At 42.2% G+C, this 72,089-nt stretch overlaps 3 non-coding genes across 3 annotated transcripts; 2 read left to right on the forward strand and 1 right to left on the reverse strand.

The window, feature by feature from the left end:
- Window positions 1-33,049: 33,049 nt before the first annotated feature.
- TRNAW-CCA (transfer RNA tryptophan (anticodon CCA)) lies at window positions 33,050-33,121 on the forward strand. Its single transcript has one exon. It is a non-coding gene; the product is annotated as a tRNA-Trp (tRNA).
- A 4,827-nt stretch (window positions 33,122-37,948) lies between these two features.
- On the forward strand, window positions 37,949-38,019 carry TRNAG-GCC (transfer RNA glycine (anticodon GCC)). Its single transcript has one exon. It is a non-coding gene; the product is annotated as a tRNA-Gly (tRNA).
- A 5,129-nt stretch (window positions 38,020-43,148) lies between these two features.
- TRNAE-CUC (transfer RNA glutamic acid (anticodon CUC)) lies at window positions 43,149-43,220 on the reverse strand. Its single transcript has one exon. It is a non-coding gene; the product is annotated as a tRNA-Glu (tRNA).
- Window positions 43,221-72,089: the final 28,869 nt, after the last annotated feature.

Here is a 72,089-nt window from a genome sequence, read left to right on the forward strand (position 1 = left end):
CTACATCTACATCTACATAATACCCCGCAAGCCGCCGCAAGGGCATGAAGCGGGGGGTGTTAGGTCACCAACCGTAAAAAGGAAAAATACCACATGCAAAAAAAAACAACACGGAAAATTACACCCACAGCAGCGCACACACTCATGCAAAAATCCCTTCATCCAACACTCATGCAAACACATATACCGCAAAACAACTAAAAAACTGCACCCCATGATGCAGCACGAAAGCTATCCTACAACACGGAAGCCAGGACACAACAAGCAAGAAATTGAAACATCACTACCACATGAAAATGCACCACAACACACTCTAACCCCAAAGAGTCTGTAAAAGGCGACCCAACGTTGCGGGTAGCAGGAATTTCCCCCCGCGGAGAGGTACGAGGGATTGAAAGGGAAACTTAAAAACAGATGAACGGAACACGAATGAGGTCTACATCTACATCTACATCTACATAATACCCCGCAAGCCGCCGCAAGGGCGTGTGGCGGGGGGTGTTAGGTCACCAACCGTAAAAACGAAAAATACCACATGCAAAAAACAACACAGAAAATTACACCCCAGCAGCGCACACACTCATGCAAAACTCCCTCCATCCAATACTCATGCAAACACATACACCGCAAAACAACAAAAAACTGCACCCCAGGATACAGCACGAAAGCCATCCTAAAACACGCAAGCCAGGACACAACAAGCAAGAATGTGAAACATCACTACCACATGAAAATGCACCACAAAACACTCAACCCCCCAAAGAGACAGTAAAAGGAAGGGAATTCGACCCAACGTTGCAGGTAGCAGGAATTTCCCCCCGCCGGGAGGGAAGAGGGACTGAAAGGGAAACTTAAAAACAGATGAACAGAACACGAATGATATCATGCGGAAAGAATGGGTTATTATAACAAAACACATAAGGTTAGTGGAGGAGCATGCATTTAAGTAGAACTAATTATTTTTTAGACACTGAGGGTGGCAAGTGGAATTTTTACTATCTATAATCCTACAGTTGCTATCCCGTATTGTCCGTGGGAAGAAGGAGTCCTTGAGTCGGCTAGTCCTGGCATCTATTTCCCGAATTTTATATGCATGATCCAAGCGACCAATGTATGTAGGAGTACGAATAATCTGCGAGACCTCGGTGCTGAAACATGCGGATCTGAATTTATTTAATAATTTCAGTCTTGCATTGAATCGTCTCTCTTCTAATGATTCCCACCCCAAATCCATGAGCATTTCGGTAACGCTTTGCGTTTTATCGTAGGAATTTTTTACAAAACGGGCTGCCCGGCGTTGAACCTTCTCAATTTCCCGAATGAGACCTTTTTCACTCGGGTCCCACACGCTGCATGCGTATTCTAAATGAGGCCTTACAAGAGCGTGGTAACAACGTTCCTTGACCTTTGAGTCACTTTTGCCGACAATGCGTCTAATGAATCCCAATTTTTTATTTGCTTGACCGCAGACTTTACGTATGTGAGTCCCCCAAGTTAAGTCTTTAGTGAATGTGACACCTAGGTATTTTACCGTATCAACTACTGCTAGGTCACCTCCAGCTAATTTGTAAGCAAATCCCGTTGATCTTTTAAAGAAATTTACCACTGAACATTTATTATAATTTAGAGTCAATCCCCAGTTAGAACACCATTTAGTAATGCAATCTAAATCCTGCGCTAGAATAAAACGATCCTCATCCCCAGATATCTCCCGATAGATCACCGTGTCATCCGCAAACATCCTAATGTTACTTTTCACTTCGCGGTTCAAATCGTTAACAAAAATCAAGAAAAGTAACGGCCCGATCACACTTCCCTGAGGTACCCCCGACGTGACTCGAACGCTGTCGGAACTAGCGCCATCAAGGACTACCCTCTGTTCCCGCTCTGAAAGAAAATCTTTAACCCAACTTATAGCGCCCTTGTTTATACCCGCGACCTTTAATTTATGAATGAGTTTACCATGTGGGACCTTATCAAATGCCTTTTGAAAATCTAAGAAGATGGCATCCACTTGCCTACCTCTCTCACCAGATACAAGTAAATCATGTGTAAATAATCCTAATTGGGTTTCGCAGGAGCGGGTTTTCCTGAATCCGTGTTGATTGTCACTTAAAAAGTTAATGTTGTCAAGGTGTCTCATTATTGAACTGACAATTATGTGCTCTAATATTTTACAACAGATAGAAGTGAGAGATATAGGTCTGTAATTACTGGGATCCTCCCTGTCACCACTTTTAAAAATAGGCGTTATTTGCGCGGTTTTCCAAATCTTAGGTACTTTGCACTCTGTGAGGGATTTGTTAAATATAAATTCAAGGTACGGGGCAATGTTTGGAGCTAAATGTTTTATCACCCTAGCTGGTATATTTTCGGGACCCGGGGATTTGTTGGGTTTAATCTCATTAAGTAATTTTAGAATTCCTTGTTGGTCCACTGTTATTTTTTCCATGGGTGGAGTATGTATTGTTTCTTGGAGATATGCGGTGGCAACATCATTCGAGAAAACGCTTTGGAAGAATGAATTTAAGATGTTAGCTTTAACCTCGCTGTCTGTATGAATTACATTGCTACAATCCCTTAAGCAAGCCACGGTTTGTTTACTCCCATTTACTTCCCTAACATATGACCAGAAAGCTTTGGGGTCAGTGTCCAAGTGCTCGCAAAGTACTTTGCGTTTAAATTCCAGTAAGGCGCTACGTAATTGTTTTTTGGTTTCAATTTTAGAGGATCTATATGTGTCCCATAATTGTGTATTCTCAGGAGATGATGTGTTCACGCCTGCCCTCTTTACCCTAGAGTGTAGCATTCTCTGCTTTCGAAGGGCTCTTCTAACGTCTTTATTGTACCACCTGGGGTCGCGATTTGCTTTAACGTATTTTATAGGTATGAAATCTACGATTCCTTTTTGCATGATATTGACAAATTCTGTCCAAGTTTCTTCCACGTTGGCATGACTTAAGCGGGTTTTGAACTCGGGTAGTGAAGAGTTTAATTGATTGGCAAAAGATTCAAAGTCTGCTTTATGGTAATTATAAATTTTTCTTTTTGGTTTAACAATCTTTTTTATTGCTATGTCCAAATGGACATTAATTGCTTTATGGTCACTCAAGCCCTCATCAGTTGATACACTAATAATACGTTCCGGCGTGTTTGTAAGAAATAGATCCAATATGTTTTTTCCACGGGTGGGCATGCGTACTGCTTGATGGAGGGAGTTTCTTTGAACCAATTTTATCATGGAATTGCAAGATTCGCGATCGCGGGTCCCAGATTTAACGATATTGCTGTCCCAATCTATACCAGGGAGGTTAAAGTCGCCACCAATTATGTTTATGCTGTTATTATATTTACGTGTAAACTTGTGAATTTGATCGTTGAGGGTGTGAAGTGTTTTCAAATCTGAGTCTGGAGGTCTGTAGAAAGAGCATAAATTTATGTTGGGTTGATTGGTCCGTAGTAAGGTGCACCAAACACTTTCTATGTTATTATTTTCAAATGAAACTTGCCTGCTTTCAAAATGACTTTTAACTGCCACGAAAACCCCTCCTCCGGGTCTTGTATCTCTATCGTGTCGGTAAACTTTGAAATCTATTGGGAAAATTTCTTGGTCATTAATATCATTGCACAGCCAACTCTCTGTGCCTAATACTATATCAGCGGAATGAGTTTGGATTATGTGTTCTAGATCCGCTGATTTGTTCTTGAGGCTTCTGCTCTGAGGTCATTCGGAAAGAATGGGTTACTCTAGCAAAACACATAAGGTTAGTGGAAGAGAATGCATTTAAATAGAACTAATTATTTTTTAGACGCTGAGGGTGGCAAGTGGAACTTTTGCTATCTATACCCCTGCAGTTGCTATCCCGTATTGTCCGTGGGAAGAAGGAGTCCTTGAGTCGGCTAGTTCTGGCAAAACTACCGACTAACATACACATGCACCTGAAAGTATACCTAACATCTCTATAGTGTTTAATTTTGTTCCGACTTGTAAATTCAAAGTTTTCAATATTTCTAAAGTGACTTCGGTTTCTTGCTATTATGATTACTGATTGTTCGGGGAAAGAATGAGTATTTGTACCTATCTGTCTTGGAATCTATCTCCCTTAGTTTATCTTTGTGGTCTGATCTACCTAAGTAGTGTGGGGCCATTATAATTCCTTCAGTGTCATATTTAAACTCGTTTGTTCTGAACCTTTCTAAAAGTCTAAGCCTCGCTTGTTCTCTCCGCACTTCAAGTGGTTCCCAGCCTAAATCCCCTAAGAGACCTGTCACACTTGTGTTTTTATCATAACAATTTTTAACAAATCTAGCGGATTTTCTCTGGACTTTATCTAATTCTTTTTGCCAAATTTTCTCCCACGGATCCCAAATACTTGCGGCATATTCCAAATGAGGTCTAACTAGAGCAAAATAACACCTCTCTTTAACTTTTTCATTACATTTCCCCACCACCCGTTTTATGAAGCCAAGTTTCTTTAAAGCTGATCCGCATATTGTCCTGATATGTGCTCCCCATGAAAGGCGTGGTGTTAGAACAACCCCCAAATATTTAACTTGATTTGCCGTAGTCAATACTGAACCCTCTATTTTGTAGTTTATATCCTGTTCCTCGCTTCCTTTATTCCAAAATTTCAAAACTGCACATTTATCTATATTAAGTGTTAATCCCCATTTATTGCACCATCCCGAGATATTGTCTAAGTCTCTAGAGAGTAGCTCGCGATCTAGTTGGCTCCTTATTTCCCTGATTACCACACTTAAGCATGTGTGTGTGTATATATGCACAGACTAGAGTGCGCATGTGTACTTTCGTGTCCCTGTGAAATTTGCTCAATTTTGGATGATAAGTTGGAATAATCATTTTCCCGAAAAGGAAGTGCAGTGTACATCTACATCTACATCTACTTAATACCCCGCAAGCCGCCGCAAGGGCGTGTGGCGGGGGGTGCTAGGACACCACCCATAATTTAGAAAAGAAAAAGAAAAAAAAACCGCATGCAATAACGACAAAATCATATATATAAAAAAAAAAAAACGGCATACATTCATGCATGAACACTTACACCCCACACACATGCAAACACAATAAAACTACCAACTAACATACACATGCACCTGAAAGTATACCTAAAAGCTTTGCAGTGTTTAACTTTGCTCCGACTTGTAAATTCAACGTTTTTAATATTTCTAAAGTGACTTCGGTTTCTTGCTATTATGATTTCTGATTGTTCGGGGAAAGAATGAGTATTTGTATCGGTCTGTCCTGGAATCTATCTCCCTTAGTTTATCTTTGTGGTCTGATCTACCTAAGTAGTGTGGGGCCATTATAATTCCTTCAGTGTCATAGTTAAACTCGTTTGTTCTGAACCTTTCTAAAAGTCTAAGCCTCGCTTGTTCTCTCCGCACTTCAAGTGTAAATGCGTCGCGTATCAGAAAACCGATGAAGATGCGCCATGCTTTCTCCGCGAGGAAGAGGAGAGGGGAGGCGGGTGGTGTGGCGGAAAATAAATTCACGAACGGGGGGCCCAACCCCTTCTGAAAGTTGTGAGCGCCTCCCCTCCGCCGCCGCCCCACCCCCCACCCTCCGTGCCCGCATTCACCTTGACCATGACCGTGACCTTGGGAAGGTGACTTCTGGAGAGAGGATGAAGAGGGGGTGAGTGCTATGAGGGGCAACGGAGGGGGAGGGAGGTGGAATGAGTGAGGGGGAGGTGGGGGAAGGGGGGGGGGGAGCGAAGAGGATGTGGTTCAGGAGAGAGACAGCATTCGCGAATTCGTCTCCTCCTTCACTCCGGCTGCGCGTTCGTATTTCTCAAATCTCTGCCTCCGCTCTCCCCTCTATTCATTCGTGAGGAGAAAGAGGAGAAAGAGGAGAAAGAGGAGAAAGAGGAGGAAGAGGAGGGAGAAGTTTGGTCTGATTGTCGATTATTAAATGCGCATTTCTTACAATATTTCCAATTCCATATCATCATTTTACCATGCAGATAACTACGGTACTACAATTACGGCAACATCTGGGGCTAGAGCGTATAATATGATTTTAAAAAAATTTAAAGCCACCGACAACACTGACATTGATTTAGAAATACTACCTTGATCAAAAAGTTCCCGGAATAACCACCGTGTGGCGCTCCCATCGTTCCGATTTGAGTTCTGTTTTTTTTGTTAAATTGGTACATCTGTTGTTGATATTCCCTTTAAATCTTAGTGTCATAACTTGACATTTGCAAAAGTTACGTAGCCAAGAGTACATCTATCTCTGTGTGTGTTGGCGATTTTTTACAATTTCAGAAATGGATTTAAATTTGCAACAACGAATTTGTATTAAATTTTGCGTAAAAAACGGATTTACTGGCGCACGGACGTTAAAAATGTTGGAAAAGTGTTTCGGCAACGATTCTCTAAAAAAAACGGTCGTTTACCAGTGGCACGAGCGGTTCAGAAGTGGTCGTGAGTCAATCGAAGATGATGAACGCAGTGGCAGACCATCGACATCGAAAGTCGGTGAAAAAATTGATAAAGTAAAAGAAATGTTGGTCAATAACCGCAAATTAACCATCAGGGAAATAGCGGAGGACTTGAACATTGCCTATGGATCCGCCCAAGACATTGTGGTTAATGATTTGGGTTTCCGTCGTGTAGCAGCAAAGTTGGTGCCAAAAGACCTCAATTTCATGAAAAAAAGAGACCGTGTTGACGTCGCAAAAGACATGATTTGCGAGGCTGAATCCGATCCCACATTCATCAAAAGGATCATTACTGGAGACGAGACGTGGGTTTATGAGTACGACACGCAATCCAGACATCAGGCAAGTGAATGGCGTTCACCAAATGAGCCGAGACCAAAAGAACCACGTCGTTTTCAGTCAAAAAAGAAGGCAATGCTGACGGTTTTCATGGATTACAACGGTGTAGTGCATCATGAATTTTTGCCAGAAGGCCAGACAGTAAACAAAGAGTATTATTTGGGCGTTATGAGACGTTTGCGTGAAGCAATTCACCGAAAGAGACCAGAAATGTGGGCAGAAAACTCTTGGATTTTGCACCATGATAACGCACCGTCGCACAGTGCTATCATTATTCGTAATTTTTTGACGAAAAATGCAACAAATACCATCCAACAGCCACCGAATTCACCTGATTTGGCTCCCTGTGACTTCTTTCTGTTCAATCGAGTTAAAAAACCATTACGGGGAACGCGTTTTAGCAGCCGAGAGGAAGTAATGGAAAAATCGCAGGAAGCACTGATGGACATACCGAAAACCGAATATAAAAAATGTTTCGAGGATTGGATCAAGCGCTGGCATAAGTGTGTTGCAGTCGATGGGGATTACTTTGAAGGGGACAATATAGATTTAGATGAATAAACTTGTATTTTTAATTTTCTGAATAAATTCCGGGAAATTTTTGATCAAGGTAGTACATTTGACACACACTTCTCCACAAAGGCGTCCTAAATTACAGTCAGTCACAAATAAGGTCGTTATTCAAAATAAAAATAATTTAACTATACTTGTTATAAATTGCACAAGCCTCAAAAACAAATCAGCGGATCACGAACCCATAATCCAAACTCATTCCGCTGATATAGTATTAGGCACAGAGAGTTGGCTGTGTAATGACATAAACGACCAAGAAATTTTCCCTAATAGATTTCAAAGTTTACCAACAAGACAGAGTTTCAAGACCCGGAGGAGGGGTTTTCGTGGCAGTTAAAAGTCATTTTGAAAGCAGGCAAGTATCATTTGAAAATAATAACATAGAAAGTGTTTGGTGCACCTTCCTACGTTCCAATCAAGCCAACATAAATTTAGGCTCTTTCTACAGACCTCCAGACTCAGATTTGAAAACACTTCATACCCTCAATGAAACAAACAAATTTTCAATTTTTCACGTAAAAATAATAACAGCATCAACATGATTGTTGGCGACTTTAACCTCCCTGATATTGATTGGGGCGGCAATAGCGTTGAATCTGGGACCCGCGATCGCGAATCTTGCAATTTCTTGATAAAATTGGTTCAAAGAAACTCCCTCCATCAAGCAGTACGGATGCCCACTCGTGGAAAGAACATATTGGACCTATTTCTTACAAACACGCCTGAACGTGACTTATCTTTATCGGGTGAGAGATGTAGGCAAGTAGATGCGATCTTTTTCGATTTTCAAAGGCATTTGATAAGGTTCCCCATGGTGAACTCATTCATAAAGTAAAGGTCGCGGGTATAAACAAGGGCGCAATAAATTGGGTTGAGAACTTTCTTTCAGAGCGGGGACAGAGGGTAGTCCCCCCCCGCCACACGCCCTTGCGGCGGTCACCAACCGTACCACGGTTCCACGGAACCACGGTACCACGGAAAATCACGTACCGTACCAACTTAGGTCACCAACCGTAAAAAGGAAAAATATAAGTGCTCATGCATGAATGCATGCCATGTTTTTTTTTATATATGATTTTGTGGTTATTGCATGCGGTTTCTTTTCTTTTTCTTTTCTAAATTACGGGTGGTGTCCTAACACCCCCCGCCACACGCCCTTGCGGCGGCTTGCGGGGTATTAAGTAGATGTAGATAGGTGCGATATTATCGCATATGCGGATGACATCGCATGAACTATTCCTGGAAACATCAGAAAAGAGCTGGAAATGTTGGCGGAAAAAACTCTACTTATCATAGATACCTGGGCAATAAGTAACAAACTGAAGTTATCCATAGAAAAAAGCCAATACATGAACTCAGGAGCAAATATATTAAGAAACCCGGCATGTAAAATCAATGGGAAACAGCTAAAGAGAACGAAGACCTTTAAATACCTCGGCATACACATAGACGATAAACTTCCTCATGTGAACTACAACCTCATGTGAACTACACTTGCTCGGAGGTAAAGACTATCTTTGGTGCCATAAGAAGGCTTTGCCGTTGTACATATGGCCTCAAACCGATGGAAAACATCTATGAGGGAGTAGTAATACCCACTATCACTTATGGGTGCGAATTTTGGTCCCACAGAGTCAATCTCGCAAGATTAGGCTGGGAACCACTTGAAGTGCGGAGAGAACAAGCGAGGCTTAGACTTTTAGAAAGGTTCAGAACAAACGATTTTAAATATGACACTGATGGAATTATGATGGCCCCACACTACTTAGGTAGATCAGACCACAAAGATAAACTAAGGGAGATAGATTCCAGGACAGATAGGTACAAATACTCATTCTTTCCCCGAACAATCAGAAATCATAATAGTAAGAAACCGAAGTCACTTTAGAAATATTAAAAACGTTGAATTTACAAGTCGGAACAAAATTAAACCCTATAGAGATGTTAGGTATACTTTCAGGTGCATGTGTATGTAAGGTGTAGATTGAGTGTTTGCATGTGTGTGGGATGTAAGTGTTCATGCATGAATTTATGCCAAGTTTTTTTTTAATATGATTTTATGGTTATTGCATGCGGTTTTTTTCTCTTTCTTTTCTAAATTACGGGTGGTGTCCTAACACCCCCCGCCACACGCCCTTGCGGCGGCTTGCGGGGTATTAAGTAGATGTAGATGTAGATGTAGATTCGAGAGAAAACTAAAGGAGGCACAGCGTGTCTGCTTGATAGCGATGTGCAATAGCTATTCCACCGTGAGCTGCGCCACCCTCTGTATAGTGGCTGCAACTCCACCTCTAAAATACCGAATTTGGGAAAGAATTGCTCTCAACAAATGGAGGAAAAAATTAAATATAGAGTATTTCAACCTCTCGTTAGATGCAGAAAATGCAATATAAAGATCAAGATTAAAAATACTACATCTACATGATCACTACTGAGACAGGAAACACAAAGAGAATGGAACGACGAATGGAACAGAACCGAAAAGGGAAGGAAAACGCACCGTATATTTCCGAACATAGATGACCGGATTAAATTAAATATTAAACACTCCTCAGCAAGCACACAAGTGTTAACTGGACATGGGAACTTTAACTCCTACTTACACTTCATAGGGAAATGTTTTACCCCTCTGTGTAACTGTGGAAAAGAAGACACAGCAGAACGTAGACTGGAGGATTGTGTATTCATCTACATCTACATCTACATAATACCCCGCAAGCCGCCGCAAGGGCGTGTGGCGGGGGGTGTTAGGTCACCAACCGTAAAAACGAAAAATACCACATGCAAAAAACAACACGGAAAATTACACCCCAGCAGCGCACACACTCATGCAAAACTCCCTCCATCCAATACTCATGCAAACACATACACCGCAAAACAACAAAAAAACTGCACCCCAGGATACAGCACGAAAGCCATCCTAAAACACGCAAGCCAGGACACAACAAGCAAGAATGTGAAACATCACTACCACATGAAAATGCACCACAAAACACTCAACCCCCCAAAGAGACAGTAAAAGGAAGGGAATTCGACCCAACGTTGCAGGTAGCAGGAATTTCCCCCCGCCGGGAGGGAAGAGGGACTGAAAGGGAAACTTAAAAACAGATGAACAGAACACGAATGATATCATGCGGAAAGAATGGGTTATTATAACAAAACACATAAGGTTAGTGGAGGAGCATGCATTTAAGTAGAACTAATTATTTTTTAGACACTGAGGGTGGCAAGTGGAATTTTTACTATCTATAATCCTACAGTTGCTATCCCGTATTGTCCGTGGGAAGAAGGAGTCCTTGAGTCGGCTAGTCCTGGCATCTATTTCCCGAATTTTATATGCATGATCCAAGCGACCAATGTATGTAGGAGTACGAATAATCTGCGAGACCTCGGTGCTGAAACATGCGGATCTGAATTTATTTAATAATTTCAGTCTTGCATTGAATCGTCTCTCTTCTAATGATTCCCACCCCAAATCCATGAGCATTTCGGTAACGCTTTGCGTTTTATCGTAGGAATTTTTTACAAAACGGGCTGCCCGGCGTTGAACCTTCTCAATTTCCCGAATGAGACCTTTTTCACTCGGGTCCCACACGCTGCATGCGTATTCTAAATGAGGCCTTACAAGAGCGTGGTAACAGCGTTCCTTGACCTTTGAGTCACTTTTGCCGACAATGCGTCTAATGAATCCCAATTTTTTATTTGCTTGACCGCAGACTTTACGTATGTGAGTCCCCCAAGTTAAGTCTTTAGTGAATGTGACACCTAGGTATTTTACCGTATCAACTACTGCTAGGTCACCTCCAGCTAATTTGTAAGCAAATCCCGTTGATCTTTTAAAGAAATTTACCACTGAACATTTATTATAATTTAGAGTCAATCCCCAGTTAGAACACCATTTAGTAATGCAATCTAAATCCTGCGCTAGAATAAAACGATCCTCATCCCCAGATATCTCCCGATAGATCACCGTGTCATCCGCAAACATCCTAATGTTACTTTTCACTTCGCGGTTCAAATCGTTAACAAAAATCAAGAAAAGTAACGGCCCGATCACACTTCCCTGAGGTACCCCCGACGTGACTCGAACGCTGTCGGAACTAGCGCCATCAAGGACTACCCTCTGTTCCCGCTCTGAAAGAAAATCTTTAACCCAACTTATAACGCCCTTGTTTATACCCGCGACCTTTAATTTATGAATGAGTTTACCATGTGGGACCTTATCAAATGCCTTTTGAAAATCTAAGAAGATGGCATCCACTTGCCTACCTCTCTCACCAGATACAAGTAAATCATGTGTAAATAATCCTAATTGGGTTTCGCAGGAGCGGGTTTTCCTGAATCCGTGTTGATTGTCACTTAAAAAGTTAATGTTGTCAAGGTGTCTCATTATTGAACTGACAATTATGTGCTCTAATATTTTACAACAGATAGAATTATAGAATAGATAGAATATTCTATGAGACAGAGCGACAACTCTTATGGAACAGTATGGAAGAGAAGCTAAAAAGCATTAGAGAAATAATTCTCATTCTGCATAAAGAAAAACAATAAGCTACTTAAAAAATTTGCAATAAGAAAACCGGCAAATACTGAACCACGACAAGTGAAATAACTGAAAAATATTTTGTGTAAAATGTAGAAATGTATTCTCCTATTTATCTATTGAGTGATTTTTTTCTTGAATTGTTCATCATTAGTTGAACTCCTAACATATATAAGCACCTGTGGATGTTACAATTTAAGAATAACTCAATAACTTGTTTCCTTATGTCTGATTATTGTTTGTAAGGGGAACTAAGATTCAAAGGAATTCCCAACTAACTGAAGTAAAATAAAAGTGAACCCAGGAAACTATTGGTCAAATGGGTCCAAAAAATTAAATCTACATAATACCCCACAAGCCGCCGCAAGGGCGTGTGGCGGGGGTTGTTAAGTCACCAACTTTAAAAAGGAACAATACCACATGACATAACCCACATTTATTATCATAAACCATTCCTTCCGAATGACCTCATAAGTGTTCTTTTCATCTGTTTTTAAGTCTCTCCTTCAATCCCTCGTCCCTCTCCGCGGGGGGACATTCCTGCTACCTGCAACGTTGGGTCGCATTCCCTACCATTCACAGTCTCCTCGGGGGATAGTGTTTTGTGGTGCATGTTCGTGTGGTGGTGATGTTTCACATTCTTTCTTGTTGCGTCCTGGCTTGCGTGTTGTTGGATGGCTTTCGTGCTGCATTCTGGGGTGCAGTTGTTTGTTGGTTTATGGTATGTGTTTGCATGAGGGTTGGATGAAGTGATTTTTGCATGTGTGTGTGCGCTGCGGTGGGTGTACTTTTCCATGTTGTTGTTCTTGCATGTGGTATTGTTATCTTTTGCGAGTGGTATTGTTATCTTTTGCGAGTGGTGACCTGACACCCACCGCCACACGCCCTTGCGGCAGCTTGCGGGGTATTATGTAGATTTATATTCTCTGTTTTCGAAGGGGATTTTTAACATCTTTATTGATTGTACCACCTGGGGTCGCGATTTGCTTTAACGTATTCTATAGGGATAAAATCTGTGATGCCTTTGTGCATAATATTTGCGAATTCGGTCCAAATTTCTTCCACGTTGGCATGACTCAAGCGGGTTTTGAACTCGAGTAGTAAAGACTTAAATTAACAGGCCAGTTTCAAAGTCTGGTTTATGGAAATTATAATTTTTTCTTTTCGGTTTAAAAATCTTTTTTATTTCTGCGAGCAAGTTGATATTAATTGCTTTATGGTCACTCAAGTCCTCGTCAGTTGATACACTAATAATACGTTCAGGTGTGTTTGTAAGAAATAGGTCCAACATTATCTTTCCACGGGAGCACTGTTTGATGGAGGCAGTTTCTTTGAACCAATTTCATAATGGAATTTAAAGATTCGTTTGCATCATACAATTTTTTACCCTTACGATTACAAGATTCGCCACGTGTTTGTGTGTGTGTAATGGAGTGGATGTAGTTTTAATTTATTTATTTATTACCTAGCAAACCACCACTAGATTGTGCGGTAGTGTGGCTAATGACCGAGCACTCCTTGCCACACGTCCGCGCGACGCCTCGCGAGCTATTGCACAGATGTAGACGTTCTTATGTGTGTACTAACATTCTGCCTCTTACTTTGAGGGTGGCATTGCAGGACACCCCGCGTGTGCGTAGAAGAGCTATTCTGTTATTGTTGCACGGGTGTTCACCTATATTTGATTGACTCCCTTCCATGGCTGTCGGAGTCTGACGTAGATATTGGCATGGTTCGCAGCGGTTCGAGGGAATAAACAGTTGTTACTGACTGTCTGGCATGCATGTACACACACTCGCCGAGACTGGTGGAGGAGGAGGGGTGCTGGGAGGAGGAGAAATGAGTTGCCGGAGAGTTGGTTTCGTTTTCCTCCTCTGCGACCGCTCTTAACAAAAAAGGCGACGCCCGTCTCGGGTAAGAGACTCCACGCCGGGGCGGGAGGGAACGAGGAACCCCATCGCTCGTAATATTTCCGGGGAGCGGGAGAAGGCCGAACTCGCTGCCGATCCAATGAGGACCCCACTCTGCACGGCTCATCGTCAACGAAAGAAATTAAAATTTACCATTTTTCGATTTGGCGATATAGAAAAAACACTCGGTGTGACATTCACCTCAAACGTCGTATGTATTTTACGGCTTATCACTTACCCCTCCCACATGGTGCTTGCACTCCCTGCCACACACCTATTTGGTGGATCGTAGGGTATTTATGTGGATGCCGATGGCCCTCACCCCAAGGTGTAATCATGAGTTCATGGCTGGGGCCTTACTGGCGCACTCCCTGCCACACGTCTTCGCCACGGTATGTGAGGTGTTATTTACAGACTAATTAGAGTTCAGCTAGTTTGGAAAGGTTTGGCCTGCCTTCCTATGGTGTAGGCCTGTCGTATACATGGCTTTGGTTCATTTTTATTCCTTTTTTTTGCTTATAACAAGTAATTTATTAGCTGATTTAACCCCCTCCCATATATGGTATTGCATTTATCATGTAGTTTGTCTTAGAGTCGGAGAACTATCGTACAGTTTTTATACCACATTTGTCCGGATTTGATGGTTGCTGATTTATAAAATTAGGTTCCATTCCAGTATGCACACAAATATGCACGGAATTTGATAGTTTTTCACTACTGCTATTTTCCATTTTTCCTTTCTCCCTTCCTCTCCCTTATCCTCTCACACCATCTACATCTACATCTACATAATACCCCGCAAGCCGCCGCAAGGGCGTGTGGCGGGGGGTGTTAGGTCACCAACCGTAAAAACGAAAAATACCACATGCAAAAAACAACACGGAAAATTACACCCCAGCAGCGCACACACTCATGCAAAACTCCCTCCATCCAATACTCATGCAAACACATACACCGCAAAACAACAAAAAACTGCACCCCAGGATACAGCACGAAAGCCATCCTAAAACACGCAAGCCAGGACACAACAAGCAAGAATGTGAAACATCACTACCACATGAAAATGCACCACAAAACACTCAACCCCCCAAAGAGACAGTAAAAGGAAGGGAATTCGACCCAACGTTGCAGGTAGCAGGAATTTCCCCCCGCCGGGAGGGAAGAGGGACTGAAAGGGAAACTTAAAAACAGATGAACAGAACACGAATGATATCATGCGGAAAGAATGGGTTATTATAACAAAACACATAAGGTTAGTGGAGGAGCATGCATTTAAGTAGAACTAATTATTTTTTAGACACTGAGGGTGGCAAGTGGAATTTTTACTATCTATAATCCTACAGTTGCTATCCCGTATTGTCCGTGGGAAGAAGGAGTCCTTGAGTCGGCTAGTCCTGGCATCTATTTCCCGAATTTTATATGCATGATCCAAGCGACCAATGTATGTAGGAGTACGAATAATCTGCGAGACCTCGGTGCTGAAACATGCGGATCTGAATTTATTTAATAATTTCAGTCTTGCATTGAATTGTCTCTCTTCTAATGATTCCCACCCCAAATCCATGAGCATTTCGGTAACGCTTTGCGTTTTATCGTAGGAATTTTTTACAAAACGGGCTGCCCGGCGTTGAACCTTCTCAATTTCCCGAATGAGACCTTTTTCACTCGGGTCCCACACGCTGCATGCGTATTCTAAATGAGGCCTTACAAGAGCGTGGTAACAACGTTCCTTGACCTTTGAGTCACTTTTGCCGACAATGCGTCTAATGAATCCCAATTTTTTATTTGCTTGACCGCAGACTTTACGTATGTGAGTCCCCCAAGTTAAGTCTTTAGTGAATGTGACACCTAGGTATTTTACCGTATCAACTACTGCTAGGTCACCTCCAGCTAATTTGTAAGCGAATCCCGTTGATCTTTTAAAGAAATTTACCACTGAACATTTATTATAATTTAGAGTCAATCCCCAGTTAGAACACCATTTAGTAATGCAATCTAAATCCTGCGCTAGAATAAAACGATCCTCATCCCCAGATATCTCCCGATAGATCACCGTGTCATCCGCAAACATCCTAATGTTACTTTTCACTTCGCGGTTCAAATCGTTAACAAAAATCAAGAAAAGTAACGGCCCGATCACACTTCCCTGAGGTACCCCCGACGTGACTCGAACGCTGTCGGAACTAGCGCCATCAAGGACTACCCTCTGTTCCCGCTCTGAAAGAAAATCTTTAACCCAACTTATAGCGCCCTTGTTTATACCCGCGACCTTTAATTTATGAATGAGTTTACCATGTGGGACCTTATCAAATGCCTTTTGAAAATCTAAGAAGATGGCATCCACTTGCCTACCTCTCTCACCAGATACAAGTAAATCATGTGTAAATAATCCTAATTGGGTTTCGCAGGAGCGGGTTTTCCTGAATCCGTGTTGATTGTCACTTAAAAAGTTAATATTGTCAAGGTGTCTCATTATTGAACTGACAATTATGTGCTCTAAGATTTTACAACAGATAGAAGTGAGAGATATAGGTCTGTAATTACTGGGATCCTCCCTGTCACCACTTTTAAAAATAGGCGTTATTTGCGCGGTTTTCCAAATCTTAGGTACTTTGCACTCTGTGAGGGATTTGTTAAATATAAATTCAAGGTACGGGGCAATGTTTGGAGCTAAATGTTTTATCACCCTAGCTGGTATATTTTCGGGACCCGGGGATTTGTTGGGTTTAATCTCGTTAAGCAATTTTAGAATTCCTTGTTGGTCCACTGTTATTTTTTCCATGGGTGGAGTATGTATTGTTTCTTGGAGATATGCGGTGGCAACATCATTCGGGAAAACGCTTTGGAAGAATGAATTTAAGATGTTAGCTTTAACCTCGCTGTCTGTATGAATTACATTGCTACAATCCCTTAAGCAAGCCACGGTTTGTTTACTCCCATTTACTTCCCTAACATATGACCAGAAAGCTTTGGGGTCAGTGTCCAAGTGCTCGCAAAGTACTTTGCGTTTAAATTCCAGTAAGGCGCTACGTAATTGTGTTTTGGTTTCAATTTTGGAGGATCTATATGTGTCCCATAATTGTTTATTCTCAGGGGATGATGTGTTCACGCCTGCCCTCTTTACCCTAGAGTGTAGCATTCTCTGCTTTCGAAGGGCTTTTCTAACGTCTTTATTGTACCACCTGGGGTCGCGATTTGCTTTAACGTATTTTATAGGTATGAAATCTACGATTCCTTTTTGCATGATATTGACAAATTCTGTCCAAGTTTCTTCCACGTTGGCATGACTTAAGCGGGTTTTGAACTCGGGTAGTGAAGAGTTTAATTGATTGGCAAAAGATTCAAAGTCTGCTTTATGGTAATTATAAATTTTTCTTTTTGGTTTAACAATCTTTTTTATTGCTATGTCCAAACACCACCACCATACCTTCCCACCTGGTGCTTGTGCCCCCTGCCACACGCCTCTTTGGTGGATCGCGGGGTATTTCTGTCGATTCAAAAGTGAGATCTACATCTAGTACCCCGTAAGCCTCCGCAAGGGCGTATGGCGGGGGGTGCTAAGACACCACCCGTAATTTAGAAAAGAAAAAAAACTGCATGCAATAACCACAAAATCATACATCCACAAAAAAAACATGGCATACATTCATGCAAGAACACTTACACCCCACTCACACACGCAAACACTCAAACCACCAACTAACATACACATGCATCTACAAATATACCTAATATTTTTGCAATGTTTAATTCTGTTCCGACTTGTAAATTCAATGATTTTAATATTTCTAAAGTGACTTCGGTTTCTTACTATTATGATTTCTGATTTCTCGCGGAAAAAATAAGTACTTGTATCTATCTGTACTGGAATCTATCTCCCTTAGTTTATCTTTGTGGTCTGATCTACCTAAGTAGTGTGGGGTCATTATAATTCCTTCAGTGTCATAGTTAAACTCGTTTGTTCTGAACCTTTCTAAAAGTCTAAGCCTCGCTTGTTCTCTCCGTACTTCAAGTGGTTCCCAGCCTAAATCCCCTAAGAGACCTGTCACACTTGTGTTCTTATCATAACAATTTTAAATGAATCTAGTGGATTTTCCCTGGACTTTATCTAATTCTTTTTGCCAAATATTCTCCCAAGGATCCCAAATACTGGCGGCATATTCCAAATGTGGTCTAACTAGAACAAAATAACACCTCTCTAACTTTTTCATTACATTTCCCCACCCCCCCGTTTTATGAAGCCAAGTTTCTTTAAAGCTGATCCGCATATTGTCCCAATATTTGCTCCCCATGAAAGGCGTGCTGTTAGAACTACCCCCAAATATTTAACTTGATTGACCGTAGTCAGTTCCGAACCCTCTATTTCGTAGCTTATATCCCGTTCGTCGCTTCCTTTATTCCAAAATTTCAAAACCGCGCATTTATCTATATTAAGTGTTAATCCCCATGCACCTCCAGAGCGCGATCGTTCGTGAACGGACGAGGAAAATACCGACTCGACCGAGTCGAAAAACGGTCGGCGGGGCGAGGGCTGTTGCGGAGGCCAGCACGACCCGTCGCTGTTGTCTAAGGGACGAGAACAGGGAAGTTGAACTCCAGACACCGCGGGGGTAAGAGTCGGAGGACCACGGAGGGGGGGGGGGGTAACGGGGGAGAGGAGACATTCGCGAGGGCGGAGACAAGGGGTTGGAAGTTCCAGGCAACGAGTGCGGAGGGATTGATTAGCTGGATACGTCGGAGTAGGTTGTGCAACAAGCGGACGCGGCAAGGAAGCTTGCTGACTGGTCAACGGCGGGGGTTGAAAGTGGAGGGAGTGAGGGAGGGGGTTTGGAGTGAGAGAGAGAGACGACTTAGAGGAGAGATGACGTAAGCTCTTAAAGTACCGAGGGGAGGTGTGAAGGAGGGGAGGGCATGACTGGGTAAGAAGGATGGCGAGATGGTGGCGAGAGGCTCGCCTGTAAACCGGCTCCACGGGAGGAGGCCTTCCTTTAAATGGCAAGGCAAATACCACGAGCGCAGCAGCTAAAACCCCTAACTACCGCCGCGAAGAGTCTCGGCATACCCCCTGGCAACCGATAGGTGATGAGCGTGGCGTTTGACATGCAGACATTCAAAAATATGCACGCGTAATTGGTCACCACGGAGACGTCATCGAATTTTACCAACCGGTTACCCATTCTGACTCGGTGGAATTTCAGACATCGGTCTATCTGGCTGCGGAGGGAAACCCGACGCCTTCCTTAATATGAATAGGAATTCTTCGTTCTACCATAAGAATGATCTCCCAGCACCTGCAAACATGAAATGTTACATAGAGGATATTCTATTATAAATATTAGCACATTTAATTCCGGAAGAATAAACAGGCAAAAGATGGGATAAAGAACAAATCTCTGAAAGTACACATACGTCGCCTACATGTACTGACGAAAATGTGGAGAAAAGGTGCTTTTTATCTTTGGTAATGTCTCATATTCATCTACATCTACATAATACCCCGCAAGCCGCCGCAAGGGCGTGTGGCGGGGGGTTGAGTACATCTACATCTACATAATACCCCGCAAGGGCGTGTGGCGGGGAGTAACTATACTGCGAGCGTATATCCATTTAAAAAAACATTAATTGCAGAATTGGATAGGATACAGAGAAAGGCCGCTAGGTTCGTGAAATACTCTTACCACAGTGCATCCAGCGTCACACATATAATACAGAATCTGGGGTGGGAACCTTTAGTTATGCGAAGACTCAGGGCTATATTTAACTTATTAAAAAGATATAAAGCGTGTGGTTTTGCATTCGAAATTGGATATTAAGCCCCTCATTACATTGGCAGGGTCCACAAATGTCACAAAGTTAGAGAGACTGTCGAAATAATACATCTACATCTACATAATACCCCGCAAGCCGCCGCAAGGGCGTGTGGCGGGGGGGGGGGTGTTAGGAAACCACCCGTAATTTAGAAAAGAAAAAGAGAAAAAAACGGCATGCAATAACCACAAAATCATATATAAAAAAACATGGCATACATTCATGCATGAACACTTACACCCCACACACATGCAAACACTCAAACTACCAACTAACATACACATGCACCTGAAAGTATACCTAACATCTCTATAGTATTTAATTTTGTTCCGACTTGTAAATTCAACGTTTTTAATATTTCTAAAGTGACTTCACATCTACATCTACATAATACCCCGCAAGCCGCCGCAAGGGCGTGTGGCGGGGGGTGTTAGGTCACCAACCGTAAAAAAGAAAAATACCACATGCAAAAAAACAACACGGAAAATTACACCCACAGCAGCGCACACACTCATGCAAAAATCCCTTCATCCAATACTCATGCAAACACATATACCGCAAAACAACTAAAAAACTGCACCCCATGATGCAGCACGAAAACCATCCTACAACACGGAAGCCAGGACACAACAAGCAAGAAATTGAAACATCACTACCACATGAAAATGTACCACGAAACACTCTACCCCCAAAGAGTCTGTAAAAGGCAGGGAATGCGACCCAACGTTTCAGGTAGCAGGAATTTCCCCCCGCGGAGAGGGACGAGGGACTGAAAGGGAAACTTAAAAACAGATGAACAGAACACGAATGAGGTCATTCGGAAAGAATGGGTTATTATAACAAAACACACAAGGTTAGTGGAAGAGCATGCATTTAAATACAACTAATTATTTTTTAGACGCTGAGGGTGGCAAGTGGAATTTTTGCTATCTATAACCCTGCAGTTGCTATCCCGTATTGTCCGTGGGAAGAAGGAGTCCTTGAGTCGGCTAGTTCTGGCATCTATTTCCCGAATTTTATATGCATGATCCAAGCGACCAATGAATGTAGGAGTACGAATAATTTGCGAGACCTCGGTGCTGAAACATGCGGATCTAAATTTATTTAATAATTTCAATCTTGCATTGAATCGTCTCTCAGCCAATGATTCCCACCCCAAATCCATGAGCATTTCGGTGACGCTTTGCGTTTTATCGTAGGAATTTTTTACAAAACGGGCTGCCCGGCGTTGAACCTTCTCAATTTCCCGAATGAGGCCTTTTTCACTCGGATCCCACACGCTGCATGCGTATTCTAAATGAGGCCTTACAAGAGCGTGGTAACAACGTTCCTTGACCTTCGAGTCACTTTTGCCGACAATGCGTCTAATGAATCCCAATTTTTTATATGCTTGACCGCAGACTTTACGTATGTGAGTCCCCTAAGTTAAGTCTTTTGTGAATGTGACACCTAGGTATTTTACCGTATCAACTACTGCCAGGTCACCTCCAGCTAATTTGTAAGCAAATCCCGTTGATCTTTTAAAGAAATTTACCACTGAACATTTATTATAATTTAGAGTCAATCCCCAGTTAGAACACCATTTAGTAATGCAACCTAAATCCTACTCTAGAATAAAACGATCCTCATCCCCAGATATCTCCCGATAGATCACCGTGTCATCCGCGAACATCCTAATTTTACTTTTCACTTCGCGGTTCAAATCGTTAACAAAAATCAAGAAAAGCAACGGCCCGATCACACTTCCCTGAGGTACCCCCGACGTGACTCGAACGCTGTCGGAACTAGCGCCATCAAGGACTACCCTCTGTTCCCGCTCTGAAAGAAAATCTTTAACCCAACTTATGGCGCCCTTGTTTATACCCGCGACTTCGGTTTCTTACTATTATGATTTCTGATTGTTCGGGGAAATAATGAGTATTTGTACCTATCTGTCCTGGAATCTAACTCCCTTAGTTTATCTTTGTGGTCTGATCTACCTAAATAGTGTGGGGCCATTATAATTCCTCCAATAATAGATTCGGGCATTTGTTATTCCCGCGCACTATTAGCGAAAACAATGAAAGAGGGAGCTCCTATGAAAGTAATAGGTACACGGCGTCGAAAATAGGGATTATCCAAGATTAAATTCCCACACTATCGAAATCTGGCGTCCTATCGCCCCCCGCCCTTGAGCCAGTTGGGAGTGTAGGTGAATGTGTACTCGTATAAAGCCTATTGGTTTTGGGAATTGTCCGCGCGGAATAAATAGGGTACGAACCGGTAATAAGTGTCTGAATTGCATGTGTGTCTGCCCTCTATTGTTGCATTCTCTTATCGTCTTTTTATAGGCATAGGAATAGCTGCTAACCATGTTAAACCATGTAATATGCGTAGGCACGTTGCAAGATTGGTGTTCGGTCGTTCCCTTTCCATGCGGTTTTTGGTGGATCACGGGGTGCCAAGTTCATGAAGAAATAGAGTGAATGTAAGTAGAATGTCTAGTGACCTACCACCCCCTGCCACACGTCTTTACATGAACATCCACTTAATACACCGCCAGCCGCCGAAATGGCGTGTGGGCACTGACCGTAACTAAGAAAAAAATCTCACGCAAAAGCCACAAATTTATGTAGTCCATCAACAAAACATGGTACATTCATGCAAGAAACCACACGTATGCAAACACACAAACAACGAACTAGCATACACATGTAGTATGTAGATTGCATTATTAATTGGTGTTCTAAATGGGGATTGTCATCAAATTATGATAAATGTTCGGTGGTGAATTTCTTTAAAAGATCAACGGGATTTGCTCAAAAATTAGCTGGAGTTGACCTAGAAGTAGTTGATACGGTAAAATGCCAAGGAGTTATATTCACTAAAGACTGACATACGTAAAGTCTGCGGGCAAGAATAGAAAATATTGGGACTCATTGGACGCATAGCCGGCAAAGTGACTCCAAGGTCAAGGAACGTTGTTACCAAGCTCTTGTAAGGCCTCATTTAGGATACGCATTTAGCGGATGGGATCGCATTTCCTGCCTTTCACAGTCTCTTTGGGGGAGAGAGCGTTTTGCGTTGCATGTTCATGTGGTGGTGGAGTTTCGCCTTCTTGCTTGTTGTGTCCGGTCTTACGTGTTGTTGGATGGCTTTCGTGCTGTATCCTGGGGTGCAGTTGTCTGTTGGTTTATGCTATATGTGTTTGCATGAGTGTTGGATGAAGGGATTATTGCATGAGTTTGTGCGCCGCTGTGGGTGTAGTTTTCCATGTTGTTCATTTTGTATGTGGTATTGTTCCCATTAACGAGTGGTGACCTAACACCCCCAGCCACTCGCCGTTGCGGCGGCTTGCGTGGTATTATGTAGATGTTAAACTCGTTGGTTCTGTACCTTTCTAAAAGTCTCCGCCTCGCTTGTTCTCTCGGTACTTCAAGTGGTTCCCAGCCTAAACCTCTTAAGAGACCTGTCACACTGGTGTTCTTATTATAATAATTTTTGATCTGACGGATTTTCTCTGGACTCTACCTAATTCTTTTTGACAAATTTTCTGCTAAGGATTTATGTCCTTGCGACGGCTTGCGGGATATTGTGTAGATGTAGATGTAGTATAACGTGAGAATTAAGGCCGATTAATTAATAAGTCCACGTTGCCCAACCCTTGATCACCGGGCTCGCATCCGAAATCCACTCCCTAGCTGCGCGACTCGTGGCCGCTCTCAACTTACGACACCGGCCGGCCGCCCTAGTTCGATTTGGAATATTTATTTGTTTCCGTTTTGTTCAGGACAGCGCATCAGGTAAAAGGGGAGTAAATAGGTCCGAGACATAATTACTTCACGAGACCCTACGTTCGCGAGTGGTATGGGTGCTGCGAAACCAGAATATACCATGCAATGTAATTTGATGGCACAGGAAATGTCTGGTTATAATTAGATTTTTCAATCACGGTTCCTAAAGTAAATACTTCACTCTTGAGTTTTTTTGTGATCTTCTCTCGTGGAAAGGAAGAAAAGGGTATTTAAAATTGTCACTCTCTCTGGAGTCACTCTGCATTTATCCGCAAAATCGTGTCCATCCTTATTTTTTTAGGCTGTAACATCGAGAGCGACATAAATACCCCGCGATCTAATACATCTACATCTACATAATACCCCGCAAGCCGCCACAAGGGCGTGTGGCGGGGGGTGTTAGGTCACCAACCGTAAAAAGGAACAATACCACATGCAAGAAAACAACACGGAAAATTATATCCACAGCAGCGCACACACTCATGCAAAAATCCCTTCATCCAACACTCATGCAAACACATATACCGGAAAACAACAAAAAACTGCACCCCAGGATGCAGCACGAAAGCCATCCTACAACACGCAAGCCAGGACACAACAAGCAAGAATGTGAAACATCACTACCACATAAATAATAAAAGGTGTTAGGCAGGGGGTGCAAGCACTAGGTGGGAAGAGTAAGTGATAAGGGAGGATATGGGAGGGGAAGGGAAAAGTGAAAACAAGGGTAACAACCCCCCTAAGTCGTGTCAAAAATAAACTTGAGGGTAATAAACCTTTCTAAAACTCTTGAGCCCACTTCCTCTCTCTTCATACTCAGATGGGACTCTCATTCCAATACATCCAGTCATATTGCTGGACCTATTATCTTTTCGCAACAATTTCGGGCGAATTTAGTCTAATACTTGTATAAGGATGATATTGAAACTTAAACATATCCTTGACGCAAAATCGGAAGAACTTTCACTTTTCTAAACTCTAACGAATGTTGTCCCATCCATGCATTTTCACTAACCTCGTGTGTTTTGTTGTCAAAACCCATTCTTTCCACACGACCTAATTAGAATGCCATTAAATAATGTAGTGCTCTTTACAGCTTTGCTTGCTTTGCCTTTTCTGTTTTTAAGTTTCCCCGTCCATGCCTCGTCTCTCTCTCCGAGGGGCGGGGGGGGGGGGGACGCCTCCCGCTACCTCCAGCGTTGAGTCTCATTCCCTACCTGTTTCCTTGGGGAGGTGACCGTTGGATGTTACATGTTCATGTAGCAGTGGAATTTCGCCTTCTTGCTTTTCAAATTCTAGCTTGTTATAGGATGCACATCTTATTCTTACTACATCCGGAGGTGCAAGTATTTGCATGCGTGTAAAATGAAAGGATTTTTGCATGCATGTATGCGCCTATGTGGGTATGGGTTAGCATGGATGTGTAGATTTTGCATGTGGTTTTGTTCACCCCACGCCAAACGCACTTTCGGCGGCTCGCGGGTTATTATGTAGACGTAGATCCTAAAAAGTGTGACCTGCCCCTCAAGGCAAAGGTCTTTGAGAGAAGAATTTGAGAAAAGTGAAACTTGTAACTCTTTAACATTTAAACATATAGTGAGGGAGAAGAGTTCAGCCAGGGGGGGGGCAGACTGGCAAACAGGGCCTCGAACCGAATGGAGCAGGTAGGGGGGGGGGGGAATGTCAAGGGGCAAGAAAGCATGTTTGAACACGGGCCGGACGCGGGCTACCGCTCGGCCAATCGAACGCGAAAAACAAAGGGTGGCGACAAATGAGCGGGCGGGGGCCAAAAGGTGGGAAGGGGGTAAGGGGAGAGGGGGGAGTGGTCGAGGGGTGATAAACACGACGAGTGCTGCTGCACGGCGGCGGACATTCCGCGAGCTGGAAAGAAGAAAAACAAGAAGAGAGCGGGAGAGAGCGCAGGTTTCATTTGAATCCCTTTTGTTTCTTTTTCACTAACGTGGATTTTAAAACACTAGGAGTCCCCCCACGGGGTTGGGGCGCAAAGTGAAAGGAAAGACGCGCACTTCATTCGAGAAAGGGGAAAGGGAGGAGGGGAAGTTTTGTGGAGGGGAGTTGGGGAACGGGTTTTGGGGAGGAGTGGATGAGTAGGGTGGAAGAAGAGTTGTTCCGCAAGGGGTGGCGGAGGGGGAGGGAGGGGGGAGGGAGAAATTGGAAGGAAATTATGTGAGATCGGAGGAAAAGGGTGGAGTTGGAAGGGAATGCAGGTCAAGTAGGGGAGGAAGGGGAAGTGGGAGGAAAGGGAAGGAGGCAGAACGCTGGAGGACGGGGGATGGGCAGGGGGGGTGGGGGAAAGGAGGGGGAGGGGGAAGAGAGGTTGGGGGGGGGGGTTGTGGCAGAAGAAAAACAAAAGTATTCAGGGGAGTGGTGTGGGGACTCGGGGATCGCGCAGGATGAAGAGAAATGGGTGAGGAGGATGTTAAAAGTGCGAAAATGTCGGAAGGTTAAATCGATTAGCGCAGCCCAAGCTCACGGAATCATGAATGTTTGGACTCGAATTCAAAATAAAAGCGTGTTAGAAAATAACCGAGACGGAATTTATTGAATAAAAAAGAGGAGAGAGTTGTATACCATCATTGGATTAGATTGCAATAACATATGGGAGATATTTAAGCATCTCGCATTTTGGATTCATTGGAATAAACGTTAATTCAGGAAAATTCCAAAAAAATTGGGGGAGATGCCGCGACAGTTGCTTTTCACGGAGTCATCCGCTAAATGTGCATTTCAATTAACGATTTCAGGGAGTAAAAATCATTCGCCTTTAACGGGATTAATTAAGGGATTGGAAAACGCTTTTTTGTTGGTTTGTGGTACATGTGTTTGCATGAGTGTTGGACGAAGGGATTGTTGCATGAGTGTTTGCGCTGCTGTGGGTGTAATATTCCACGTTGTTGTTTTGCATGTGGCATTGTTCCTTTTTACGGTTGGTGACCTAACACCCCCCACCACACGCCCTTGCGGCGGCTTGCGGGGTATTATATCGCGCTTGTAGGGTCATTGTAACATAAGTCAAGGCACGTCCCTATTCACTCTGCTAATATGGCTTTTGTGTATGCTTAGCGTCATCATTTCACTGTCCTGAGCAATGATTTAGTTGCGAAAAACAATTTGTTTCTTTTTATCGGCTAGAAGGTTCAATATATATACTTCCCTACGAAATATGATGCCGAGATTCTCTCTTGTTCTTTCATTCTTTCCGAATGACCTCATTCATGTTCTGTTCATCTGTTTTTAAGTTTCCCTTTCAATCCCTCGTCCCTCTCCGCGGGGGCAAATTCCTGCTACCTGCAACGTTGGGTCGCATTCCCTGCCAATTAGAGACTCTTTGGGGGTAGAGTGTTTCGTGGTGCATTTTCATGTGGTAGTGATGTTTCAATTTCTTGCTTGTTGTGTCCTGGCTTCCGTGTTGTAGAATGTCTTTCGTGCTGCATCATGGGGTGCAGTTTTTTAGTTGTTTTGCGGTATATGTGTTTGCATGAGTATTGGATGAAGGGATTTTTGCATGAGTGTGTGCGCTGCTGTGGGTGTAATTTTCCGTGTTGTTTTTTTTGCATGTGGTATTTTTCTTTTTTACGGTTGGTGACCTAACACCCCCCGCCACACGCCCTTGCGGCGGCTTGCGGGGTATTATGTAGATGTAGATGTATGTAGATTTAGATGAAGGAAATCCGCTAGAGTTATTATAATTGCAACGAGAAAAGGATAAACGCGAAGGGTATGTTGGAGTAAAATGAAAAGAAATGACGACTTGCCGGGTATTATGAAGATTATTATTCTTAGGTAGCCTACCTGTTCATGTAGGTATAGGATGGGCACAACCACCAAATAAATAATTGGTTCCTCATAACAAAACACAACCCAGCATCCTACTCTGCAACAAGTCCCTCTTCATCTCTGTGTACGGGGTGTGTTCAAAAAGTACGATGACTTTGCGGGCAACATACATTCGATTTTGAATGTTTTTGATTTTTTTGTATTGGGACACGTGTTACAATCATTTGTTCATAGTTATAGCAATGCATCATATTTAGTTTGTTATTAACAGATGCAAATTTTAGACGTGTTTTGGTGTGCTCGTTGATTATATGCTATAAAACAAATGGATCAAAGAATTCGCATCAAATTTTGCGTAAAAATGGAATTAAGTGCTCCAAAACACTTGAAATGTTGACAGTGGCATACGGTGAGTCTGCCTTGAGTTAATAAGATGTTTATAAGCGCTACAAGCTCTCCCAAGATGGACGAGAGGATGCCGATGACGAGCCTCGCTCTGGACGCCACAGGACGTCAAGAGCAGATAAAAAACGTTGAAGCAGTGATGAAAATTATTTTGAAAAATAGTCAAATTACAAAAAGAGAATTTGCTGAGGATGTTAGCATATCGGATGGCTCGTGCCATGTAATTTTTTCGGATGTTTTGAGAATGAGACGAGTGTCAGCGAAGTTCTTTCCAAAACTTCTTGTTTTTGAGCAGAAGAACCGTCGCATGAGCATCGCTCAGAAGCTGTTGGATTACGTCAATAATGATCTTGATTTGCTCAGAAGGATCGTAACTGGCGATGAACCATTAGTACTCGTATGCGTTTATAGCGTCGGAACCCAATCATCCCAATGGAAGAACCCAGGAGAATCAAGGCCGAAAAAAGCACGCTCGAAAAGTTCGATCGAATGTCAAAGGTTTGCTCACTGTTTTCTTCGATTACCGTAGCATCAGGAATTCTTACCACAAGGTCTTGCGGCCAATAAGGGGTCTTATCTTGAAGGCATACGCCGCTTGCGGTAAGATATACGAAAATACTTCCGGAATTGTGGAAAAACAATGCACGGATTTTGCATCACGATAATGCCCCCGCTCACTAGTCGTTGCTTATTAGATATTTTTTCGGTCTTGCGGCGGCTTGCGGGGTATTATGTAGATGTAGATATACCAAAAAGTGCTTATAATAATTGCTTCGGGGATAAGAAAAAGTGCATTTTATCTGGGGGGGATTACTTTGAAGGGGACAACTTGAATATTGAAGAATAAATAAATATTATTTCATAAAAATATTAAGTTACCTTACTTTTTGAACACACCTCGAACTTCCTTCATCCCATCTTTATCCTATTCCTGCCTTCCCTAACATTCTCCCCTCTATAACAGTCTTCAAATTCCCACCGCCGATCAATATGCCTTTCATCCAGTTTTCCTGTCGTCTTATGAATTCCCCCAACAATCCCTTCTCCTCCCCGTTCCCGATATATCCCGGTCAAGGCGAATGATTTTACACTCTGAAATTGTTCCATTGAAATACAAATTAGCGGATGACTCCGTTAAAAGCTACTGTTGCGGCATCTCCAAATGCAGTTTCTTGGAGTTTGTCAAAGGTAAAAACAGCCTAAGTGTTTAAAAGTTGGCTTTAACCTCGTGGACTGTGGCGCGTCGCGCACGACTACGAATGCCTGTAACATTGTATGCACAGTATTTCGTCAAAATTTAGGAAATTAAGAGGACGCCTCGATAGCTTAACTGATTAGAGCATTCGGCCGGACTTGGCTTCAAATCCCGGTCAAGTCGAATAATTTTTGCACTCGGAAATTGTTGCAATGAGATGAAAAACCCTGCCTAACGCCTATTCCTAACACCGCCCATCCGGACTCCCCGTTCCCCACTCGCACCTGTGCAGTCTAAGACATGTACAGGTTGCGGATTAGCCTCCTGTCTCTCCAATCTATACCTATTTTCTGCAATATACTCATTACTTTTTCCCAATTCACTCTATCAAACGCCTTTTCCAAATCTACGAAACAGGCAAATATCTCCTCGTTGTGTTCTATATTCCTCTCGATTAATAATTTCATTACTGCAATGGCATCACGCGTACCTCTTCCCTTCCTAAACCCAAACTGATCATCCCCTAAGTAATCATTTGCCCTACTCTCTATTCCCTAGTTGATGCCCCTGAGAATAACTTTACCTGCGTGGGATATCAGACTTATTGTCCTGTAGTCATCACATGATGTAGCCTTAACCATTTTCGGAATAGGAACTAAAACTGATCTCAAATTCCGGGCAGATCACTTTCTCATGAATGCTACGAATCAGTCCATATGGTCACTTCCTCCCACTTTTTCCTAAATCTTGTAGTAGTTCCGCTAAGAATTTTGTCCACCCCATCGACCTTATTTGATTTCATCTCCCTTCATGCCTTTTCTATCACATCGTCGGGTATGCCAGGACCTAAGCTATCTTCCTCTACGTCATATTCTCTTTCTATGTCTAACCTTGTTGGCCTAAGTTATGTAGATGTGGAATTTCTTTCCCATACTACTTTTAATACATACTTCTATATATTCCTTCCACATCTCTGGGATATTTTTTGTTTCAACTATTATCTTACCCGACTTTCCTCTATCTGTTAGCACAGATCTTCCTCTCTTACTTCCTGATAAAGATTTAACTTTGCTGTACAGCGCACCAAGTTCACCCTTCCTCAGCACATCTTCTATGGAAGGTGTGCTGAGCTCTGTACCAAGAGTACTGCAAGGGCGTGTGGCGGGGGGTGTTGGGCCACCACCCTTAAAGTGTAACAATGCCACATGCGGGAACAACAACATGGAGAGCTGCACCCGCAGCGGCGCACACACTCATGCGGGGGGCCCTTCATCCAGCACTCATGCAAGCGCATATACCTTAAACCAGCAACAAGCTGCACCCCAGGATGCAGCACTGGAGCCGTCCGGCAACGCGCGTGCCGGGGAACAACGGGCAAGAATGCGAAATTCCACCGCCGCATGAACATGCAACACAGAACACTCTCCCCCCCGAGGAGACAGTGAAAGGCAGGGAATGCGACCCAATGCTGATGAACATTTATAACATTCTCATTATATATGTATATATACTTGTAGATATATGTGTTTGCATGAGTATTGGATGAAAGGATTTTTGCATGAGTGTGCGGGCTGCTGTGGGTGTAAATTTCCGTGTTGTTTTTTTGCATGTGGTATTTTTCCTTTTTACGGTTGGTGACCTAACACCCCCCGCCACACGCCCTTGCGGCGGCTTGCGGGGTATTATGTAGATGTAGATGTAGAAGAGTGTTCTCACACCACGTCTTCCACCATGCTTCTTTTGCTTTATTTGTTACCCGTCTCAATTTAATATTTAGCTCTTTGTACTTCCTTCTGCCTTTTTATGTTTTTACATGCTTCCATCCTAATCTCATCTATCTATGAAATCATCTCATCCGTGATCCATGGTTTCCTTGCCCTTTCCCATTCCTATAGTTTAATTTGCGGCTTTCGATATCCCTTTCTATCTATCATTCCCATTTTTCCTCGATACAACTTAGCTCTTTACTCTCATCCACGATTTGTTTCTAAAGCCTGCTGATACTCCTTCCTTGGCAATCCATTTAATGTTTTTGCATTCCATTTCTCAACCCGCCACCCCTGGCCAATACTTTAGAAACGGACTTCATGACAACCAAATTTTGGTCAGACTAGTATCCGCTCCCGGGAAGTTGTGCGAATTCATCACATTGTTCCTAAACCTGGGCCTAACCAGGATATTATCTAACTGATACCTTTCTGTCATCTGGCAGTTTCCATGTATACCTATGTGATGTATACCTTTGTCGTGTCCAAACCAAGTTTTGGTGATGAATAACCCTTGTCTCCTGCAGAACTCAATTATTTCCACCCCCCCCGGTCTTTCCTCGTGTCTAAACCGTAGTCCTCCACCTCATCACCATCTCTCCCTTCGCCTACCGTCGCATTCCAATCCCCCAATTGCGCCTACCGTCGCATTCCATTCACTATCAAATGTTTCCCTGCGGGAACACACACGATTGTGTCCTCTAACTAATCGTATATCCTATCGACCTCTTTTTCCGTATGGTTCGGTGGCATGTATACCTGAATAATAACCAGGTTCGTCGGTTCTGCTTTTATCTCTACTAGTAATATTCTATCAATTACCTATTCCATGTTGACTATGCTTCTTCCTACCTTTTTATTTAATACTATGGCAACCCCTCGTTGGCTCTCGTCCTCACCGCTTTATATTATTCTATAATTATCACTCCAGTAATCCCTGCTATCCTTCCATCTCACCTCGCATAGACCTAAAATATCCTCTATCCCTCTATCGCTTTATATCCTCTAATATTCCTGTCCTCAATATTTTCCTAAAACGCCAAGTTCCTATTCTAACTAATTTGGTCTTCTTCTTCTGTGTATTCTTTTTTTCAACTGCTGGTTTTGCTTTGCAAGGTGTTCGTGAGATGACGACCGCGGGAGCCTTGCCTCTCTCCCGCTGTCGGCCGATTGGGTCGATCCCCGTAGTTGCCAGGACTCATGTTCTCCATATTGCCCATCAATATATTCTTGGGGATGATAATTTATGTGGTTTCTCGTTGTCTTCCTCAACAGTGTTTTTAACGTGACACCATCACTTACTGGCCGCCCCACTGGGGTCAGACGCCATTGCAGCCGCCTGACTGAGGAACAGACGCTGCGTGGACTACCTTTCGTCTGGCTCCTAACCTTCGACCTATCTGGCATGGGTGACCCTACCAGGAGCAACTATCATTGCTCCCGCCAGCACAGCTCTAGGGGTCATCGGAACGCACAAGCCCTTCCACCACGTCAAGGTTCATTCATATGATTAAAATATATCGAATACATGAAAAACTAATATTTGTGAATTATTACTTAAAACGCTTTGAAAATAGTGGTGTCTTGCTTTAGCTTTTTCTAAATTGGTGATAATGTTTGGCCCATTTGGCGACTTGTTTCCCGTACATATGATCAAAACGCTTTTGGATTAATGTCCAAATGTTCACTAAATCTTTTTTTTTAATTTTATTAACGCATGGCGCCATTTTTTTCTGGCTAACGATTAGGCTATTTTATAGTTGGGCATCATTTTGTTTATTGTTAGACCAAGATGGATACCTCTGTAAACAACTGTATTCAGGTAATAAGCGAATTTTACTATTAACTCCAGCGCCAAAATGTAGCTACAATAAATAATAAATATCAGGGGCCCGATACCATTTCCTTAGCAAATATCTTCTGTGAATTTGTCAATATTAGAACTAACACCATCTATGACTACCCTTGTATCCGACGCATCAAAAATACATTTATTTTTCCGTTTACCCTTCCTCTTTCTTATCCCCAATCGCACCCCCTGCCACGCACCTTTTTGGTCGATCGATGGGTATTTATGTAGGTTCAGATAAAGGAATTCATACGAAATTACGTAAATTAATAGAAATATGATGTGTGAACGTGAGATATGGCATAAGTTTTATTTTGTAAAACGGCTATCAGCAATTATCAGAATTAATGCCTACTGCATTACCTAGCATTCATAAACACATATATATTTCAGTAAACAAAACATAGGGACTGGATTTTCAGGTAAGTTTAAGAAATAGGATTTCAAGATATCTGAGCAAATACTAAGGGCTTACATGGTGTTACATTAGAAAACCTCTTTCGGTGGCGAGGCGGTATTTATCGACTATTTTTACAAAATTGTCGACCTTGAGCACAACATAAGCAATCAGAAGACGACGGCAAATAGGATTTCCTCTTCGATAGCCAGCATCTCCAACAGACTCCGTGGCGCAACGGTAGCGCGTCTGACTCCAGATCAGAAGGTTGCGTGTTCAAATCACGTCGGGGTCAAAGTTTTTAGATCGAACCACAAAACTGAGACAAGGGAAATAGATTCCAGTACAAATAGATACAAATACTCATTATTTCCCCCAACAGTCAGAAATCGTAATAGTAAGAAACCGAATTCACATCAGAAATATTTAATTTTTAAGTCGGAACAAAATGAGATATTGCAAGGATATTCCGTCAAGGCTAGTTCCGACTGCGTTCGAGTCACGCCGAGGGTACCTCGGGGAAGTGAAAACGGGCCGTTGCTTTTCTTGATTTTTGTTAAAGACTTGAACCGCGAAGTGAAAAGTAAGATAAGGATATTCGCGGATGACCCGGTGATCTATCCGGAGATATCAGGGGATGAGGATCGTTTTATTCTAGCGCAGGATTTAGATTGCATTACTAAATGCTGTTCTAACTGGGGATTGACATTAAATTATAATAAATGTTCGGTGGTAAATTTCTTTAAAAGATCAACGGGATTTGCTTACAAATTAGCTGGAGGTGACCTAGCAGTAGTTGATACAGTAAAATACCTAGGTGTCACATTCACAAAAGACTTAACTTGGGGGACTCACATACGTGAAGTCTGCGGTCAAGCATATAAAAAAATGGGATTCATTAGACGCATTGTCGGCAAAAGTGACTCGAAGGTCAAGGAACGTTGTTACCACGCTCTTGTAAGGCCTCATTTAGAATACACATGCAGCGTGTGGGATCCGAGTGAAAAAGGTCTCATTCGGGAAATTGAGAAGGTTCAACGCCGGGCAGACCGTTTTGTAAAAAATTCCTACGATAAAACGCAAAGCGTCACCGAAATGCTCATGGATTTGGGGTGGGAATCATTGGAAGAGAGACGATTCAATGCAAGATTGAAATTATTAAATAAATTCAGATCCGCATGTTTCAGCGCCGAGGTCTCGCAAATTATTCGTACTCCTACATACATCTCCCTCTCCGTGGGGGCAAATTCCTGCTACCTGCAACGTTGGGTCGCATTCCCTGCCATTTAGAGACTCTTTGGGGTAGAGTGTTTCGTGGTGCATTTTCATGTGGTAGTGATGTTTCAATTTCTTGCTTGTTGTGTCCTGGCTTCCGTGTTGTAGGATGTCTTTCGTGCTGCATCATGGGGTGCAGTTTTTAGTTGTTTTGCGGTATATGTGTTTGCATGAGTATTGGATGAAGGGATTTTTGCATGAGTGTGTGCGCTGCTGTGGGTGTAATTTTCCGTGTTGTTTTTTTGCATGTGGTATTTTTCTTTTTTACGGTTGGTGACCTAACACCCCCCGCCACACGCCCTTGCGGCGGCTTGCGGGGTATTATGTAGATGTAGATGTAGATACATTGGTCGCTTGGATCATGCATATAAAATTCGGGAAATAGATACCAGAACTAGCCGACTCAAGGACTCCTTCTTCCCACGGACAATACGGGATAGCAACTGCAGGGTTATAGATAGCAAAAATTCCACTTCCCAACCTCAGCTTCTAAAAAATAAGTAGTTCTACTTAAATGCATGCTCTTTCACTAACCTTGTGTGCTTTGTTGTAATAACCCATTCTTTCCGAATGACCTCATTCGTGTTCTGTTCATCTGTTTTTAAGTCTCCCTTTCAATCCCTCTTCCCTCTCCGCGGGGGGAAATTCCTGCTACCTGCAACGTTGGGTCGCATTCCCTGTCTTTTACAGTTTCCGCGGGGTGTAGAGTGTTTCGTGGTGCATGTTCATGTGGTAGTGATGTTTCACATTCTTGCTTTTTGTGTCCTGGCTTGCGTGTTGTAGGATGTCTTTCGTGCTTCATCCTGGGGTGCAGTTTTTAGTTGTTTTGCGGTATATGTGTTTGCATGAGTGTTGGATGAAGGGATTTTTGCATGAGTGTGTGCGCTGCTGTGGTTGTAATTCTTCACGTTGTTGTTTTGCATGTGGTATTGTTCCTTTTTACGGTTGGTGACCTAACACCCCCCGCCACACGGCGGCTTGCGGGTTATTATGTAGATGTAGATGATATTAGGTATATTTGTAGGTGCATGTGTATGTTAAGTAGTTGGTAGTTTGAGTGTATGCATGTGTAAGGGGTGTAAATATTTTTGCATGTAAGCCTTGTTTTGTTTGTAGATGGTATAAATTTGTGACTTTGCATGCGGTTTTTTTTCCTTTCTTAAATACGGGTGGTGTTTGAACACCCCCCACCACACGCCCTTGCGGCAGCAAGTTGGGTATTAAGTAGATATAGAAACTACTCTTCAAAATCAATATTTTGCTGTGGTACATAATTTTAATCATATCTTTCGTGACTCCAAGTCTCAACGTTTTCTACCATAAGTAATGATAGTGACTCCAAAATCCAGCGCACTTAAAATAGATTAAATGAACTTTAATTAAATTCAACTCTGTCATGAATGACTGCACGGCGGTCGTCATTTGATCTCTTAATTGACCAGAATGTTCAACAATCACTAGCACTACTTGCTTGCAACACTTACAATGATTTGTTTCATGTATCTTGACAGACAACCCAAAAAGTAACGAGATGGCCAACATTTTCCGGTCAAGCGAAAAGATAAATTGCCGCCAATTATTCCGTAAGGATACCAATAAGATGAATCAAGCCAGTTATGCGGTCGAGAATGAATAATGGTGGCGTTTGGACGGCAATCAAAGCTCAGAACTAGAGAGCAATTCACAGAGATGACGATCGTATCTTCCTCAACACCATTCAAATCTTGAAGGTTTTAAAAATATGGAAACTCGATAATTGGGAACGTCTAGAGATACGAAGCAGGCACCATAAAAGAGTCATAGATACGAGAAGTGCGGTAAAAGTAATGAAAAAATGCGCGCTCACAGATGTACTTGAACCTGAAAATCGTTACGTATTTGCTGTGAGATCTAAACTATTAACCACTACGGGAATACAGGGTCCGTACAATAAGTATCGGGACAGGTTCCAAAAATCAAAATTTATTGCAGTTATCATGAGTGGCCAAGTTCGGTCGAATGTGAAAGTTTTGCACAGTTTTCGTCGATTGCACGGGCGTGGTGCATCATGAAATCTTGCCACAGGGTAGAACGGTAAATAAGGAATATTACCTGCAAGTTATGTGCAATTGGCGCGAAGCAATCCGCCACAAACGCCCGGATTCGTGGAAGAACAAAAATTGGCTTTTGCACCATGACAACGCCCCCGCTCACAGATCGTCGTTACTTGTGAGCGAGTTTTAGGCCAAAAACAACACACTAGTGATACCGCAGTCACCGTATTCTCCAGATCTGGCCCCCGGTGACTTTTTCTTGTTCCCGAACTCAAGATGAAGCCCAGGAAAGGACGACGCTACGCCAAGATTGACGAGATAAAGACTGCATCGAACGAGGAGCTGAACAAGATCACAAAAGATGATTTTATGAAGGACTTCGAGGATAGGAAAGAACGTTGGCACAAGTTTATAATAACATCAAATGGGGATTACTTTGAAGGGGACAAAATAGATATTCAAGAATAAATAAATAATTTTTGAAAAAAATACAAGAGTTGTGATACTTTTTGAACAGACCTCGTACTTACGTAGGAAGCGTCGGGCGAGTTACGGAATAACTCTCCTAGGACAAGGCAGAAGATCTAACTTTCCTAGACACAGAAGTGACGCGTGTAAACTTCATCCGAGAGAAAAGGGTATTATGCTCGTACATGTATATTATTTTGAAAAAGAGGAACACGCTTCCCTCAATCATGAGTATTGTCAAATGTAAAACAAGAAAGTAATTAGGATTGATCGTCACTTCCACATGGGAAACAGAGAACCTCTTGCAAACTACATTCTTGACATTGAGACCAGATATCGGAGCAGTGTAAGGAAGGCTCGACTCACACCATGGTAAATAAACACCAAGAAAGAATTAGAAGAAAAGATAGAGGACATAGCCATCCGTGGAGAACTGGTGGGTTCGAATTGGAAGCACAACACAGATTAAGTACTTGAGTTATATCTTTGCATCAAATATGTCATTGGGCACACACGTCAGACGAATACTTATGCCTCAAAGAAAATTAGTGTCATAAGTTTTTAGGAAAATGTAGTCGAAAGTTAAAAAATAGATGAGTTATACTCAGCTTTAGTTAGGTCACATCTGGAATACACGACAAAATTTTGATATTCAAACGCTTATTAAGGTATGGGAAAATTTTCAGAGAAAATTGTTCAATTTGCTTGGAATTGCAACGAGAGGAGAATTAGCGTGGCTTACATGCTCCAGGAATGAAGTCGGGAGTCGCTCGATTCGTGAAGAAAGCAGACACGACTTTCAGAAGGGTTCTGAACACGTCAATCTTGCTAGTGACACCGAGGGGAATATTAATTCCCCAAATTATTTTTGTAGATTGCTTCCAGCAAATCATTCTTTCACGTTACTCAAACACAACGAACCCACCAAGGAATCCTAATATTCACCGTTTAAAAATTTTTATTGAATAATTGATTCAAAGCACACCAATTCATGCAAAATATGCATAGGTTTGAATGATATGAAAGTCATGGCGCGCCGTAACACGCCTGCGCGGGGTTTCGTGTGGATAGAAAGGGAATATTTACGGGGTATTAAAGAGTATAATTCAGGAATGATATGCACATTGCTGGAAACAAGGTTAGAAAGCAGCTTTTACCCGGCCTTGAGAACCTCTCCCGCTCCTCCGATGAGAGAGAACGAAGCCAGAGGCATTTTTTATGGCGCTAAAGCTGTCAGCTAAAAACCGTGATCATATTATATAAGACCGAGCCCTTTAATTCATAGTAGTTTTGGGCAAGGATTAAATCTTAATCAAATCTTTGTATTCTTCCGCAATTACTTCGGAGCATCGGTGGTTCAGTGGTAGAATGCTCGCCTGCCACGCGGGCGGCCCGGGTTCGATTCCCGGCCGATGCAATTTTTTTTCCCCTTTTCATTTTTTCATACAAAATTTTTTGTGCTTTCATCTTCTCACCACGAAGTGTCAGAGTGTTGCAGTGGAAGTTTTTTCTGTTTTTGCCAGTCTTGCCTTTGAAGAGACCGAGCTATATTCAATGTTGGCTGCACTCTAGTCGTGAATTTCCTTCCAATGATTGATTATCTGTGTTGAAAAATGTTCAATAACCTGTAGATTATAAAATACAGATTGAGAGCAACCATTAGGATTGATTGAACCTAATGCCTTTAGACGTCAAACTAACCAGCCATACACGTGTCATCATCACTATTTACATACAAATAAAATGCCATTGTAACTTCGTGTTCTACGTAAATACATCCCTTTATTGGAGGTACGGTTGGTATAAAAGAGATTCTGTTCCACCTTAATCATTCGTAATCACACGAAAATATAATCGCCAGACAAAAAAAATATTATAAGTACAATTTCATGAAATCATTCCCTCATGAAATTTACCCTTGACGTGGTGAAAGGGCTTGTGCGTTCTGATGACCCCCACAGCTGTGCTGGCTGTCCAGCCAGCACAGCTGTGGGCGAATAATAATCGCTCATGTTTGGGTAGTGCAAGATAGGTCTAAGGATAGGAGCCGGACGAAAGGTGGTTTGTCCAGCGCCTGTTCCTCAGGAAACGGCTGCAAAGGCGTCCGAGCCCAGCAAGACAGCCATTTCAATGAAGCCGTCACGATGAAAATAGCGTTCGACATCAATATAAATACCCCGCGATTAACCAAAAAGGTGCGCTTTGGTGGATCTATAGCTACGCTATGCGGGAAAGCAACGGGAAACCGCTCAAATCATTTTTCACAAGACCAATACGTACGATGGGCGCTGTATTGAAAATGAGTCCCGGCCAATAACAGATTCGACCCACGGGACAGTACGACGCGGCCGGCAGCGGAGAATACAAGGTCTTCGTGGCCATAATCACATTCTCTCTTAGCCCAGCCGTATGGACGGCAGAAGTGAAGACGCCGGACGAGGAACGCCGCAGGAAAAATGGAAATACTACCTTGATCAAAAAGTTCCCGGAATAACCACCGTGTTGCGCTCCCATCGTTCCGATTTGAGTTCTGTTTTTTTGTTAAATTGGTACATCTGTTGTTGATATTCCCTTTAAATCTTAGTGTCATAACTTGACATTTGCAAAAGTTACGTAGCCAAGAGTACATCTATCTCTGTGTGTGTTGGCGATTTTTTACAATTTCAGAAATGGATTTAAATTTGCAACAACGAACTTGTATTAAATTTTGCGTAAAAAACGGATTTAGTGGCGCACGGACGTTGGAAATGTTGGAAAAGTGTTTCGGCAACGATTCTCTAAAAAAAACGGTCGTTTACCAGTGGCACGAGCGGTTCAGAAGTGGTCGTGAGTCAATCGAAGATGATGAACGCAGTGGCAGACCATCGACATCGAAAGTCGGTGAAAAAATTGATAAAGTAAAAGAAATGTTGGTCAATAACCGCAAATTAACCATCAGAGAAATAGCGGAGGACTTGAACATTGCCTATGGATCCGCCCAAGACATTGTGGTTAATGATTTGGGTTTCCGTCGTGTAGCAGCAAAGTTGGTGCCAAAAGACCTCAATTTCATGCAAAAAAGAGACCGTGTTGACGTCGCAAAAGACATGATTTGCGAGGCTGAATCCGATCCCACATTCATCAAAAGGATCATTACTGGAGACGAGACGTGGGTTTATGAGTACGACACGCAATCCAGACATCAGGCAAGTGAATGGCGTTCACCAAATGAGCCGAGACCAAAAAAACCACGTCGTTTTCAGTCAAAAAAGAAGGCAATGCTGACGGTTTTCATGGATTACAACGGTGTAGTGCATCATGAATTTTTGCCAGAAGGCCGGACAGTAAACAAAGAGTATTATTTGGGCGTTATGAGACGTTTGCGTGAAGCAATTCGCCGAAAGAGACCAGAAATGTGGGCAGAAAACTCGTGGATTTTGCACCATGATAACGCACCGTCGCACAGTGCTATCATTATTCGTAATTTTTTGACGAAAAATGCAACAAATACCATCCAACAGCCACCGAATTCACCTGATTTGGCTCCCTGTGACTTCTTTCTGTTCAATCGATTTAAAAAACCATTACGGGGAACGCGTTTTAGCAGCCGAGAGGAAGTAATGGAAAAATCGCAGGAAGCACTGATGGACATACCGAAAACCGAATATAAAAAATGTTTCGAGGATTGGATCAAGCGCTGGCATAAGTGTGTTGCAGTCGATGGGGATTACTTTGAAGGGGACAATATAGATTTAGATGAATAAACTTGTATTTTTAATTTTCTGAATAAATTCCGGGAAATTTTTGATCAAGGTAGTACGGCGATCCATGATTTGATTCCACCCAGCATGCCTATCCTGTTCCTTCCCTTTCCTCGTTTGCCAAACGTTCTCCTCTCTATTACAAGTCGCCAACAGCCCACTGCCGATTAATATCCATTTTATATCATGGTTTCCCCCAACCTGTCCCCTCTTCCCCAGCACTTCCTCATTTGTTTTCCTTTCTGTCCATTCCACCTTCTCCGCGCCCACATTTCAAAAGCCTCCAATCTGCGTCTATCCTCCTGCTTCGGTGGTCATATCTTCCGCGCCATATCAAGATAAAAGGCAACTTAGATGGGATATAGAAAGAGAATACTACCTTGAACAAAAAGTTCCCGGAATAACCACCGCGTGGCGCTCCCATCGTTCCGATTTGAGTTCTGTTTTTTTTGTTAAATTGGTACATCTGTTTTTGATATTCCCTTTAAATCTTAGTGTCATAACTTGACATTTGCAAAAGTTACGTAGCCAAGAGTACATCTATCTCTGTTTGTGTTGGCGATTTTTTACAATTTCAGAAATGGATTTAAATTTGCAACAACGAACTTGTATTAAATTTTGCGTAAAAAACGGATTTAGTGGCGCACGGACGTTGGAAATGTTGGAAAAGTGTTTCGGCAACGATTCTCTAAAAAAAACGGTCGTTTACCAGTGGCACGAGCGGTTCAGAAGTGGTCGTGAGTCAATCGAAGATGATGAACGCAGTGGCAGACCATCGACATCGAAAGTCGGTGAAAAAATTGATAAAGTAAAAGAAATGTTGGTCAATAACCGCAAATTAACCATCAGAGAAATAGCGGAGGACTTGAACATTGCCTATGGATCCGCCCAAGACATTGTGGTTAATGATTTGGGTTTCCGTCGTGTAGCAGCAAAGTTGGTGCCAAAAGACCTCAATTTCATGCAAAAAAGAGACCGTGTTGACGTCGCAAAAGACATGATTTGCGAGGCTGAATCCGATCCCACATTCATCAAAAGGATCATTACTGGAGACGAGACGTGGGTTTATGAGTACGACACGCAATCCAGACATCAGGCAAGTGAATGGCGTTCACCAAATGAGCCGAGACCAAAAAAACCACGTCGTTTTCAGTCAAAAAAGAAGGCAATGCTGACGGTTTTCATGGATTACAACGGTGTACATATTTTCCTTTTCCCTTCATCTCCCATGTACGTCATCATCACTCAACCTTCCCAACCTGGTGCTTGCACCCCCTGCCACACACCTGGTTGGTGGATCACGGGGTATTTCCTATGTAGGTGTTTCTCTAATCCCCTCCTGCCAACCTTGTTCGAATTTCCGCGTTAATACTCCCATACGAAAACATCTCACTATGCTCAAGGGTATGCCCATCAATTGAATTTAGGTATATCAACATAATGAGGCGTCCTGTCTTAAAGAGAACACATCTAAAATACCATCATTTCATCTCTAGTTTGTGGTGTACTTTAGATCCCATCTACCGCGTCATCTTTATTGGAAACATTCCATTCTACCTGAGCTTCTCCACAATTAAACCTAGGATTCCTAGGCATTAAGAGTGATAATCAAGTTATTCCCTCCGAAATCATACGGATTTTTAACTGAGATAAAAACATAGCAATTTTAGCTGAGCTAAAATTAGAGCTCCTGAAAAAGAAATGCGAAATTTCAGGAATCCAATTCGCTGCTTTTGGATGGCACACTCGTATTTAATCCTATTAAACGTTTCATTCAATTTCGATCTTTATACGACGTGTCCTACCACGCCCTCAATGTAAAATTGCGAGTCATTTTTACTTATACCTTGAAATGGATAGATAGATTTATTCACCATAGAACAATGCATAATTGTATGGGCTTTGTTACGATTCAATCAACTTCATAGGTGCATTAACATATATACAAATTCATAGGAATAATAATGTACATGAAATATATGAGTATTAAAGATTTAAAAAACAGAATTCCCTACATCGGCTCTTTCTATGTACTCTTGGACGCTATAGAAAACATTATTTACAAAGAAGTCTTTTAACATTTTTTTGAATTTATTTTATTGGGGGAGAATTCGTTTTAACTCTTCAGGAAGTCGATTAAACAGCAGTCTTTCTGAAACTTCTGGGGTTTTTTGCAGTGCTGCTACTCCGCAATGGCCATTATGAAGGTTAACCTTACCCCTGGTGTTGTACTTGTGAACATCCCTATTTTTGACCAGCGAAGGGGTTTTGGTGCAGGCATAAAAAATCACATTATAAATATATATATATATACATCTACATCTACATCTACATAATACCCCGCAAGCCGCCGCAAGGGCGTGTGGCGGGGGGTGTTAGGTCACCAACCGTAAAAAAGAAAAATACCACATGCAAAAAAACAACACGGAAAATTACACCCACAGCAGCGCACACACTCATGCAAATATACAGGGAATAAATACACTACTCCGGCAAAGAAGCAACGATATAACGACAGGAGAATGTAAGGTTAGAAATTCTCTTAAAAAAAGTAAATATCCTTGTCAGGCACGCTAACATAAAAGATGAAGCACGCTTTTAACTTATAGAAACGCATTACACGTTGTAAATATCAACCACCCCTAAAAACCTGTCTTGTCACAATTGCGAGTGAGCCTACACGTTTAAAATTCCCCGTCGCACATAAAATGGACGAGGAAAGCTTAAAAACTTCACTACGGATAAATTATAACAAATAAAATCATTAATATAGTCTTAAACTTTCAATAAAAAAGAAGAAAAAAATTTCCCGTACCGGGAATCGAACCCGGGCCTCCCGGGTGAGAGCCGGGTATCCTAACCACTAGACAATACGGGATTAAAAACTACCAGGCAAATCACATATAGATATTCAGCCTTACGTAACTGCAAAATTCGTTTTGAGTAATTGTATGACATTGTCCCGGAATGGACACCGTGGAAAATTGTCCCCGATTTTACTATTATTGTATATTTCGATTGCAGATCCTATATAATATTCCTTGGGAACTTGGAGGATTTTTGTTACCTGTATTGGTTTCAGTTAACTATTGTTCTATTGCGTAGACATGAAATTCCCTCAAGAAACGTTAATTATTTTTCAATGGATTTTTAGTGATTTTGAAAAATATTTTCACTATTTAACTTATTAATTTTTCAGTAAAATGATGATGACGACGGATTAATCCAAAATAAATTTACTTAAAATATGAATGAGACACATTTTTCGTTCGTGTTAATAAACGAGAAGGAAAACTTTGATTTATGGTATGATCCTTATCAATTAGTTTACAAAGATGAAACTAAACCTTAAACTGTTGGTCAGTACATAAGATTATTTTTGGTGCAGCTGTTATCTTGAGACATTTCCCGTTGAATATGAAACTCTTATCTATAAACTGAAAACGGGCAAGTGACTCGCATGAACACTTAAGTACATTGAGGCAGTCATATAACTCTTCTTTATATGTTAAGACGTGGACGTACTCCTTTTTTAACCAGGCAATTAATATTGTTATCAGCCAAAACGTCGTCATTCAAAGGTAAAACCTAAAACATATCAATTTTGCGCAGAAATGATGACTACGCATTCATAGGATTGGGTTCACGCATTTTGGTGGTTTTGTTATTTACGGTTTAAGACTACAGTCGTGTGATTCGCAAAAAATCGATACATAATTTTTTTAAAATACACATCGATCGACTAGGCCTCTCTCACCCAGATTAGGCCGCAAATGACCCTGCCACAAGAAGGGGATATGCAGGGGACACCACATTAATGGAGTTGGGGAAGAACAGCCAATTTCTACAAATATTAACGTACGATCGCCGCCTAGGGATGAAAGGTGAAAGATACGCGAAAAATTGTTCACGCGCTTAATTCTCCTAACTCGTTCGGCTTTGAAAGATGTGGATATGTAGTAATATGCCCAACTCGTCTAAATATTGCAATATACATAATTAAAATTCGAGGAGACTAGGTAAACTAATGAGAGAAAGGTAAGGAAAGAAGGGATAAGTTATTCGGACACATTTTGGGACACGATGACCAGATGGACAGTAAAAATTGCTTAGAAAGACCTAAGGAGGACATCCCGCGTGATATCGATGCAATGAGTGACGACTAAAGTCAACGAGAAGAGATGCAGCGGCATGAAGAGGTTAGCCGATGGTAGAGCTGAACAGAAAGCTATAATTCTAGGATTCAAGATTAGCGATGGTAGTGATGATACGACATTTTAGGTAACATATTTATCAGGGCAGAATATAATTAGAACTGTTAACATAAACACAGTAATCAACCCGAAGGTCGGTTTGGTAGGTGATGGTAGAGTTCACCCAGTTCTAAGCCAAACGGCGTGTGAAATTCACACATCAGGGTAGGTTGGCCAGTTCCTTTTCCTGTGTCGGTTATGGTTTCCCAGGAAGATCTGGTACCCGAAAAATCATATAGCTTGGGTGGAGACAGGTGCTATGAGAATCTTGCCCGGGAATCGAACCCGGGCCCTCCGGTCTGCAGTCCAACGCTCTACCCCCTGGACTCAAGTAAAGTCAAACAGTGTTTATTTGCCAAGCTCAAATACATTATTTTACAAAGTAGCATACATAATACGAAGAACGCCTCAAAAGGCCGTTATACGTAGTCCGTAGCCTCTTCGGGCGAGAGAGGGACTGATCTTGAAGTACGTACTTGTATATGAGCAGTTGCATGTTGCCATATTAGGTTTCCGTTTTCCATTTCGGTGTGGCTTTTGGTCTGGTATTTGCCACAGGGAGTGAGGGAACCCGAAGAAACCTCACTGAGATCGCTACACCTGGACTACCGCGACCTACATTACAACTGGTGGGTGCAGAATTAAAAATGCCCCAATGATGGAATGCAGCGTTTTAAAAAGTATTTTTTTCCAATTTCATTAATCAGACGTAATATTTACCCACTCGTTTGAATATGTTCCTCACATCGTACAGTCTGTGGCTCGCAGAGTAAAAGTTAAACCCCTAAAGGACGCTTGTGTTTAACTCTTTTCCCATGGATCCACACCCCTCTGCGCTCTCACCCAAGGGTATTTTTAAAGATCTCATTAAGGTTAGCGAACATACCTGCCAACTCTGGCCAGAGGCTAAAAGATACCGGAGAAAAAGACGCCAACCTATCTACTAGTACAAGGTTTCCCATCATTAAGTCATTCAAGAATGCTTCATAGGTGCGCTCACGTATTTAAATTTTCAGTGCTACATCTACATCTATATAATATCCCGCAAGCCGCCGCAAGGGCGTGTGGCGGGGGGTGTTAGGTCACCACCCGTAAATAGGAACAATACCACATGCAAAAACAACAACATGGAAAACTACATCCACAGCAGTGCACACGCTCATGCAAAAATCCCTTCATCCAACACTCATGCAAACACATATGGCATAAACCGACAAACAACTAGGATGCAGCACGAAAGCCATCCAACAACACGGAAGCCAGGACACAACAAGCAAGCACTTTATGTATGGCATGAGGATGTACATATAATCAAAGCCTATCTACGTAAGGGTTTTATGAGTCCCTCGTTTCTACGTCTGGTAAGCGTTTGCGTCGCCTTCAAATCAAAATGCAGCAGCACCCACCTTGCGATTGAATTCAATCTTCCTCTCTCCCGTATCCACGACTACATCACCACGGTTGTAAGCAGGCAGGATTACAAACGGATATTTTATGTGCCCGCAATAAAAAAGTTTTTCACTCATCAAAACCAAAGTAAATAGAAATTGGACCCGGGTCTCTTTCGAGACCACAGAAAATTAGTAAACCCCTTTAACTACTTTTCCTAGCACTGGATATTTTTGAGATAGTTTAGTACACTGCAAACCACCGCTTGGATGTATGGCAGGGTGTGAATACACACCAGACTAATTTTGGCCCGAATATAACCCTAATGCGGTCGGATAATGGTATTCTGATTCCTTATCGTTCGTGGGAAAAATGACATCTTAAATCTGTTCTACACTTGATCTCTCAAATTTTATTGACATGATCTCTCCTACCGTAGTACGATGGGGGTAATAACACATTTTCAACATCACTGCTGAAGAGACATACTTCCAATGAATGCAAGAAGTTTCATCGGTAATTTGACCTTCTCTCCGTGAGTGATTCCCAGCCTACCTCTTCTAATATTTTGGTTACGCTTCTCGGTTTATCATAACAACGTTTTGCAAATCTAGCTTCTCCACGCTACACGCGATCCAATTCGCAATCAATCCAACTTCGATTGGATCCCATTTGCTAGCAGCATGATCTAATTGAGGCCTAACCAGCGAAAGATAACATTTTCCTGTGACCTTTCCATCACATTTACCCATTATTCTTCTAATAACTTCTAATTTTGTGTGTGGACATATTACGGTTTGCTAGTAATTCTTTCGCGAGAAGAATGAACGTTGACGCCCAATCGAAAGTAACGTTGTGCCCGGGACACGGCGCCATTTCACTTAATAACCAACGGTTAAATTGTATATATATATAGTATATATATATATATATATATATATATATATATATATATATATATATATATATATATATTATGAGGATTCCTCCATTGCATGCGGGTCTCTTTTATGTTGATGATAGAATTGCATTAGTCAATACGTAACGTAGGCGAGATCATGAGAATGAGAACAGAGATGAATTGGAGGACAGACAGGAGCAGAGTTAAAATCTATTTTTTTCCTACCAGCGTTTAGGTATCAACTACGGTTGATATCGCTGCTAAATAACCTAAATTTTCCCTAACAATTGAACTAATCTACTGTTCATCCTTAAATCACAATTGTATTGCAACCCCTATTAGCAGTAGGTACGTCTCGTATGCCCAAGATAATATTTTGAACTGAAATACTTTAGTGCATTTCAAGTTGTTTGCAAGCTTTATTAACGGTGTCTGGCAGGGTACTATTCAATATGCACCTCTCGGATGACAGTTATCTTATGAAGTATCAGAAAAGCTGAAAGGATGACTGGTGCTACACCTATGTTGCCTAAGTCTTATCTAGGTTAGTTGTCCTTCGTGTTACCTGCAGCTTCTGTCGTATGTGTAGAGAGGTATGGCTCACGCACTGCATGTACCTGTGGTAATCATGATGTATTTATTTGAACTATTAATTTTTTTGTAACTAACAATTTAGGAAACCTTAATGTTTGATATTGTATGCCTGGTATGTAATCACGTCCTGGCACACACCCTAGCGGTGGTTTGCGGAGTACTTTGTAGATGAAAAAATGTGTAGAGCATTTTATTTTTATGTTTCATGGTTGATCACAAGGAATGGAACTCTCAGTTAGTGATGTCCGATCAGGATTAGATTTTCGAGTTGTAATGCTTGTAGATACTAATCAGTTAAACATGCCGTGTTCACCTTTTGTGGAATTTTTCAAAAACAATCATTCGAACAGAAACACTTTGTTTCCATTACAAATTTTTTAAATTATAAAGATGTTCCTAGCATTTAGATGATTGAATTACAGGCGATTGTAATTTTACATTTTTGCCAGTGAATACACGGAAAATTAGCAGTTTACGTCTCGTAAGTCTGAATAAGTTAGAAACGTAATTCATGGATGGTCTGCAGATAGATATACGAATACACAGCTGAGCCTTCAAGAACTTAAACGCCAAAACTCGTCAACGTATAAATTTGCAGAAAAACAAATAAAAAATAGTTCTAACGGCACCTGGGCACATTTTATGCATTTAAATGGATCCCTGCGAAGCACCGCTAATGTGTTTGGCAGGTGGTGATTCAGCACCAGGCAACACTTCATCCACACCACTCTTCTACATGCACATAAATACCCCGCGATCCACCCCAAAGGTGTGGAGCAGGGGGTGCAAGCACCAGGTGGGAAGGGTAAGTGATACGGGAGGATATGGGAGAGTGAACGGGAAAGGGAAAAATATTCAGTAAAAAAAATATCAAGCAACGTGCAAATTCGCATACATGCTGGATGAAGACTTAATCGAAACCAAGGGAAAATTCACCTAATAAATTAGTCAATTGTTACGCGAAAAAAAGGGCATAAAAAATGAACCACAACCATTTACTCTACGATAGACCTCCACCAAAACAAGACGGGACATGCGGAATTGAAAAGTAAGAGGGGGGAATTCTACTGTTACAATGACAGAGAGAGAGAAAGAGGACAATGATTCTAAGCCTCTTACGCCTCCTATGAGGAGCTGCTTCCAGCCATGGGCTCTTCACAGCATGTTGGTCTCCGCCTCTTAAAGTCACCGGCAGGGAGGATGACACAACGCTACAGGCAGAGGGGGCATTCCTCCACCTCAGAGAAAGACGAGGGATGGAGGGAGAAGCTTTAAAACAGCAAAGCAGTGTAGGAGATCTACTCAATTTAAGGAAAAACTGAGAGATTTTATTCAAACGGTGGAAATAAGTCTCGCACACAGTTTTCTACATCTACATCTACTTAATACCCCGCAAGCCGCCGCAAGGGCGTGTGGCGGGGGGTGCTAGGACACCACCCGTAATTTAGAAAAGAAAAAGAAAAAAAACCGCATACAATAACCACAACATCATATATAAAAAAAAACATGGCATACATTCATGCATGAACACTTACCCCCACACACATGCAAACACAATAAAACTACCAACTAACATACACATGCACCTGAAAGTATACCTAAAAGCTTTGCAGTGTTTAACTTTGCTCCGACTTGTAAATTCAACGTTTTTAATATTTCTAAAGTGACTTCGGTTTCTTGCTATTATGATTTCTGATTGTTCGGGGAAAGAATGAGTATTTGTACCTATCTGTCTTGGAATCTATCTCCCTTAGTTTATCTTTGTGGTCTGATCTACCTAAGTAGTGTGGGGCCATTATAATTCCTTCAGTGTCATAGTTAAACTCGTTTGTTCTGAACCTTTCTAAAAGTCTAAGCCTCGCTTGTTCTCTCCGCACTTCAAGTGGTTCCCAGCCTAAATCCCCTAAGAGACCTGTCACACTTGTGTTCTTATCATAACAATTTTTAACGAATCTAGCGGATTTTCTCTGGACTTTATCTAATTCTTTTTGCCAAATTTTCTCCCACGGATCCCAAATACTTGCGGCTAAAATAGTTTTAGATGCACGACAGTGACTAACTGTCAGCTGTTAGTCTGAATGGATGAAAACGAGTTCCGTTTCGGAGAATGTGTTGGTAATTGGCCGTCTCCTCCTGAGTTCCGCGGAGATCGCGAATCGATCGGAAGGATCGGGCGCCAAAGGGTTGAAATCGATCGGGCCCTTGGCCACGCGACGACCGACAGGCGGGCCGCGTCGAAGTTCCCACCACGTGCCTCCATTTAAAAGGATCGTGTCGGCGGCGAATCATTAACACGCGTGCGGATTCAAAAGCGATAAACGAAAAATAAATTAAAGCGAGCGGCGGTGTCGCCTTCCACCCATACGACGATGCACTTAGCGGCGGAATTAATATACCTCGCCGTCGTCGAAGCGATCTGGTGTGCACGCACGAGGAAAATTGGAATGCACGCACGCGTACACATCCGAATGACGCGCCCCCGGCTCACGCGATGAAGCGTGAAGAGGAAACTCACGCCAAGGAGGGAATAATATTAACACCGCCTCCAACGGTACAAAAGAACCTATTGACTAAAACGAGTTCCAAAGCAATTATATTCTCCCCGGAGTGGTCGTTTATCGTTTACTTCAGCGGTAATTTAAGAGCGCGGAATAAGTGATCGGATGTAATTTATTGCAGAAGTATTGGACGTGCGAACCAAGACGAGGAACAGCGGATGGAGAAGAGAATTAAAAAACGTGAGGAACTGTGCAATGGCCAATCATAGAATATTTTTGTGAACATTTACGCGAATCTAACAAGATTATTTAAGAACAAATATTATAATTTTCGATAATGCTTTGGCAGTCGCAGTTAGAAAACTGTTGAGAAATGATAATCGTGTTTGCAGAGGTTCGTCATACACTGCGAACCAGGGCGGGGAGTAATGATATTCGTAGTTTTTATTACACTGCAATTAGTCTGGTGTATGTTCACCCTAGGGTGAATAACACCAGACTAATTTTGACCCGAATATTTTTACCTCTACAGCGGTAGGAGAGTGTTATTCTGATCCCTTATCGTTTGTTTAAAAAAAATGGCATCTGTTCTACCTCGATCTCTCCTACCGTCGTGCATTGTGGTAATATTACATAATAAATCACCAATAAATGCGCAGATGTTGGTGAGGGACTCGAAGAACAAACGGCAAATGGCAGATAGGTTTTCCGATCCCGATTGACGGGGTACTTTGGTTTCGTTGTGGTCGCGATTGAGGCGAAGGAAGGAAGAGGGAATATTTCAATCAAATTACGAGAAAGTATAAAGAATGAAAATCAAGATAATGAAATAATTGACTTTGTAATTCCACACACTTTATTTTAAAAACACGACCCAGGTTTCGACGTTGAACGTCATCATCAGGTGGTCCTCATAGAAGCAAACTTGGAAAATATACCTTCTGTGGCTATATACACCTTCTGATCATAGGAGGGGGGGGGTTGGTCAGAGAGGGAGGTTGGAGGGGTAAAAAGGTTACAATGTAGCTGGGAAGAAAGGAGAATTACATTTTTGACTTAGAAGAGTGGTAGGTCAAGGAGTGGGGAGTGGGAGGGATACAAAAAGTTATCCTTTATTCCATAAAGGTACGCCTGAGACAACAAATTTTTTTCAAGTATGCCATATTTTTTTGTGGATGTATGAATTTGTGGCTTTTGCATGTGGTTTTCTTTCTAAATTACGCGTGGTGTCCTAACACCTCACGCCCTTGCGGCAGCTTGCGGGGTATTAAGTACATGTAGATACCTTGCCAGCCGTCGCAAGGATGTGTGGCAGTGGGTGGTAGCTTACCAGCCATTCTTCATATATTCCCTCTATTTCATCGTGCACATGGCACTCCGCGATCCTCCCAAAAGCGCGTGCAAAGGGGGCGATCGAACAGCCTTGTGTGTGTTCTTTGCACATAACCTTAGTTCATTTCTAAAAAGCGGAGGCAATATCGGAACCCACTCATTCAATCAGGTCCACTATCGCATATGATACATTAAAAAACGCTACTTGATGTAACAAACTTCCTCCAGCATGAATAAACAGTTGCACGTTGTTTGATAAGTTTTTCGGTGATTATTTTTCCCTTTCTCATTCCTCTCCCATGTCCCCCCTTATCAATTATGCTTCCCACCTGGTGCTCGCATTCTCTGCCAAACACCTTTTCCAGACCAGACCAGATCCCCTATTGACTGGGCATTTGCCCTCAGTTTTAACGCTGTTTCGGTGTGACAACGTCCACCCCTTCAGCGGCAGTGTATGTGCAATTCGCACAGGGAAAACAATGGCGATCGAATGTGTAAATGACGAACGTGTACCTTTCCAGTGTTAGTGAAGGAGAAATTGAAAGAAAGACCTTTAGTGGGTTGGCAATTGGCTTTAACTTAAAGGAAGAACTAAAGCTGGATCGCGGGGTATTTACGTCGATGTCGAGATGGCTCTCGTCGACAGGCAAGAAGGCCGTCGCGGGTTGAATTCAAGTTGGAGGATGCGGAAAGGGAGAGAGGCTTGAAGAGCGATGCCAAAGTCAAGGTCAGGGAGGGGAAGAGTGGGCGGGGGGCGAGGGAATCTCATGACGAAAGGGGGAGGGGGATGGAGGGGAGGGGGGGCATTGTCATCAACACCACCCATTCCCAGCCCGGCCCGAGGAGTCAGTCCTTCCTACCCGACTGCGCGGATCGATTTCGCGAGGGTCGATCATTTTAAAAGGACGACCCAAAGTTCTTGAGCCGAGGACAAGAGAGAGAGATGGGTCCCCTCCCTCGACATCCATACGTGTCCCCGCAAGCCGTCGCGAGGACATTTGGCAGGGGGTGTTAGGTCACACATGCTCTAATACTTTTACTAGCACATGGCACCCCTCTGTCGACTTAAAGGGACGCAGGAACAGAATGTAACACTCGCAATATGTGTGGGCATGATGCATGGCTGGTGTTCGGTGGCCCCCTTTCCACGCAGTGGATCACGGGGTGCCAGGTGCATGAGGAAATAGAGGGATACTTTGAAAGAGTTCTGAAGAATGATTTCAATGTACGTATCCTTTTATTGAATAGTGTCGCATGTGAGTACATTTTTTCGTGCCATTAAAATTTTTCGTGCGCATGATCAAACTAATATGTATTCTTTATCGTAATACAAAATCGCAATCATGTTAAATTGTATGCTCAGGTAACATGATTAAGATTGTGCTCGTATGGCTGGTGACCTAGCACCCCCCGCCACACGTTCTTGCGGCGGTTTGCGAGGTATTATGTTTGTATCTAACTGCCACACGTCCTTGCGACGACTTGTGGGGTATTGTGTAGATGTAGATGAAAGGGCATGTGGAATGGCGGAATTGAACACAAAATTCATTTTGGTTGAAACCGGAATCTAGACAAGTTCGACCAAAAGAACGTTTTGCGTTTTGCAATAGGTGACTTCGTTGCGTGTGGGCGCGCCTCTTTTGATAGTTACTTATTTGTGCCCTTAGTAAATGAAACAGTTTCTGAACTGAACTTGGTGGAAATTCTTCATATTGAAATTAAATTTAAAATACTTCGCCTTTCCACATAAACCACTTTTATTACTACCTAGGTTTCGTTATGGTATAACATCATCAGGTTACGTATGGTATAACATCATCACCTGATGATGTTATACTATAACGAAACCTAGGTAGTAATAAAAGTGGTTTATGTGGAAAGGCGAAGTATTTTAAATTTAATTTCAATTGTGTTCTTACTGTAGCCAGTGGAGTAGTTACCAACAATAAAATATTCACATCGTGAGATTCCGGAGGGATTTCTCTCTGCCTTGTTCAACTATGAAGTCAGGTTTTGTTGAGATGAATCCCATATGGACGAAGTACGCTCTATGTGGTGGTCTGAATGAAGGAAAACAGGACGTCTCTTTTACTTTCTATTCGTTACATTTTCCTACCGCAGTACGTTTGCCGAATGCTTGCTCCTTCATAGCCTCTCCGCAAATATGTTGACACTTCGCACGTGCTTTCCCCGTGTGAGATCGGATGCTATGGTGGAACCCAAGTGTTTTTAAATTGTTATAAGGCGTTCAGAACGGCAAGGGCCAATTTACGGGCCTCCTTAGATTCCTCCGAAGTAACTTCAACCTTCGCCGTTTGCATTTTCGTTTGCATGCGCGAATGGCCGACACATGTTGTCCGAAAATGTGTTGCATTGAGGACGAAAATTTGTGATTAACATTAAAAAAATAAACCAAAGTAAAAACAAAAATTTTTATCAACAATACTCCGAGTATCCGATTATTCAGGAGAGACGGGACCATTTAGAGCAAATAAATTATTGCAATGAAATTAAAGCGATTGCAACAATCGGTGCCGCCAGAGTATAAAGAACTGAGGAACTAGCTGAGTATATTATATTCAGGGCCGTATCCCAAGACTCCCTTCCCCCCCACTCTCCATCTCCACGGCTCCACGCCACTTGAGGCGGATCGGCCGACCCCCCGCGGTATTCTCAGGCGGCATACTCTTCTTTTTCCGCAACGCCATCTATGCGAAATTCCCTCGGACGCAGGTCAAAATTAGTTCTATTTTTATGAATAAATCTACTGGCTGTTATTATTAGTTTCATCATATTAAATTATGCTATAATAGAACCTAGAGATAGCTCAGAAAATATTGCGCATTTCATTCGATTACGTATCATTATATCACCACTTCCCGAGAATTACTCCGATAATGCATTGGTAGTAAGATCAACTCTAATAAATATCCCTTAAAAAAATATTTTATTTCTACCTTCCGGTTTGAAAAAATAGGTAAGCACTGACAAGCAGTTATCATTAACAAAAAACCTCTATATCTACTTGATACACCGCAAGCCGCCGCGAGGGCGTGTGGCGGGGGGTGTTGGGGCAACACCCGTAAGAAAAAAAACCGCATGCAAAAGTCACAAATTTTTACAATCCACAAACAAAACATGGGATGCATTCATAGAAAAACCCTTGCAACCCACACACATGCAAACATACAAACTAATATACACATGCACCTACAAATACGCTTGATATCCCTGCAATGTCTAATTTTGTTCCGACTTGTAAATTCAATGTTTTCAATATTTCTAAAGGTACTTCGGTTTCTTACTATTGTGATTCCTGATTGTCCGGGGTAAGAATGAGTATTTGTATCTATCTGTATTGGAGTCTATCTCCCTTATTTTATCTTTGTGGTCTGATCTACCTAAGTAGTGTGGGGCCATTATAATTCCTTCAGTGTCATAGTTAAACTCGTTTGTTCTGAACCTTTCTAAAAGTCTAAGCCTCGCTTATTCTCTTCGTATCTCGAGTGGCTCCCAGCCTAAATCCCCACAGAGACCTGTCACACTTGTGTTCTTATTTTAACAATTTTTAACGAATCTGGCGGACTTTTTCACGCTCTTTTTCTGTATTTTTTAAATGTACGGATACGCCAGGGTATACGTCGCAGATAAGTATGAAAACTTTCAAAAACACGTAAAGGATTCCTATTTTGCTGGGTAGTAGGAAGAGAGAAGTACCAAAAACGAAAATTGTCGGGGAAGGGATGTCTCCTCCCGGTCTCCCAACCAATCTCTCCATTGGAGGGATGACATGAGTTTCGTCTTGTTATACGACCCTGAAATCATTTTATCAAAAATATTCACCATAGGAAATTTTTGAAAATTGGAAAAATCTCACTTGGTTAAAGATTAGAACAATCACATCGACAACTAAGGAAGTGGATTGAACATAATCAAAATCCGTCATTGATTCCATGGTAGATCTAGCAACTCCAATTATACTTTTTTTGTATTTTTTAAACAAGGAATACTCATTCTGGTCCTGATAGACCAGTCAGTTCTGGTTTGACAGCAGGTGCCACGTAAACAAAAATAAGAGTTGAAAGTGTATACAATTATAAAGTTACATATATCGCGTCACGTTTTGTTCCGTGCCCTAATATCCAGTCTTTTATTCTCCCTTTCTCTACGTTTACTGACTGTAATATTCTTAAATCTTTTGGTATTCAATTGAAAATTAGAGGTACAGTAAACTCCAATTATCTTCCAGCTTGATTTGTATAAACTTCGATGTTTTTTCCGTAATTGGAATCATTACATTTTATTCTGGGTTCGGCAGACACTTCGCGAGGTCTCCTCGCAAATTAGGTTTCGAACATCCCCCTTCACCCTTCGTGCCCACGAGCGCAGGAAACGAAGGATTTCCGCGCGTGACGCAGACTGAGCACTAACTATATCGCGCACGGTCTCCTCCGCAGCCTCCCCCCCCCCCGTCCGTTCATAACCCCTCTTCGCCCACACCACTTACGTCATCCTCGCCTCGCTCTCTCCCACGTCCTCCCAGCGCTCTCTGTGGGCGAGTGTTCGCACCAGCAGTTTGCACTTGCCGAAGTCCCCAAACATTCGCCATTAGCGACATACCCACTGACCGTGGCGTATACTTCCTCTTTCTTATCTGAAAATAAGATAAGCGAAAGGCCACAACACCCTCATTCCGCCGTCCAAACACCGGAGACGCACCAACGACACCCGAGTAAGTCGTTCCACACCGCCGCATTGACAATAGTTTCCATGGAAACCTCAACACTTCCACCATATCGAGTTGGGTCATCCGAGTTATCCGAGGATGTATTCAAGGAAGCCCTTTGAGGATATGCCATTTTCTCTCCGCCTCTCTTCTCATTCGCATCACGCCCCACGAGTCGCCACGGAACTGAACTGAACATTAGGGCATCATCATTCGTTGTGCCCATTTGGATAGATTTGATACGTCCGTAATAAGAGTTTCGCATTAAATTCAGGTTCTTAGATCATTGCCGAGGGAAATTCATCCTTGCTTTCGTTATGAATCGCGAATTGTGTGCGGGAAGGATAAGAGTCTGTCTCTCTCCTTTAGTCAGCACGTTTTTATCTGCCGAGTGGGGTCTTACTGATTTCCTCGGCGACACGAGTAAACTCACGGGTTGAGCCCTACACCAGGGCCTTTCCGTTTCAGTCTCGCAGGCTCCTTCTGTCCCTTTGCCCCTTAAAACACAATGAATCCTTCCACTATCTTCACTGTCAAGACAGTGGAAAGATACATTGTATTCTTCATTTAATTATGCATCTACTAAATACACCAAAAGTCGCCGCGGGGGCCTGTGGGGGGGGGGGGGAGTGTTAGGTCACCAACCGTAAAAGAGAATAAAAACATGAGCAAAACCAACAAATTCATGCAAACCTACACCCACAAGATCACCAATTCAACGATTGGAGTACATCTACATCTACTTCATGCCCCGCAAGCTGCCGCGAGGGCGTGTGGCGGGGGGTGTTAGGGCACAACCCGTAATTAAGGTAAAAAGAAACGATTGCAAAAGACACCGATCTATACATTCCACAAACAAAACATGGCATAAATTCATGCAAAAACCCTTAGAACTCAAAAACATATAAACACTCCAACTGCCAACTAACATACACATGCATCTACAAATATACCTGATTTCTTTGAAATGTTAAATTTGTTCCGACTTGTAAATTCAATGCCTTTAATATTTCTAAAGTGACATCAGTTTCTTACTATTATGATTTCTGACTATTTGAGTACAACTGCACCCCAGGATGCAGCGCGAAAGCCATCCAAAAACACGCAAGCCAGAACACAACAAGCAAGAAAGCGAAACCCCACCACCACATGAACATGCAACATAAAACGCTCTCCCCACCAAGGAGACTGTGAAAGGCAGGGAATGCGAGAATGCGGGAATGTAAAGTAATTACACTACCACAAGAACATGCAACATAAAACGCTTTCCTCCCCAAGGAAAAAGGTGTGGAATGTGACCCACACGTTGCAGGTAGCGGGCGGGTCTTCCGCGGAGAGGGAGGAGGGATTGAAGGGGAGACTTAAAAATAGATGAACAGAGCACTAATGAGGTCGCACGGAAAGAATGGGTTTTGACAACAAAACACACGAGGTTAGTGAAAGAGCATGCATTTAAGTAGAACTAATTATTCTTTAGACGCTGAGGGTGGCAAGTTGAATTTTTGATATCTATAACGCTGCAGTTGCTATTCCGTATTGACCGTGGGAAGAAGGAGTCCTTGAGTTGGCTAGTTCTGGCATCTATTTCCCGAATTTTATATGCATGATCCAAGCGACCAATGTATGTAGGAGTGCGAATAATTTGCGAGACCTCGGTGCTGAAACATGCGGATCTGAATTTATTCAGTAATTTCAATCTTGCATTAAATCGTCTCTCTACTAATGATTCCCACCCCAACTCCATAAGGTACATCTGCTCCGTAGTATCAAAGCACACAAGGCACCTGGTCCGGAAGAAATACCTGCTAGAATATTAAAGGAATTAGCTGACGAAATTGCCCCATTTTTACATATTGTTTTCCTAAAATCGATAAAAGAAGGCTCAGTGCCTCGCGACTGGAAGCTAGCCCATATAACTCCCATCTATAAAGGCGGCGATAGGGATAAACCAACCAATTACCGACCCATTTCTTTAACATCGATCTCTTGTAAAATATTGGAACACATTATTGTCACTAACATTATGAGATTTCTTGATAGTAGGGAAATACTAATCCACAACCAGCACGGATTTAGGAAAAGCAGATCTTGCGAAACACAACTTGGTCTCTTCATTCACGATATACTTAGATCGGGAGAAAACAACACACAAGTCGATGCAGTATTCCTGGATTTCAAAAAAGCCTTCGACAAAGTTCCACACAATAAATTGTTACATAAACTTAAATACTATGGGATCAATTAGAAAATAATTAATTGGATTAGAGACTTCTTGTCAAACCGCAAACAAATAGTAGTCATAGATGGGTTGTACTCAACGGAGAGAGATGTAACTTCGGGCGTCCCCCAGGGAAGTGTAATAGGGCCTCTTCTGCTCTTAATATACATAAATGACTTAAGCACACACGTTAGTAGCAATCTAAGGTTATTTGCTGACGACACGGTGATATACAGGGAAATAAGGAGCCAACTAGATCGCGAGCTACCTTCTAGAGACTTAGACAATATCTCGGAATGGTGCAATAAATTGGGATTAACACTTAATATAGGTAAATGTGAAGTTTTGAAATTTTGGAATAAAGGAAGCGAGGAACAGGATATAAACTACAAAATAGAGGGTTCAGTATTGACTACGGCAAATCAAGTTAAATATTTGGGGGTTGTTCTAACACCACGCCTTTCATGGGGAGCACATATCAGGACAATATGCGGATCAGCTTTAAAGAAACTTGGCTTCATAAAACGGGTGGTGGGGAAATGTAATGAAAAAGTTAAAGAGAGGTGTTATTTTGCTCTAGTTAGGCCTCATTTGGAAGTGTGACAGGTCTCTTGGGGGATTTAGGCTGGGAACCACTTGAAGTGCGGAGAGAACAAGCGAGGCTTAGACTTTTAGAAAGGTTCAGAACAAACGAGTTTAAATATGACACTGAAGGAATTATAATGGCCCCACACTACTTAGGTAGATCAGACCACAAAGATAAAATAAGGGAGATAGATTCCAGGACAGATAGACACAAATACTCATTCTTTCCCCGAACAATCAGAAATCATAATAGCAAGAAACCGAAGTCACTTTAGAAATATTAAAAACGTTGAATTTACAAGTCGGATAAAAATTAAACACTATAGAGATGTTAAGTATACTTTCAGGTGCATGTGTATGTTAGTTGGTAGTTTGAGTGTTTGCATGTGTGTGGGGTGTAAGTGTTCATGCATGAATGTATGCCATGTTTTTTTTATATATGATTTTGTGGTTATTGCATGCGGTTTTTTTTTCTTTTTCTTTTCTAAATTACGGGTGGTGTCCTAGCACCCCCCGCCACACGCCCTTGCGGCGGCTTGCGGGGTATTTACTAGATGTAGATGTAGATAAGTATTTCGGTGACGTTTTGCGTTTTATCGTAAGAATTTTTAACAGCGTTGAGCCCGGCGTTGAACCTTCTCAATTTCCTGAATGGGGCCTTTTTCACTTGGATCCCGTACGCCATACCATAATATTGTCTGACAGCTAAGCGATGAGAAATCAACCACGGGGGAGTAATTATTTCAATGTCATTTCTATACATCTACATAATACCCTGCAAGCCGCCGCAAGGGCGTGTGGCGGGGGGTGTTAGGTCACCAACCGTAAAAAGGAAAAATACCACATGCAAAAAAACAACACGGAAAATTACACCCACAGCAGCGCACACACTCATGCAAAAATCCCTTCATCCAATACTCATGCAAACACATAAACCGCAAAACAACTAAAAAACTGCACCCCATGATGCAGCACGAAAGCCATCCTACAACACGGAAGCCAGGACACAACAAGCAAGAAATTGAAACATCACTACCACATGAAAATGTACCACGAAACACTCTACCCCCAAAGAGTCTGTAAAAGGCAGGGAATGCGACCCAACGTTGCAGGTAGCAGGAATTTCCCCCCGCGGAGAGGGACGAGGGACTGAAAGGGAAACTTAAAAACAGATGAACAGAACACGAATGAGGTCATTCGGAAAGAATGGGTTATTATAACAAAACACACAAGGTTAGTGGAAGAGCATGCATTTAAATACAACTAATTATTTTTTAGACGCTGAGGGTGGCAAGTGGAATTTTTGCAATATATAACCCTGCAGTTGCTATCCCGTATTGTCCGTGGGAAGAAGGAGTCCTTGAGTCGGCTAGTTCTGGCATCTATTTCCCGAATTTTATATGCATGATCCAAGCGACCAATGTATGTATGTAATAAATTGCGAGACCTCGGTGCTGAAACATGCGGATCTAAATTTATTTAATAATTTCAATCTTGCATAGAATCGTCTCTCAGCCAATGATTCCCACCCCTATCGCGTATATCGCGTGAGCGGTGATGTTTTCCCTAGAATGGAAATGATTTCGTTTCGTATTTACTACTGCCTATGAATGAAACAAAATTATATTTAAAACTATGAAGTCAAAACGACCTGCACCCGGGTCACACTGGTTTCGGGCATTGTAAGAATTGCATCGCCATGATTTTGGGCTCCGCGGAGTCACTTTTTTAGCAGCTGAACGTCTTAGAATTATATTCAATGCCTGCAAACGGAAGAGAATCGAAGTTCGATGCTCGGATATGATTTCCTGTTATATTCATAAATGAACAAATAATTATATTTATATTTTAGGATTCCCTAATCAATTTCATAAATATTTGAAATGATTATGCTGAGTGTATTATATTAATTGATAAAAAATACTTCTAGGCATTGTGATGATGGCAATCTTGTTTCCAATGACTGTATGATTCTTTTATTCGTTTTGCCCCGCGATCCACCAAAACGAAGTGTAGTAGGAAGTATTTTACAGCGTTTATTACGTTATTTCAGGTAACCATGGCGTGTTATTCAAAGTAATAGAAAATGAAAGCGTTTATCTGCAAATTATTGGAGTACTAAATGTAGTTTTCATATGACTATTTTGCGAGGGAGACCAAAAACGTCCATCTGTAAGGGCACACTTCCATTTGCTTTATTATGTCCGGGTGGCTTAATCAGCCATCTAAAGCACCCAATCAATATTTTGAAGTGGTCATCCGAGGACGTTATGGCCCGGGGTTCGAACAACGGCGAGTTCACAATGGGGTTGGAGGATTCGAATCAGGAGCAGCTGAAAATGAGTAGCTATCAAAACTCGATATCGGGAAAACTATGAATCCCATTTCTCTTGGTAGGTAGGTACCTTTTCCTATTGATGTATTAAGTCAGAACGTATAAAACGGGGCTGCGGCCTATTGATTGTCATCTAATCTCATGAACCCATAAACTCAATTAGCATTATAAAATGCACGTCTATATCCCTAAATCGTCTTTTCTCCAACTCACGGTTCAAAATCATCAGAGTCTTCGATCTGCATAACGTTTCTCAACATACTATATTTCCTAGTCTGAGTTCACATTTCCGTGCGACGGAGTGGCATTCCCTCGCCTCCTACTCCTCGCACCCGCGCCAACTCGGGCGCATTCCATAAGCCATAACGCAATATTACAGCATTTTGTTTCCCCTGACTACATGGCTCGCCGATGGTCATTTATTAAATGGCTGATAAAGAAAACTGGAGAGCTGGATTCCTTCCAAAGGTGCCTCGCCAACTGATAATTATTATTATTTATTATTAGGTAATCTACCGGTTAAGGTAGGTTTTTGGATGGACGTAATTACTAATTAAATAATTTGTGGCCCCTAGCAAAATACAACATCCTACTTTACATCAGGTCCCTCTTCAGCTCTGAGTACTTTCTTCCTCCCTTCATCCCGTCCAACATCCCTATCCTGTTCCTTCCCTTTCCTCGTTTGCCTAACATTCTCCCCTCAATTACAGTCTTCAACATCCCGCTGCCGGGCAATACCCCCTTCAGCCACTTTTCCTGCCTCCATAGGATTGCTCCTAACAAACCCCTCCCTTCGCCCACCATACCAAGTACTTCCTCGTTTCTTTCCTTCTCTGTCCATTTCACCTTCTCCATTCTTCTTCACACCCACATTTCAAAAACCTCCAGTCTACGTCTATCCTCCTGCTTCAATGACCACGTTTCCGCGCCGTACATAGCTACGCTCCATTCAAAGTTTTCTCTGAGTCTTTTCTTAATATCCTTCCTCAGCGTCCCTGCCATCAACTCCCTCCTCCTCGTGAAAGCCTCTTTGCCTAGCGCAATTCTTCTCCTTACGTCCCTACTACTTTGACCGTGTTGGTCCAAAACACTACCGAGATACGTAAACTGTTCTACCTGCTCTAGTTTTTGCCCTACTATTTTAATGTTAAGCTTAGCCTTTCTTTCTAGAAAATCGCATAACCTTTGTTTTATTAATATTGATTCTCATCCCATACCTGTAGCACTGAATTTCCAATTCACTCAGCAATGCTTGCAGCCCCTTGGCTGACTGACAAACTAAAGCTTGGTCATCAGCAAACGTAACTGATTTTACGAATTCCCCACCCACTTTCATTCCTACCTCGAGTTCTTCCCATGCCTCTTTGATCATTTCCTCTGCATACAGGTTGAACAGCAACGGTGATAATGGGCAACCCTGCCTTAAACCTCTTCCTAACACTGCCCAACCGGACTCCCCGTTCCCCACTCGCACCTGAGCGGTCTGAGACATGTACAGGTTGCGGATTAGCCTCCTTTCCCTCCAATCTATTCCTATTTTCTGCAATATACTCATCAGTTTTTCCCAATTCACTCTATCAAACGCTTTTTCGAAATCTACGAAACAGGCAAATACCTCCTGGTTGTGTTCTATATTCCTCTCGATTAATAATCTCATTACTGCAATGGCATCACGCGTACCTCTCCCCTTCCTAAATCCAAACTGATCATCCCCTAAGTAATCATTTGCCCTACTCTCTATCCTTTTGTTTATGATCCTGAGAACAAATTTAGCTGCGTGGGATATCAAACTAATTGTCCTGTAGTCCTCACATGATGTAGCCTTTACCTTTTTCGGGATAGGAACTAAAACTGATCTCACAAAGTCTTCCGGCCAGATTCCCTCCTCATAAATACTACGGATCAGCCCATATAGCCTCTTCCTCCCACATTTTCCTAAGCATTTTAAAAGTTCCGCGGGAATGTTATCCACCACCACGGCCTTATTTAGTTTCATCTCCCTTAATGCCCTTTCTATCTCATTGTCTAGTATGCCTGGACCTAAGCTATCTTCCCCTACGTCATGTTCCTTTTCAATGTCTAACTTTGTTGGTCTAAGCTCTTTACTATACAGTTCTTCTATATACTCCTTCCATCTCTCTTGGATCTTTCCTGCGTCAACTATTACCTTACCCGCCTTATCTCTAACTGTTAGCATTGCTCTTCCTTTCTTACTTCCCGATAACGATTTAACTTTGCTGTACAGCGCACCGATTTCACCCTTCCTCTGCAGACTTTCCATATCCTCGCACTGCGTCTTCCACCATGCGTCTTTTGCTTTATTTGTTGCCCGCCTCAATTTATTGTCCAATTCTTTGTACTTCATTTTGCCTAATTCTGTATTTATATTCTTCCATTTTCGCCGCTCATCCATTTTTGTAATCATCTCATCCGTGATCCATGGTTTCCTAGTCCTTTTAGCGTTAACGGTTCCAATAGTGTTTTTTGCGGCTTTATACAACCCTTTCTTGATACTTTCCCATTTTTCTTCGATAGTTCTAAGCCCTTTACCATCCTCCATGATTCCCTCTACCGCCTTTTGGTACTCCTTCCTTTTCAAACCATTTAATGCTTCTACTTTCCATTTTCTAACCCGCTGCCCCTGCCTTATCTTTTCGAAGCGGACGCTACATTTCATAACCACTAAATTGCGGTCAGAGTCCGCATCCGCTCCCGGGAAGCTGTGCGAATTTATCACACTATTCCTAAACCTGTGTCTAACCAGGATATAATCTACCTGATAACTTTCTGAGTCACCTGGTATTTTCCATGTATACCTCCGTCTTTTGTGTTGTCTAAACCAAGTGTTGATGATGACTAGCCCCTGTCTCCTGCAGAACTCAACTGATTTCTCCCCGCGGTCATTCCTCGAGCCTAAACCGTGGTCCCCGACCTCACCACCATCTCTTCCTTCGCCTACCGTCGCATTCCAATCCCCCATCACTATCAAATGTTTCCCTGCAGGAACACACGCGATTATGTCCTCTAACTGATCGTATATCCTATCGACCTCTTCTTCCTAATGGTTGCTCGGTGGCATGTATACCTGAATAATAACCAAGTTCGTCAATTCTGCTTTTATCTCCACTAGTAGTATTCTATCCGTTACCTGCTCTATGTTGACTACGCTTCTTCCTACCTCTTTACTTAATACTATGGCAATTCGTTGGCTCTCGTCCCCGCCGCTGTATATTATTCTATAATTATCACTCCAGTAATCCCCGCTATCTTTCCATCTCACCTCGCATAGACCTAAAATATCTATATTTCCCCTTTCCATCTCTCGCTTAAAATTCTCCAATTTACCTGTCCTCATCATTGTCCTAACATTCCACGTACCTATTCTAACTAATTTGGTCTTCTTGTCTTGCTTCTCCTGTCTTGCTGCTGCTGGTTTTCCCTTGCAAGGGTGTCGTGGGATGACGACCGCGGAAGCCTTGCCTCCCCCGCTGCCGGGCACGACACACGGCCGATTGGGCCGAGCCCCGTAGTTGCCAGGACTCAAAATATCTCTATTGTCCATCATATTTTTCTTGGGAATGATAATTGAGGTGGTTTCCCGTTGCCTTCCTCAAATGTGTTTTTAACGTGACACCATCACTTACTGGCCGCCCCACTGGGGTCAGACGCCATTGCAGCCGCCTCACTGAGGAACAGACGCTGCGTGGACTACCTTTCGTCTGGCTCCTAACCTTCGACCTATCTGGCATGGGTCACCCTACAAGGAGCAATTATTATTACTCCCGCCAGCACAGCTTTAGGGGTCATCAGAACGCACAAGCCCTTCCATCTCGTCAAGGTTGTAGTCCGGGGAGGGGAACTGATAATTGCGATTAACCAAATGAGCGAGGAACTCGTCGTTAGAACGCTCTTTCGAACCGAGGAGTTCCCTACGTCACCTCCTTCGTCCGGCATCGGCTACATTTTTATTTTCGCGCAATATGTTATCTCATCTGCTTAAAGCTGTAAAAACATTATTATCACGTAAATGAATGTGAATCCTTTGTTCGAAATACCTAAGTACCCAGCTCCAATGAATATATTACAATTCCAGAACTCCATTTACGTCAAGAATTGATTTATCATAATGTCAAGCGAGTACTCATGATACCAGATAATAATACGAATTAGGCAACAAAATCCACACGTCCTCGCGACGCCATGCAACGCAATGTTCGCGGATGAAGGTTCAACGCCGGGCAGCCCGTTTTGTAAAAAAATCCTACGATAAAACGCAAAGCGTCACCGAAATGCTCATGGATTTGGGGTGGGAATCATTGGAAGAGAGACGATTCAATGCAAGATTGAAATTACTGAATAAATTCAGATCCGCATGTTTCAGCACCGAGGTCTCGCAAATTATTCGTACTCCTACATACATTGGTCGATTGGATCATGCAAATAAATTTCGGGAAATAGATGCCAGAACTAGCCGACTCAAAGACTCCTTCTTCCCACGGACAATACAGGATAGCAACTGCAGGGTTATAGATAGCAAAAATTCCACTTGCCACCCTCAGCATGTAGGGAATAATTAGTTCTATTTAAATGCATCTCTTCCACTAACCTCGTGTCTGTTGTTGTCAAAACCCTTCCTGCATAACTGCATTAGAATGCCATTAAATAGTGTAGTGCTCTAAACAGTAATGCTTGAGCTACTCTCCCCATATATAAGTTTCTCCTTCCAACCCTTAACCCTCCCCCTACCTGCAGCATTTGGGTTATATTCCCTACCTTTTTCCTTGGGGAGGAAAGCGTTATATGTCGCATGTTCCTGCGGTAGTGGAATTACGCCTTCTTACTTGACATATTCTGGCTTGCGCGTTGTTGGATGGATTTCATACTGCATCCTGGGGCGCAGTTGTTTGTCGGTTTATGGAGTATGTTTTTGAATGCACGTGGAATGAAGGGATTTTTGCATGAGTGTGTGTGCCACTCTGGGCATCGCTTTGCATGTATGTGTTGTTTTTGCATGTGGTATTGTTCCTTTTTACGGGTGGTGACCCAACACCCCCCTCCGCACGCCATTGCGGCTGGCTTACGGGTTATCATGTAGATGTGGATGTTACACTGTAACGAAACAAAGGTCGTAACATGAAAAAAATTCAATGTGAAAAGCAAAGTGTGTTCTTTCATGATGAAGGAATTCCAGCATGCTACGCCTGAAACTGTTCTTCGTGTGGAAATCATCAATGGCGTCACGACCATGCCGCTTGAGGTCCTTACCTCTGATGTCGCAAGTAAAATAAAACATTAGATTTTTACATCAGATAAGTGTATGTGTAGTTCTAATACTTCAGCATGTAGGGATTCAAGTTCAAGTTTGGTGCTCAAATATGCACCTACCTACGTTAAGATTCCCATCGAAATAATGATCATTCTTCCAATCACATTATAAAACTTTTCGGTCATTCTCCATCACACACCTCCAAGTGATGGCTCATAGCGAATGAGGCAATAGGCATGGGAGTTGGACACGCTGGTGGTGCGATTCACCCAAAGCCAGTCTAGCGGTGGAAGAAAGAATACGGCGCGAGAGGAATTGTAAGTGGTTTTGCGTTGGGATTATGATTCCCCTGAGCACAATACCCATTCAAGAGGAGGTAGCTTAGTAAACCTTTGATTATTACTAAAAATAATCGAGATTTAAATTTAATTTTTATATATTTTTTCTTCAGACTTCTCTACGAAGTTACCATCCAGAGTTATAGGTATATTTCTCCCTTAAGGAAAGAACTCTTTCTCTTCCTTGAGAAAGGTGGCTTGTACCGCTGAAAATTCGAAAATGAGCGAGTTTCTTTTCTTTTTTGTGCGTCTGTGTTTTTGCCTCGTTTGCTAGGGCTAACTTCACACGCAGACACACACACACACATCTATAGATAGGGTCCGTACAATAAGCATCGGGACTGTTTCCACAAATCAAAATTTTTGGCATTTATCATTACAATTACTTAATAATCTTCAGAATACATTTCTCCTGCATCGATGCACTACTTAGTTCGGCGCGTCTGTCAATCGTCAAAAGCCCGCTGGAAGTCGGTTTCCGGAATACTGTTCAGAGCCTTCGTCGTCGCCGTTTGAACCGCCTCGATTGAGTCGAACCGATATTTCTTGGGCTCCTTTTGAGTTATCCTTTGAGATAATAACGCTATCGAGAAAATCTTCATCTTCCAGGACGCAGTCCAAAATTTCTTGCGAAATTTCCACCCCCGACAGTGTTTGCTCCTCTCTCAAGACTTTCGGCACCAGCTTCGCGCACACTTTCCTCATCGCAAGATCGTCCGTTACAATGAATGATGTGGACGGTTCCGACTGAAAGGCCGGTCTCCCCACTGAAATGCGCCTGAGTGCTGGGGGACACCCTCTACCGAGCCGACCGGTCGGACCCCCATCCACCGCTCCGTCGAGGCTACAGCGAACCAGTCACGATACTTATTGTACGGACCCTGTATATATTAGTGTGTATATATGTATTCATATAATTATGTAGATATATAAATACTAATATACACACTCATACTACCTTGATCAAAAAGTTCCCGGAATAACCACCGTGTGCCGCTCCCATCGTTCCGATTTGAGTTCCGATCAGGTCACTTAGTGGGTCAGTAACATCTGGGGATAGCGCGTATAATATTATTTATAAAAATATAAAAGTCACCGACAACACTGACATTGATTTAGAAAGACATGTGACATGCACTTCCCCACAAAGGCGTCCTAAAATACAGTCAGGCACAAATAGGGACGTTATTCAACATCAAAATAATTTAACTATACTTGTTACAAATTGCAGAAGCCTAAAGAACAAATCAGCGGATCTAGAACACTTAATCCAAACTCATTCCGCTGATATAGTATTAGGCACAGAGAGTTGGCTGTGCAAAGACATAAATGACCAAGAAGTTTTCCCAATAGATTTCAAAGTTTACCGACACGATAGAGATACAAGACCCGGAGGAGGGGTTTTCGTGGCATTTAAAAGTCATTTTGAAAGCAGGCAAGTTTCATTTGAAAATAATAACATAGAAAGTGTTTGGTGCACCTTAATACGGACCAATCAACCCAACATAAATTTATGCTCTTTCTACAGACCTCCAGACTCAGATTTGAAAACACTTCACACCCTCAACGATCAAATTTACAATTTTACACGTAAATATAATAACAGCATAAACATAATTGGTGGCGACTTTAATCTCCCTGGTATAGATTGGGACAACAATATCGTTAAATCTGGGACCCGCGATCGCGAATCTTGCAATTCCATGATAAAATTGGTTCAAAGAAACTCCCTCCATCAAGCAGTACGCATGCCCACCCGTGGAAAGAACATATTGGATCTATTTCTTACAAACACGCCTGAACGTATTATTAGTGTATCAACTGATGAGGGCTTGAGTGACCATAAAGCAATTAATGTCCACTTGGACATAGAAATAAAAATGATTGTTAAACCAAAAAGAAAAATTTATAATTACCATAAAGCAGACTTTGAATCTTTTGCCAATCAATTAAACTCTTCACTACCCGAGTTCAAAACCCGCTTAAGTCATGTCAACGTGGAAGAAACTTGGACAGAATTTGTCAATATCATGCAAAAAGGAATCGTAGATTTCATACCTATAAAATACGTTAAAGCAAATCGCGACCCCAGGTGGTACAATAAAGACGTTAGAAAAACCCTTCGAAAGCAGAGAATGCTACACTCTAGGGTAAAGAGGGCATGCGTGAACACATCATCCCCTGAGAATAAACAATTATGGGACACATATAGATCCTCCAAAATTGAAACCAAAACACAATTACGTAGCGCTTTACTGGACTTTAAACGCAAAGTACTTTGCGAGCACTTGGACACTGACCCCAAAGCTTTCTGGTCATATGTTAGGGAAGTAAATGGGAGTAAACAAACCGTGGCTTGCTTAAGGGATTGTAGCAATATAATTCATACAGACAGTGAGGGTAAAGCTAACATCTTAAATTCATTCTTCCAAAGCGTTTTCTCGAATGATGTTGCCACCGCATATCTCCAAGAAACAATACATACTCCACCCATGGAAAAAATAACAGTGGACCAACAAGGAATTCTAAAATTGCTTAACGAGATTAAACCCAACAAATCCCCGGGTCCCGAAAATATACCAGCTAGGGTGATAAAACATTTAGCTCCAAACATTGCCCCGTACCTTGAATTTATATTTAACAAATCCCTCACAGAGTGCAAAGTACCTAAGATTTGGAAAACCGCGCAAATAACGCCTATTTTTAAAAGTGGTGACAGGGAGGATCCCAGTAATTACAGACCTATATCTCTCACTTCTATCTGTTGCAAAATCTTAGAGCACATAATTGTCAGTTCAATAATGAGACACCTTGACAATATTAACTTTTTAAGTGACAATCAACACGGATTCAGGAAAACCCGCTCCTGCGAGACCCAATTAGGATTATTTACACATGATTTAGTTTTATCTGGTGAGAGAGGTAGGCAAGTGGATGCCATCTTCTTAGATTTTCAAAAGGCATTTGATAAGATCCCACATGGTAAACTCATTCATAAATTAATGGTCGCGGGCATAAACAAGGGCGCCATAAGTTGGGTTAAAGATTTTCTTTCGGAGCGGGAACAGAGGGTAGTCCTTGATGGCGCTAGTTCCGACAGCGTTCGAGTCACGTCGGGGGTACCTCAGGGAAGTGTGGTCGGGCCGTTGCTTTTCTTGATTTTTGTTAACGATTTGAACCGCGAAGTGAAAAGTAAAATTAGGATGTTCGCGGATGACACGGTGATCTATCGGGAGATATCTGGGGATGAGGATCGTTTTATTCTAGAGCAGGATTTAGATTGCATTACTAAATGGTGTTCTAACTGGGAATTGACTCTAAATTATAATAAATGTTCAGTGGTAAATTTCTTTAAAAGATCAACGGGATTTGCTTACAAATTAGCTGGAGGTGACCTAGCAGTAGTTGATACGGTAAAATACCTAGGTGTCACATTCACAAAAGACTTAACTTGGGGGACTCACATACGTAAAGTCTGCGGTCAAGCATATAAAAAATTGGGATTAATTAGACGCATTGTCGGCAAAAGTGACTCGAAGGTCAAGGAACGTTGTTACCACGCTCTTGTAAGGCCTCATTTAGAATACGCATGCAGCGTGTGGGATCCGAGTGAAAAAGGTCTCATTCGGGAAATTGAGAAGGTTCAACGCCGGGCAGCCCGTTTTGTAAAAAATTCCTACGATAAAACGCAAATCGTCACCGAAATGCTCATGGATTTGGGGTGGGAATCATTGGCTGAGAGACGATTCAATGCAAGATTGAAATTATTAAATAAATTTAGATCCGCATGTTTCAGCACCGAGGTCTCGCAATTTATTACATACATACATTGGTCGCTTGGATCATGCATATAAAATTCGGGAAATAGATGCCAGAACTAGCCGACTCAAGGACTCCTTCTTCCCACGGACAATACGGGATAGCAACTGCAGGGTTATAGATAGCAAAAATTCCACTTGCCACCCTCAGCGTCTAAAAAATAATTAGTTGTATTTAAATGCATGCTCTTCCACTAACCTTATGTGTTTTGCTATAATAACCCATTCTTTCCGAATGACTTCATTCATGTTCTGTTCATCTGTTTTTAAGTTTCCCTTTCAATCCCTCGTCCCTCTCCGCGGGGGCAAATTCCTGCTACCTGCAACGTTGGGTCCCATTCCCTGCCATTTAGAGACTCTTTGGGGGTAGAGTGTTTCGTGGTGCATTTTCATGTGGTAGTGATGTTTCAATTTCTTGCTTGTTGTGTCCTGGCTTCCGTGTTGTAGGATGTCTTTCGTGCTGCATCATGGGGTGCAGTTTTTTAGTTGTTTTGCGGTATGTGTTTGCATGAGTATTGGATGAAGGGATTTTTGCATGAGTGTGTGCGCTGCTGTGGGTGTAATTTTCCGTGTTGTTTTTTTTGCATGTGGTATTTTTCTTTTTTACGGTTGGTGACCTAACACCCCCCGCCACACGCCCTTGCGGCGGCTTGCGGGGTATTATGTACATGTAGATGTATATGTAGATTTGAGTTCTTTTTTTTTTTGTTAAATTGGTACATCTGTTGTTGATATTCCCTTTAAATCTTAGTGTCATAACTTGACATTTGCAAAAGTTACGTAGCCAAGAGTACATCTATCTCTGTTTGTGTTGGCGATTTTTTACAATTTCAGAAATGGATTTAAATTTGCAACAACGAACTTGTATTAAATTTTGCGTAAAAAACGGATTTAGTGGCGCACGGACGTTGGAAATGTTGGAAAAGTGTTTCGGCAACGATTCTCTAAAAAAAACGGTCGTTTACCAGTGGCACGAGCGGTTCAGAAGTGGTCGTGAGTCAATCGAAGATGATGAACGCAGTGGCAGACCATCGACATCGAAAGTCGGTGAAAAAATTGATAAAGTAAAAGAAATGTTGGTCAATAACCGCAAATTAACCATCAGAGAAATAGCGGAGGACTTGAACATTGCCTATGGATCCGCCCAAGACATTGTGGTTAATGATTTGGGTTTCCGTCGTGTAGCAGCAAAGTTGGTGCCAAAAGACCTCAATTTCATGCAAAAAAGAGACCGTGTTGACGTCGCAAAAGACATGATTTGCGAGGCTGAATCCGATCCCACATTCATCAAAAGGATCATTACTGGAGACGAGACGTGGGTTTATGAGTACGACACGCAATCCAGACATCAGGCAAGTGAATGGCGTTCACCAAATGAGCCGAGACCAAAAAAACCACGTCGTTTTCAGTCAAAAAAGAAGGCAATGCTGACGGTTTTCATGGATTACAACGGTGTAGTGCATCATGAATTTTTGCCAGAAGGCCGGACAGTAA

The sequence above is a fragment of the Hetaerina americana genome, unplaced genomic scaffold (genome assembly GCF_022747635.1).
Source record: "Hetaerina americana unplaced genomic scaffold, ioHetAmer1.1.p SCAF_52, whole genome shotgun sequence".
NCBI classification, from domain to species: Eukaryota; Metazoa; Arthropoda; class Insecta; order Odonata; family Calopterygidae; genus Hetaerina; species Hetaerina americana.